The sequence below is a fragment of the Vigna unguiculata genome, chromosome 4, assembly GCF_037176805.1.
Source record: "Vigna unguiculata cultivar grain cowpea cultivar isolate G323 ecotype 2 chromosome 4, ASM3717680v1, whole genome shotgun sequence".
Lineage (NCBI taxonomy): Eukaryota > Viridiplantae > Streptophyta > Magnoliopsida > Fabales > Fabaceae > Vigna > Vigna unguiculata.
This window is the reverse complement of record NC_140795.1, coordinates 4011629-4064797: the sequence shown is the minus strand read 5'-3', so window position 1 is coordinate 4064797 and position 53169 is coordinate 4011629. Positions and strand designations below refer to the sequence as shown.

At 30.7% G+C, this 53169-nt stretch overlaps 6 protein-coding genes across 9 annotated transcripts; 1 reads left to right on the top strand and 5 right to left on the bottom strand.

Annotated features, from left to right (window-relative positions):
* Positions 1-6704: 6704 nt before the first annotated feature.
* On the top strand, positions 6705-12173 carry LOC114182369 (dehydrogenase/reductase SDR family member FEY-like). The gene is made up of 8 exons (XM_028069239.2): positions 6705-7138; positions 8251-8371; positions 8637-8754; positions 9011-9147; positions 10382-10483; positions 10964-11056; positions 11209-11281; positions 11657-12173. The coding sequence occupies exons 1-8, from the start codon at positions 6906-6908 to the stop codon at positions 11914-11916; spliced, it is 1137 nt and encodes a 378-aa protein (XP_027925040.1). The 5' UTR covers positions 6705-6905; the 3' UTR covers positions 11917-12173.
* Positions 12174-12765: 592 nt separating this feature from the next.
* Positions 12766-13990, bottom strand: LOC114182039 (Cupredoxin superfamily protein). Its single transcript, XM_028068780.2, has 2 exons — positions 13797-13990; positions 12766-13086 (listed from the first exon to the last, which is right to left on the bottom strand). Exons 1-2 carry the CDS (start codon positions 13978-13980, stop codon positions 12884-12886), a joined length of 387 nt encoding a protein of 128 aa, XP_027924581.1. The 5' UTR covers positions 13981-13990; the 3' UTR covers positions 12766-12883.
* Positions 13991-15080: 1090 nt separating this feature from the next.
* Positions 15081-19437, bottom strand: LOC114181341 (kinase-interacting family protein-like). 2 transcript variants are annotated; one of them, XM_028067766.2, is made up of 3 exons: positions 19267-19437; positions 18201-18361; positions 15081-16374 (listed from the first exon to the last, which is right to left on the bottom strand). In XM_028067766.2, the coding sequence occupies exons 2-3, from the start codon at positions 18337-18339 to the stop codon at positions 15416-15418; spliced, it is 1098 nt and encodes a 365-aa protein (XP_027923567.1). In that variant the 5' UTR covers positions 18340-18361; positions 19267-19437; the 3' UTR covers positions 15081-15415. The 2 variants fall into 2 exon arrangements, with proteins under 2 accessions (XP_027923567.1, XP_027923568.1); XM_028067767.2 differs by lacking the exons at positions 18201-18361; positions 19267-19437 and adding an exon at positions 16565-17699.
* Positions 19438-21099: 1662 nt separating this feature from the next.
* Positions 21100-25426, bottom strand: OCT1 (organic cation/carnitine transporter1). 3 transcript variants are annotated; one of them, XM_028068921.2, is made up of 4 exons: positions 25143-25265; positions 24833-25040; positions 24140-24544; positions 21100-22681 (listed from the first exon to the last, which is right to left on the bottom strand). In XM_028068921.2, exons 3-4 carry the CDS (start codon positions 24537-24539, stop codon positions 21447-21449), a joined length of 1635 nt encoding a protein of 544 aa, XP_027924722.2. In that variant the 5' UTR covers positions 24540-24544; positions 24833-25040; positions 25143-25265; the 3' UTR covers positions 21100-21446. The 3 variants fall into 3 exon arrangements, with proteins under 3 accessions (XP_027924722.2, XP_027924721.2, XP_027924723.2); XM_028068920.2 differs by lacking the exon at positions 24833-25040 and having other exon boundaries at positions 25143-25426; XM_028068922.2 differs by lacking the exons at positions 24833-25040; positions 25143-25265 and adding an exon at positions 24640-24662.
* Positions 25427-40324: 14898 nt separating this feature from the next.
* On the bottom strand, positions 40325-44952 carry LOC114182524 (uncharacterized protein At4g15970-like). The gene is made up of 5 exons (XM_028069411.2): positions 44530-44952; positions 41799-42068; positions 41357-41722; positions 40797-41278; positions 40325-40680 (listed from the first exon to the last, which is right to left on the bottom strand). The coding sequence occupies exons 1-5, from the start codon at positions 44635-44637 to the stop codon at positions 40602-40604; spliced, it is 1305 nt and encodes a 434-aa protein (XP_027925212.1). The 5' UTR covers positions 44638-44952; the 3' UTR covers positions 40325-40601.
* Positions 44953-47707: 2755 nt separating this feature from the next.
* On the bottom strand, positions 47708-51508 carry LOC114182540 (uncharacterized protein At4g15970-like). Its single transcript, XM_028069431.2, has 3 exons — positions 51191-51508; positions 48536-48904; positions 47708-48269 (listed from the first exon to the last, which is right to left on the bottom strand). Exons 1-3 carry the CDS (start codon positions 51401-51403, stop codon positions 47784-47786), a joined length of 1068 nt encoding a protein of 355 aa, XP_027925232.1. The 5' UTR covers positions 51404-51508; the 3' UTR covers positions 47708-47783.
* Between the last annotated feature and the right edge of the window lie 1661 nt (positions 51509-53169).

Genomic DNA, 53169 nt, shown 5'->3' with positions numbered 1-53169 from the left:
TTTGTCCCTCTCCAAATTGAAACCAAATTTAATTTCTATATAAATATGCACAAATATTTCTATCAAAATTGATATTTCAAGTAAATATTTTTAACAAGATTAAGTTTATTTTAATTTATATTTTACGTTAAACTTTATTTAAAATTGTTTTAAAGTTGTTAATAGAAAATAATGTTAATAAAAACATTCATAAATTATATTGATATTTTATTACATTATACTTTAATATTGTTTTTTATTTGAATTTATATTTTAAATAATTGTATATTTTTAAAATGTGTAAAATTCAATAATTTCTATACAAATATTTTAGTTAGTATAAAAATACCAATCATATAATTTAAGAAAAATTAACTAGTTTATGTAACAATAAAAAACAAATAAATTTAAAATTTGAAAACAATTTTAAGTAAAATTTAATGTGAAACAAATTTAAAGAAACTTGGTTTTATTGAAAATATATAATAAAAAAATTAATTTGAATAAAAAAATCAAATTTAATAAAAATATTTGTATAACACTTTATAATTTTTGTTTCAATTTGGAGGGGGACGAAATTGCATAATTTTTACAAAAATTGGGACTAAATTGAGACAAAAGATAAAATACAGGGACCAAATTGAGAATGAGAAAATGACACCTCCCAAATAGTGACACGTGGCACTGTCACTATCACGTGGCACGATGTCAGCTTGACACGTGGCAAAATTTTAATTTTTTAAAAAATTTTAAAAAAAATCAAAAAAAATCAAAAAAAATTCAAAAAATTCAAAAAATCCAGAAGCTGACACGTGGCACCCCATTTAACACCGTTACTCCACCACTAACGGAAAGGACTTGATTGGGTCAAATTTCCCAAAATAGGGACCAGATTGAGATAAAAATTAATTGAGGGACCAAATTTAAATTTTGCTACGAAAATAGGGACTAAAAGTATAATTTAACCTATATATATCTATACATATCTATCATAAACCATTATAAAAATCAACTTTATAAGATAACCAGCTAAACCTTGCGGCTTTTCGTGGCATTATATAAGTTTAATTTTGATATATTTGTATATTAAAATACATATTGAGATAAGGACAATTGTTAATATTATTGTTAGAAGAATAAATTGAAAAGTATCTCTTAAGTAATATTTGAAGAAAACATTTTCTTCATCACACTTATAATATATTTTAAGTGAAGATCATTAATCCCTTCCTAATGCCTTGTACTTTGTTCAGGAAAAGAGTGTTGAAAATGGAAAATTATTTTGGAATGATTTAAAAAAGAAGATGAGATAATTTGGTTTAATTTAAATATATTATACTTTACATAAAAGTTTATTTGGTATATTTGATTTGTAACATCATAATTTAGTAGATTTTCGCTGCTAATTGAAACATTATATAATTGATAAAAAGTATAATTCAAGATAAGAGTTATATATAAATTGTATTTATAAATCTCTCATTAAAAAAAATACAAAACTTAACTTTTGAAAGATACTAACTCTTCACAATTGGGAAGATCTATACAATACAAAAGTTGCATACTTAAGCTACCTTTACCATTTCTTGACAACTATCAACAAACATATCACTTTACAAATCTCTCGTCTACACTACCTTTTACTCACGTATAGCATACGATAATTGTAGTAGACAAATCACAACAAAAGCATACAAAAGGGTAAGTTAGTGTAATTATAACAATTTCTATTACTCAAAATAAAACAAGTATATTCAAATTAATTTCCTTAAAATGAGTTATTAATGTCATATACTTCATCAATCAAATGTCCCAAAGCATGTATAAAATGGCTAATATAGTAGTGACACTTGACTGTACTTTCGGAAGACATGTGTACTAAGTAAGCTCAAAGATCTTGTACTTGTCATCTCCTGCTCAAGGCTCATATGAGCTATAACTATATAATACCAAGTCAGAAAATCTCCCTTCCATCAAGCATGACAAGGTAAAATCTATTTGTAAGTCTCAGCACCCAACCAAACTCCAAATATAGAACCTCTTTAAACACTCACAACTAGGCATATTTCTCTATGTGAGTAAGATTCTAACAAAGTCAATATAATCTCTAGACGGAATCACTTCTCAATACATTTGACTAATGTCACATTAATGTAGTACTATCTTCCTAGGAGTCAGTACATTCAACACATTCTCAATATAAAATGAAAATTTAAATTTTCAAAATGAAAACTCCATAAAAAAAAGTAGGAATATACACAATACAAAAATATGTACATGTAAAGCTACTATTTCCTATGCATCTCATGAGCAGTTCATGGACAGTTTCACAGTTATTTATCACTATCATTTATATTATCCTTTGCTCACTTATGACATAATATGAGAGAAGATAGACAAATCATAACCAAACACACAACATGGTAAACTAGTGTAATAATGATAGGTGAATCGAGATACTAACTACGTTTCACAAAGTTTAAATTTTGAATTATGAATAGTAAGATTCATAAACATTAACAAATGTAACATATATTTAAGTATACAATATATTTAAATATGAAAAAAATACAATTAATAACAAAACAACCTCATGGTCAAACAAATATTGTATGTGTATTTACTACAATGTCACAATTTTAGCAACACAATCTTACAAAAACAAGTTTTGTTGTTGTTATTTGCATAACTATTACATAAAGACCATGGTTGTTGTTTGTATATTAAACAACCTAAAAAAAGTCTATTCTAATATTCATATTTCATCATCTTTCTCTCTGAGATCTACACCACTTAAGTCATATTCATCTTCTATTGAAAGTTCTTCCCGCATTAATGTCTTCAACTTCTTCCTTATATCATACAATGGATTTTCCATTTTTATTGGTCTTGACATTTATGTTTCTAAGGCTTATATTAGCTAAAGAAAAACAAACACAGTTTAGTTGTAGTTTGTTGAACATTAAAGCTCCAACTTCTAAAAATTGTGAATAAAATAACTACCTTTCTTCCTTTTTTTTTGCATGGAGCTCCCGATTCAACATCAAAACACTAATGTACATCCATCCACAAGGAATCAACATACAAACAATGATTTTCTTTATCAATGATCCATTCATCATCCAATTCAATACCCGACAAACATATGAGATCATAAGTTTCTCCTTATGTTCTTTAATAATTTATCTCATCTTAAGTTGAAGACTGTACTTTACATACACAACAAAATCTAATCTATGTTATTCCAATCTATTTCTTCTCCTAAAATGCACAATGTTCCAATTCCTTTCACACTATATTGCATTACACGTGAGATTCAAAATTTTCATAATTAATTTATGTAACTATTTACATTCTTCTTCGATAAAAAAGTTGTCAAAACAAATAAGTATTGAATTATAATATAATGTAATTAAAAATTCTAAATCATATAAAAATGGTAATGAGGACAATTTCTTTCATTGTATGCTTGTGTAACACCCCATTTAATTAATAAAGCTAATTAAAGGAAATGTCACACAGTATAATATGAGAAGCAAGACCAATGGAGTATAATGTCACTCCTACATATATCCCAAGTACTTAAAGGGCGATAATAGAGGCACACGACGATGCCAGATACAAAGTAATGTAAGAGAGTGATAATAACTTAAATAAATTCCAAGAGAAGAAAATACATGGGCCTTAGCCCTAAATGAAAAACCCAAAAGAAGAAGTCAGTCCAAAGGCTAAACAACAGAACCATCACCTCCCTGTTGACCACGAGTGTTCCTCGCATATGCTCACATCAACAAGTTGATGATCATCGCAAAAGAGAGAACCACACAGCAGAACACACAACAAATAACAGAAGGGTAAGCTAGAGCCACAAAAATAGTTTTATCATGCAATCAGATACACTTTCACAGTCAATTATACATACATCACCAAAGCATGTTATGACCTTACAAACAATACACTAAGACTTGACACGACTCATCTGGATACATATAATTTAGTCGGATTCAGCGAATGCTTGCACTTGTGGTGAATTTCTCTGTTCACCCCGGAGCTACTCACCTCCGAGCTAAGTGTTACAGATGTTACAATATCTCAATCCCCCACACACAAGGTTAGCCCTTAATGAGTTTTAGGCCTCTTGCTACTCTCATCACAAGAGTCAGTCCGCTCTATGTGAGACTAACTAACTCCTTAGAGTGCCAGGATGCAACCTTACCTTGAATCCTTACCAAATTATATAGATGGGGCATCACCATGAACTCCCACTAATAGGGGTCATGGAATTACGTCCCGACCACTGAAGCACTACCACAAAGTCTCACCTAGAGGCTCATGGGTTTATGTACTGACCACATACCAATCATACTCAATCAATCAAGAAAGATTTATCATGCATATGTATATCACATACCAGTCCTTTATAATCCACCTTTTTCATATTCCCAGTGAATCCATACCAACTCATTATTCTCAATCCATGAATATAGAACCGTACCTCATGTCGATACCATGTCAAAAGTCATCATTTCTTATCCATGAATCATTCCATATCTCATATTAAATCCATACCCAACTCATCATATTCAATCCATGAAACCAACCATACATGTAACATGCCCAAATCATATTGAACTCATCCATTGCAGACTATAAATTATCTCATTCATACATAATCACCCAATTCATACTTTAAAAGCAAGATCAACACAAACATAGAGCCAATAATTTAGAACAGAGAAACAACCAAACACGCTGCATTCTCACCCAGCTTCTCGCTCAGGTGAGAGGGACTCTCGCTCAGGCGAGCTCCTTTCGCTTAGGCGAGAGCTCGACGTCAAAAACAGTGGCCTTCAACTCCTTCTTGCTTAGGCGAGACTTCCCTCGAGCGAGACACTCGCTCGCTCAAAACGTGGTTAGTCGCCTGAGCAACAACTCACGTGAAATGGCCTGGGCGAGCCTCTGTTAATCTCGCCTAGGCGAGACATGCTCGCTTGGGCGAGAAAACCAGTGCTCATCATGGTTCTCTCGTGCAACAGTCACACAAACGCCCCCAAACAATTTCAAACAGGCTTTCCAACAAATCATATTCACACAGTCCATTCAACATGAAATAAACGTAAAACAAATAGATTTCATGGAATACACAAAAGGATCTAGCTTCCCTTACCTGGAATAAGCTAGCAAGGGACCCCGACGCTTAACCCCACGAACACAGCCGCTTCGAGAGTAGTGTTGAGAGTTGTGAACAGTGTCACGAAATGGAAATGAGGTCACTACTGTGAACCCCCACTAGGAACTACGAAAACCAACCTAAGGAGAAAAAGGTATGGGTTAAGGAACAACTTACTTGGTGTGGAACGAGTTTGTGCGAACTTAGCAGTGGCGGAGACCAAACCCTAGCAGAGCTAGTTCTCAATAGCTTTAGGGAAAAGGGAGGGGACAAATTTTTAAAAGTGAGTAGAATAGTTAGGGTTAGGGCAGTTTAGGGTTCTTGGATCCCCTTTGGGCCAGCCCTAGGCCCAAATGATTTGGGACAACCCTTTTAATTAAAGACTGAAAAATAAAACGGGTCTTACTGCTTGCATTCAATACTGTTCTTGGAATGTTTCACATAAACCAATTAACATATATTATATTAAAGTTAGTTTTTCATATATTAATTTAATTTCATATATGCAGTAAGAACCCTTTTTAATTTCAACATCAAAATATTATTAAAGCTAATTTTTCTTATCTGAAAAATACTCACTCTTCAAGAAACATGGAAAAGAGTTAGAGAACTCAAAGATTTTAAATATCTAAATAATACTAACAGAAAAACAAATAAATGTCAAATAAAGATATAATTAGTTAAGAAAAATAATTTTTCTTTTCAAATAATATAAGAAAAAGGAAAATTAAAATAATTTTCAAAAGTACTCACTCTAATTTGAATTCCCAAAAACCATTTTTAATTCATTTGTAAGACAAGATTTTATCTTAAAAACATGAAAAAAAGAAAAAGAGAACTTATAAAGATAGATCGTGTTTTGTTTTTTCTTTTTCATGAAAATCTAACAGGTCAGAGAAAGAAAAAACCTGCAGATTTTCAAATTCACTATATTGATCCCTTACCTTTTTTTTTGTTAAGTTTTTTCTTCACAATTTGAAAGGCATAAGGTTTAGGTTTTAAAACAATAAAACTGACCCGTACCTTTGAACAAGTTTCACACTGTAACAAAAAATAATGAAAAAATTATATGAATTTTATAACTTTTTTAGATATTTGTAGCTTACTCTTGTAGAATGCAAAGTTAATTTATCAAAACTCTTATAAAAAAAAACATAAACTTAATTTGTCTCTATGGAAAATCTGAAATGTCATTGTTCATCTTTTGATCTAACAATTTTCCACTCCTAAAAAGAAAAATATATCGGTATTTTTATTCTGGTCCAAATTACTGTTTGGTCTTATCTTATTACCTAATGCATTAAAAAAAAGTAAACACTAATTGTAAGTGTAAGAAATATTTATGTATTAGCATTTCATAAAAAGTGTTCACTTAGGAAAGTTAATTTAGAGGACTACATGTAATTTTCCATTTAATGCAAAATTAAAGATTAAATTGAAACTATAGATTCTTTAATTTTACGTACTAAAATAATGAAAAACTATATAAAGTAAAATTATAGACCGAAACTTAAATCTTCCAATTTCAGTAATTGTTGGAAAAGAGCTACTTTTTCTCGAATTATAAAAGCCGGCACCGGAGTTACTTTAGAACTCGGGTGAGTCCACTCACCCGATCCAAGTCAACAGAAACTCGTCTCTCACTCACTATTATAGAATCGAAGCAAAAAAGTAAACATCATCGTCTCCTCCTGCTAGAGACAGATCTCAGATTCTGTACGCTAACGTATAGAGAGAGAGAAAGAGAGAGAGGGAGATGGCAACTACGACGTCGTCTTCAATCAATGAAGCGCCGGAGACGAAGAATAAGAAGAAGGAGTGTTTGGGTTGGATAGAGTGGTTAAGAGGGTGGTTCTATTTGATCTACGAAATGCTCTTTCAGCGCATCATGGCCAGCCATTTGCACAACCCCATGCCCCTCCCTCCCGTCAACGACCTCACTTGCATTGTCACAGGCTCCACCAGTGGCATTGGTCTCGAAATCGCAAGGTTCACTTCCCTTTAAATCCATTTTCATGCTTTTAAATGATGGGGTTCTGTTTTTGGGTGTAAAAACTCGAGCTTTGGAATTTTGATGAACTGGGGTTATCTGGGGTGGGCGGTTGTTGAGTGGTCATTGGTGAAAGGTTGGTTTTGGGAAGTGGGTCTGTCTTGGTTTTGTGGTTGCGGTTTTAAAGGAGGGACCTTTGCGGTTGGTTTTGGAGATAGGTTATAAATGATGTTTTACCGTTTTGGTTACTGTGCGAAGTGAGCCTTATTTACCATGGCTAGGTTGTTTGGCCCACTGTGGACCAGCTTGCAGTAGTTTTATAAGAGGTTTTCAATTGTTTCTTCAGGAGAATCTCCTTCACCTGTTGTAAGGTTCTCACTTGAGAACCAGGTGATCGTTTGGAGGAGGCTGACATGACTTCCAATTATAAGAGTTGGTTCTTATACAAGCAATCTGGTCTTATGATTAAAAATAGTTTAATTAATCTTTTGGTCCTTATACTTGTGCCAGCTTTTTCAATCTTTGTATTAAAAAAAAAACTCCTATGTTTTAGTTTCTATACCAGCAATTTTTTATGTTTTAGTCTTTATGTCTCCATTTTGTCAGTTTAATACTGCTAGGAAACTAACAAGGACTAGTGCAAAAATTGGTTGGTACAGGGACCTAATGGTAAAGCTCATAGAGACTGAAGTTGACACATATATAGAGACCAGAAGATATTAACCTTTTTTAAAATCGTTTTCTGAAATAATATGAGAAAAAGTGCTTAAATGATTTCATCGTTGGAGTAGAAAATTCTTAAATCTGATGAAACATGTAAGACCTGCTAAAAGTGAGTTAAGAACCTTCACTTCAAGTGTACCATTGAAGATGCGCTAACTAGTGGATAACAAAACTATATTCATTTTAATTTATGTGTAAAGTTTGATTTATCATAATTCAATTATTAAGTACTTCTCGAGAAGTTTATTAAACTGGCTCTCATGTAAAGTGTATGGATTTGGGTATCTTTTTGGTTTAAATTCTAGATTGAACATTTTGAAGTGTGAGCTTTTAAGTTCAGAAAAAAAGGAGTGATGCATTTTTTTTAGTTGTTCTTCACATCGTGCAGGCAATTGGCACAATCAGGTGCTCATGTTGTTATGGCCGTCAGGAACACAAAGGCAGCTCAGGAATTGATCCAGAAGTGGCAGATTGACTCTTCAGGATTGAGTATTCCTCTTAATGTTGAGGTAACTTGTATCTTCATTATTCAATTGCGTGAGGAACATTAAAGCCACAATCTTGGTGCATGCTTTGCTAAATCATCTATGATGATTATGATCCGTGGATCTTCTTATGTGTTTAACTGATTAACTTATTTTGTTACAAGCTGTTATACATGACGCTCTGAGGAGAGATTTTGGTTGAATATTTGTTTTAATGCCAGATAAGCTTAATTAACAATGTGTTTTGGGATTACTTCTCGTCACTGACATTTCCTTTTGGCTTATGAAGGTAATGCAAGTTGATCTTCTCTCGTTGGACTCTGTTGTGAGGTTTGCTGAAGCATGGAATGCACGCTCAGCACCCTTGCATGTTCTCATCAATAACGCTGGAATTTTTTCCATTGGAGGTTGGTATATCTGATCAATCAAAACTGTTCGTTATTTTGGCCTGTTTGTTGTCAATCATTCTGAACCTGAAACAACACCAACCATTGGTACTTACTTTCCAGTAATTTTTTGGATTACATGTTCAATTGTACTTTTCCTTTTCTTTTTCATCATCTGTTGTGACAAAATTATCAGAATTAACTATAATATCTTCTTGATTGGTTCTCATTGATCACAAATGTAACTAATCCATCCACAATTTTTGTTTATATTCAGAGCCGCAAAAATTTTCAAAAGATGGTTATGAACAGCACTTGCAAGTGAATCATCTGGCTCCTGCGTTGCTTTCTATACTTCTTTTGCCATCCCTTATTAGGGGTTCTCCTAGTCGCATTGTTAATGTGAATTCTATAGTAAGTCTCTCGCTATTTGAGCATATTGTTATATGTCATAGCCCATAGGATTTAACCTGAGTTATTATCCGCGGTGGATGGTGGGAGACCAAAATTCTGTCATGTAAAAACACCACTGTGGCTTTGGGCACTGCCATATAATCCATTAAGTGTTCATATTATTGCCTTTGATTCGTACTATACTAATATGCATGAAAACTTAGTTTTGTTTGGCTAGAGGTTGGTTTGACTAATTCCACATTTATTACTTGTTGGTTTTCTATGTTTGATCTTCTTAAAATATAATCTATGATCTAGAGCTATTCTGTTTGCAATGATGAGGAATTAAGGATTAATACTTTCTAAAATTCAAATTTAGTAGCAAATTACTTATTATGAAAGGTTACGTTAGTTTGGAAGACATCTTCTTTCTTCTGTTTAGGTGCTTGTCTTGGGGCTGTGAATCCTGGTTGGTATGTTTCCTCTCACTGTTTTCTAGTAAAATTTGATTTTGAGTAAAAAACATGATACACTTGTGACCTGGAATATGTACTGTTCTTTAATTTCGAGTTACTTCGTTTTCTTTTACTTTTTTATTAAATTAATGTCACGAGTTACAAAGTTTTCTTCTGGTGTATTATCAACTTTTTTATGACATTTTAATTAACTTCAGACACCAATATCATTATATACTCTTACTCAAATGTATCTTGCTATCCAATTCAAAAGTATCAACTGTTTAGTTGTGAAACTACAATGCTATTTCTGAGATTTCCCTTTATATATGTTTGTGACTCTTGCTCGATGAAATAATTGTATTCCAAAAATTCAAATATAGATTAAGTCATTTATTTGAACAATTGAAAAAGAGAACAGGAAATGAGTTTGGCTTATAAAATTCTTGACAATTGAATAGTTGGTGTATTCCAAAGAATTAAAAATTGGATGCATAATACAAAGGAAACATGTCAAATAAGTAATGAGTGCAGAAGTAAAGGCTGTAGATTGATATTTGGCAGGTATTCAATATTCTCTGTAATGTTATTGTTTTTCTGTTTAACTGTTCTATGAATTTTAACTTTTGAATGCTGATGACTTTTCTGTTGTCATCACAGTGGTTAAAGTAATTCCTGGAAAATAAAAAAAAAAGTATTTTGTGGTGATAAACTGATATTTTATTTTTTAACCTTTACTACTCTTTGACCTTAAGAAAATCTCAGTGTGCTTTCTTTTCTTTTCCCTTCTTTATCTGTAGATGCATCATGTTGGCTTTGTTGACACCGAAGACATGAATGTCACATCTGGAAAAAGGAAATTTTCTAGTCTGGTAGGGTACTCAAGCAGCAAGTTGGCAGAGGTACACTTGGTTTAAATGTTTTTGTCAATTTCATGGCTTACAATTTATATATAAGTTTTTCGTTTAATGAACTTACTAGCGCAATTATCCATAGTTATTTTTGTCGCTGCTAAATCATGTATACTTAGCCTTATTTGTTGTCCACAATTCAACTGATAGTGTCTGGTCTTGATGCAAATTAAATGCATGTTTTCTCTATGTGTGTGTAATGTTGACCATTTAATTATTACTAATCTCTATCTTGCATATTAATTTTCTCAGAATTAAAACAAGAATAAGTTTTATTTGATAGATGGAATCCATGTTCTCCCTGTATTTTTCCTTTTTGTGTCGATTCTTCAAGTCTGGTTATTGATATTGACTTCTAAAATTTATTCTTGCTGATAAATGTTGCAAAATCACATGAAGAAGATGAATTGCTTGGTTTACCTCTCATCTTGAAGTTGTGAATGAAACAAGACTTGGCATTTTCTGTTGCAGATTATGTTTAGTAGTATTCTTAATAAAAGACTCCCTGCTGAATCTGGCGTCAGTGTATTGTGTGTATCGCCTGGAATTGTCCAGACCAATGTTGTAAGTCTTCTTAAAAACTTGGAATGTATTTGGATGGACCATGTATTTGTTGCATGATGGGATATATGCAGTCATTGATTCCTTGATCTTTCTGCGCATTTTATTAATCAAGCTTTTGTTTTTGCTTATATTTTCTACTCTATCTATTTCAGGCAAGAGATCTTCCAAAACTGGTTCAAGCTGCGTATCATTTGATCCCTTACTTCATCTTTAGTGCTCAAGAAGGTCTATTTCTTCAATATATTCAAACTAAACCTATAACAACCTAAAAATCTTGAGTTTTTAAGACATCACGAATTACCATGACTGTTCCCTGTGTAATGCTTGAGTTGTGATTGGATTTGGAACCCATTGTTCTAAAAAACATGATGAAATCATATGCTCTCTCTTTCCCTTTTCCGTTTCTCTTTTAGTTCCAACATTTTTGTATTCTTGAAATCATTTCCTTTCCTTTAGTTAACTATTGGCAGCATAGTATTATGTAAACAATATCCGATGCTATAATCAACTGTCCTACCATATATTTGATGGAATGCTTTTGCAAAAGTAAAAGATGTTCTGGACTGACTTTGAATACATGTGACTTGTTCTGCAATGCAGGTGCAAGGAGTGCTCTTTTTGCGGCCACGGATCCTCAAGTTCCTGAGTATTGTGACATGTTGAAAGCAGACGAGTGGCCCGTTTGTGCCTTTATTTCTCAAGATTGTCGTCCGGCAAATCCATCAGAAGAAGCACACAGTGTTCAAACATCATATGAAGTGTGGGAGAAGACATTAGAGATGATTGGTCTTCCTTCAGATGCCGTGGAGAGGCTTTTAGACGGGGAAGAAGTTAAATGCCGTTATGGACAAGAACAGTAATCTATCTAATTTACAATGATGACTACAAAAACAGTTGATCAGCCGAAATGTCGCCACATGTCACCACGTGCTCACCGCTGATCTGTAAGGGCACTTACATTATTTATAGATAGCAGTGAGCTTTTTCATTCTCAGTATGTGGGAAAGAAGAACCCTTCTTTAGTTTTTGGACATCATATATGTACATTCATTTTGATCATATTTATGCACTAAAGTGTCACTTGTTATTCATAATGGTAGAGAATTTAACCAAACAAGTGTTTTTGGCCTTGAAGCTTTTGATGGTCATCCATAGGAGTAAGAACTAAGTTAGTAAGCACTATGTTGTGATAGCTATTTTGATCATTCTGAGTGGGTCACAACAATAGTGTTACTTTCAATTTTGGAATTTATCTTGCAATTCTTACTTTCTAAAGAGCTGTCACCTTGCTAGAGATCAACTTGTTTTAGAATATAAGGTCAATTCATCATAAGTGTTTGACATTTTTCTTTGTTAGTCAGTTAAAAATGATTAAGTGGGACATAAAACTTCTCTTATTAACCATGATTATGACTTTAGTTTTACCAAGTAATAAATAAATTAAGCAATGGTTTGATTACATCTTAGATCCGGTGTTTGTGCCTTGATGCAAGGATTAATTGAGGAACTATTTGATGATCATGGCATGATTTGATCTGATAACTTAACTATATCTTTTCCATTCTTTATATGATCTGTTTTTAGAAAGCTGATATGATCATCTACTCGAACCAAGACTGTGTAAGGTAAATAATACTGACAAGAACAAATATCAGATACTTTAAAAGATCACTATATAATTTTTTCTCCCAATATTTAGAAGATAAATTCTGAAGTTGGATGATTGAATATGATGATTCCATTCAAAGAAGATCCATAACATCTGAACTATTCCGAAAATTAGCAATTAAAGTAACTAAAACACCAATATCAAAACATGATTATCAGTTAAGGAGTTACATTGATGTGGAGCTTCTGCCCATTTTCACAGTGATCATCAACTCCACATATGAACCATGCTCCACCCTTCTTTAAAATTATTGAGTCGTTACCACTTGTGAACCTTTTCATATATGAGTCCTTTATGCAACTCTCATAAACTCTGGAATCAACTTGCAATACATTATGTTGGCTGCTGTCATAATTGAACACTGGTAACAGAAGTACAACATGTTAATATAATTTGTTCAATATAACTGTTAGTGAGAATGTTCAACTTTCTTGTAATAAAATATACAAAAATGCCATATTTCGGTAAAATGTGTGTATTCTATTTTGCACAATCATTATGTTATTGACTCTGCAAATTTGATTTTAGTTTGTATGTGTCATTTATGTTATCTTGACAATTTTAATAAATCCAACTTTTAAACATGTAATTAGTAAAGGTAGGTATGTATGTTCTTAGATTACTTTAAAAAATGTAAATAAAATCATGAGGCTTTTTAAACTTTTATGAAGGTTTTACCAAAAGTATTAATTAAGAGTGGTGGTTGGTTTGGTTATGAATCAATAATTTTTTTTACTAAAAGTCACAATAAAGTGTAATATTAATGTTTCTTTCACATTAAAGTGACTTTTTACTCCATTAAACAATGAATCTCTCAAAAGTCACAATCATGTTTGACACATTTCATAGACATTAAACAGTTATATTATATTGCTGTTTTCCTATGCATAACCAAACATAGTTGACAATAAAATCTTTTTAGCTTCTCTGTATTATGCCCTAAATTTTACCAGTAAAAAGAACATGTTAACAAAAAGAAAATGATAGTAAAAAAAAAAATGATAACATAACATGGGAAAGAGTATGTTAGTGATATATTTCTTATTATGAAATGTGAAACTCTACCCTTACCTAGAACATCACCAACATGAAACTCTTTTCCATCACACCAGTTGTTGAAATCTACGAAGTCAATCCAACCATAACTGTCACCAACAAGGTAATTTTCTCCCTTTGCATGAGGCACAATGAAGGAGGTTATGAGGAAAAGATAGAACAAGATTAAACTGGAGCAATGATAAGCTTCAAGACCCATCTTTTTTTTTTTTTTTCCTTTTCTACTTTTCAATGTTAAGAGACTACAATATGACAAACGACCATACGATAAGAAAGAACATAATTCACCAAACATTGGTGTCTCACAACATTCTGATGTCACAAATTAGGTAGTCATGTATATCGTGTTAATAACTAGATAATTAACAAAACATGTTAACATTTTTTAACTTCAGATAAAGTATTCAACACTTTTTTGTTCATTATTGATATGATAAAAATAGTTATAAAAAGTATTGTTTACATAATATAATTTAGTTTATTTGTGCAAGATATCTTATAGTTTCATAACCATTGTATGAAACACCTATCCACTATCTACTTCTAAATATCATATTTGTTTTAATATTTTCTTAACCAAATATTATATTTTTGAAGACTAAGAGGTAACTGTTTACTCTCTCTTTATTGAGTGAATAATAAAGCTCATTGGTAAATAAATAAATAAATAAGAAGATTTTCATATGCTTTGAATTTTATCTGTTCAATTTAATTTATTATACTGATTATACGACTGACTCTTGAAGAAATGAATGGAGACAATCTTATTATTCACTTTCATTACGTAACGAGTGACGTGGGTTTGTTATTATTAGTTGTTTTGTGGGGTATGTGAGAAATATGCCTCTTATCATTAGCATGGAAACTGTCACTGGTTTTGATTTGGTTTGATCATATTGAAATTTGGAAAAAAATACTTACAAAACAAACGTTTGATAGAAAATGATAACATTTTAATGAAGTAGGGCACTGTGTAAGAATTGAAATTGGCACTTTATGGGAAAATGAAGCCTGAAAACAAGGTATAGCAACTTCAAATTTCAAAACACGCATACGACCCTACCATCTTAAAGACTTGCCGAAACACAATTCAATGACGCAATCCAACATATGTTTCCAACTTCAACTTCCACTTTTAAAGAGTTTCAAATGCACTGATATTCATCAGTTGCTACTAGTTATGGAATGCATGTTTTAAGTTTGATTTATAGAAATAAAACTAGTGCTGTGATCTTTATCTTATAAAAAAGTTGGAGTTATTAAATGTGTGAAAAGTGAAAAAGTAAATGATGGATAAAATGGCATCAAAGTTGTTACTTGATGGAAGATGGATCTAATACTTTTTGTTAACTAATAACATAATATTGCAGAATTGATGAACTTAAATAGTGGAGGCAAAGGTACAGACACACTCTAGCTTTTACAAAGATGATGTTAACCGATCTACAATTAGTTTGTCATGGATTCAGCTAGAGGGTCTTCATGCATTTCTATGTTGAAAGGCCTCATGTTGGAATGTACACCATGGCTTATAAGTAAACCTAGTAAGCTACTGCTGCTAACTTTAAAGTGCCAAAAAGTATGCATATAAATTTTGATAGAACTTTTGTGAACTCCACAAAAAAAAACTACCATCAAGCACAGGTTGGATTAGTGCCACACAATAACAAATCCATGTTCTTGAGCTTTTTCCACAAACTAGGGGATTTCTTCCCATCAAATCTCTTCCTAGAAGAATTACCATCTTTCCACTTGAACCTCCTAAACTTATCCATCTGAACACAAACCTCCAAAGCTATCCCCTCCCCACTCTTCCCTTTGTTACCATCTTGACCATCTCTTCTCAGAAGTTTCTCATAATACTCCTTGTTCCTCTTCTCTAAGCCATGTATCTGTGCTTGAAGATCTTCAATTTTCCTGTGTAGCATGTACACCCTATGATCCTCCCTCATCTTCAGCACACACTTTGCCAGCTCACCAGCTTTTCTCTTGATGAAAACTGATTCAGTTGCCAGCTCTTTGTTCTCTTCCACCAGAGTGTTGATTCTGTAACTCAAACTAGCATTCTCATTCAGCAGAACAATCCTTTCAGATTCCAACACCTCAAGAAGACTCTTTTGTAGCTCACTTTTTCTTGAGGACTCGCAATACCTCCTCTCCATGACACCAACCTCGTGCATCAACAAGTCATATTCAACATTCCTGACCACAAGCTCGGCAACAACGGCATCAACATCAAGCATGGAGCTCTTAGAGAGAAAAATAGGCATCACCAGGTGTGGAGGGTGTTGGTAGGAGATTGAGCTCTCAATATCTGAATCAACGTGGCTCACACCACTTGTTTCTTCCTGGTCAGAGAAGCCTTCATCAACAGTTGAGACTTGGGAAGAGTGTCTACTATGATGCTTGTGTTTGGCCAGTGTTTGGATGTAACGATCAGACAAGGTTATGTAGCCATTGTACAAGTCCTGCAGAAGGGACAGTAGCTGGGGTCTCTTTTGGTAGTAGGATTCTGCTCTTTCAGCAAAAGTATCACCAATTTCTTCTTCTTCGGTTGTACTCATTGTCAACACTTTCATCCTCTCCTCTAATTCTGCCATCAAACACCAAAAGTTTCACATTTGCATTAGCACAACAATAAAAACAAAAGACCCTTTTCAAACTAGGTGAGGCTGGCTACATAGATCAAACAACCCTTTTCAATACAAATAAAAAAAGACTTAATGCTTTTTTGCATCAGTAATTACAAGAAAAAGAGCACAGAGAACAATGTTTTTCCTTACCGGGTTTACACAAGTCCATAGCTTCAGAACCATTAAGTTTCAACTTGTAAAAAGATTGACAAATGGGATGTACCACAAAGGAGGTTAATATAGACCCTATCCAAACTTGGTTGATGAGTAATTGAGCACAGAGAGAGGGACATGTTACCAAACCATGACACCATAAAAGGGAACACTGACAAACCCCATAAATAATTCTGGTACGCAAGATAAAACGTTACAAGGAAATTAAATAGTGCAGGGCTAAATTTGAAAACAGAATTTGAATTTGCAACACGAGTTAGCCACAAGGGTATGGCACATTGCCACTCTAGTGTCTGGTCTAGAGTTACATCTACTACCTCTAGTTTTGAATGCAAAGGTCAAAATCATGTACTATACCTGAGCATGTGCACTGTTGACAGAAAAGCTAACGTTCTCCAACTTTCAAATTTTTTAAGTGTAAAGCCAATAAAGTTTAGGGGAATATGAGCACAAGCCACGAGGCTAAATGGAAAAGTCACCATTACAAATGCCACCAAAATCTAATGTGCACTGCAGCAAGGCAAGTGACGTGGCCAGGAACCAGTGAGTTGTGTGTGTGTGACCACCAGGTCCATTCTAGTTTCAAAATTTGAAACACAAGATGAGTGTCCAAAAAGCACCGCAAAGGCCAAACAAAAGAACAAAAGGGTATGAGAAAGGGACAATGGATCAATCGCCAGATCAGAGACAATGGGTATACAAGTCTTGTTCAAATCAAATTGGAAATTTGAAAACAAAAACACACCAAAAAGATAGACCTGTCAACAGCCACCTATACGAAAAGATATAAACTTTATATGAAATTTTCTTCCCCAGAATCCATGCTCTAGTATACAGTAAATAACACCAGTAAAAAACGAAAATTTCTTTCGAAAACCTACAAAAAAATCAATATTTTATAGGCGCGTGAGAAAGGGCGCGTGGGAAGTGGTGTCTGATGATAAGAAATTGCAGAAGGAAAATAGTTATGTACGGCATTGTTGTTTCCAATGAAGAGTTGGACATTTGACAGTTGACAGGGACATGTCCTGTAGGGAGGATTCTTCTCTTTCATTTCTCCCTTCTTCCTTCCATTCATTGATGAATGCCAGAAAAAGGTTTCCACCGTTTCAACATTACTTGTACCACACCTAATGCATGTGATTCCATTTAATTCAGATTTCTTCTTCTTTCCATTATTTATTAGGGTTTTTTTTTTCTGCACCAGAATGATTCAATTTGCTTTTAAAACTTAATGAGAGTTCCCATATGAATCATGTTTGGTATATAGTCAACCAAAATTAAAAAAGTTTAATAAGAAGATTTATATGGATGTTCCAACATAATTAAAATAGAAAATAGAATGTGTTACACATATCTATAACTTTTTAAAGTTTTACATATATATCCATAATTCTGAAAACAAATTACACCATGATCTTGTAAATGCCTTTACTAGTATTAATATTAATATACAACTATTGATTGAAACACATTCCATTATTAAGTTAAAAGGGTACTTGGTTACAGAATACAGACAAAAAACAAAGAGATGGGAGTTGCAACATTGAGTTTTAACTTGGTTGAAGAAAGTTTGTTTTTGTTGGTAGAGTAGGGTAAAATTAATGCATACCAGAAATGTTGGTGAGAAGCCAGGAGGGCATGTTATTGCTGGGGATGCTCTTGTCCTTGGACCCTTTTGTGGATGATGAGTGAAGCAATGTGAAATTTGAAATCACCTTTTCCTTGCCCATGTTGGGGTCCCTCACCATCAATATCCTTGCTTCAAGCTCCCTATGCAGTGCAATGATAACACATTGGATCAAAAACAACAGCAGAATCTTTGAAAAAGGACTGTTGCAGAAATAGAGGGTCCTTTGCATTTAAGAAGGATGAACAAAGCATAGAACAAAAAACAGAGCAAAACAAAAAGAAAAAAAAAAAACATATGGAAATTGAGAAGGTATGAATATTGAAATTAAGAAGGTAAAGACAACACAAACACATAAACAAGCGCAGATCTCCATAGACAATTCAGAGCAACTAATTACCAATAAAGTATTGCAAAACTTCACACTGAACAAAGCCAAATTGTTTAAAATATGAGGAAGGGTGCAATCTGAACATTCAGAATATAGCAAAAAGCCCAAATCCCAAGGGATTTTAAACCTGGGAATTCTGAGATTCTAAAAGGGAAATTTCCTTTTTTTAATAATTTTTCAAATTCTGTGGCTAAACCGGGAATAAATGAAGATCATGTGACCGACATGATGACCACAAAGAACACATATGTAAAGATTCAGGAATCAACGACAGAAGAATAACAACGAAACCATGAACAATTTTATTGTTTTTTTTTTCATATTCTGTTTTAATGGCAGAGAAAAAACAGAGGAAGAGGGAGATAAAAAGTTGGAAACTTTTTAACATTGTCATCAAATTTGAAAACTGAAACACACCCATTAAAGATTATATACATTGTTAAACAATGTAAACAATGCAGTAAGCGGCAACCTCCCGGCCCCTCAAGAATCACATTCATAGTCACATAGTACTCTGCTAATTTCTCAGCAAAAAAAGAAAAAGAACATAAGAATGAACTTACACAAAATATCAAATAAACAATGGTAAAGACAAATCCAAGAACAGTAGCAGAATTGATAGACAAAATCAGCGGAAGAAGAAGAGTAGAAACTCACTGTGAGAAGTGCAAGAAGAAGGCTCGATATGCAGCTCTCTAGAGGTGCAGAGGAACTTGATTTGAAAGAAAGTTCCTTACGTTTATGTGAGTGATGATAAAAAAAGAAAAGGGATTGATAGAAAGAGTGGGACCGAAGGAAGGAAGAGGAGTGAGAAAATCTCGAGTGTCGCATTCCAATAGCAACAACTAATAGTCAAAAGCATTAACTCAAAATTCTGGAGTACAGTGTGACACTGTAACAATCTTCACCTAAAAATATCCTATTTTCTAAAATTTATGATAAGTGATATTCTAGTTTTGGACTTTCGTATAATTAATTGATTTGTTGAGATTTGATTTTGTCTCGATTCTGTGATCTTTAGGTTTTGGTATTTGTTTCCATATATTTATAGTTATTAGGGTGAAGAATACTGTTTCGGTGGGATTTGGATGAGTATGATCGCATTTAGATAAATAACTTTTGTGTGTGTTGATGTTGGTTACGTTGAAAGATAACCTCGTATGGTTTTTATGCACCTGGATTTCGTGGTTATAACATGTCATATATGGTTTACTAATTACCTAATCTTAAAAAAAATACAATTAAAATATAATTAATCTAATTATTATTGTAATTATAAAATTTAACATTTCCTCTCAATTGGAGATAGATGTGTATTTCTCATTCTTTTAAAATTATTTTTTATTGATTTAGATTGCGAAGAAAAAAAAATTAAATAAAATGTGGAGACACAATATTCCATAACATTCAATTATTTTAATCAATGAATAAAAAAATATTTGTTAGCGTTATTCTATTCAAATTTCTTTTATATATTTGATTCTCTTAACAACATCTTTTCTTTCTATTTGTTTTCTTTTATATTTGTTTTTATTGCGAACCAGAACATACTATTAATTCTAACAAAATCTTCTACAAAAGAAATATAACATTTATAATTTATAATTCTAACAAAAAGTAGAAATACTAGATAACCAACAAAGACTTATAATCCACACAAAACTTATTTCTTCAAAACAATTATAATCACTTGTAAAATTTTTAATTCCCTTTCTTTAATTCAAGTGATTTTTTTTCACCCATACATTTTGTCAAAACAGTGAGTTAGATCTTTATTTTAAAGTGAAAATAAATGAAGAAAAAATTATAAAAAATTGAAAAGAAAAATGAAAACATGTGAAATAAAAAATAAAAAATAAAAAATAAAAATTTATAAATAAAAAAATGAAAAAGAATTATTGAATGAGAGTCTTATTACTGTGTATCATTGATTCTTGGATGAAAGTAATATTAACATATATGAATTATTATTTAAATGTTTCATGATCCAACCTACTAGAAAAATTTAGTGGTCAAGTTTGAGTTTTTTTTTTTCAATATGAATTAGTACTTAAATAGTTTAAAATAGTTAAGTATATTATGCTTAATTTACCATTTTGTTTTGTTTGTCTGACAAGTTTTGAGTTAGTTTAGAAAAAACAATTTATTAAAAAAGAGTCTATCAACATAGAAATGCTAAGTTCTTGATCAGACTATTATATATAACACTTTCTTTCTTGTACAACCTTTCCATTTTTCTTAAGCATTAACGTTTACCATTGTTAATTTACTAACTCTCAGTATTATCCAATGTTAAATAATCCAATCAGTCACTTACTGAATCAAGAAATTGGTCCAAACTTAATTTTTGCCCAATATTTTAAAGTAACAAAATTGGTACATGGATGTGTATGGTTAATTGGAAGAAACAAAAATGAAAAATGTGATCAGTGTTGAAGTGTGTGCAAATAACAATATTCAAACATATCTTATGATACTACACACTTCATATGACAGATAGATGGTCTTATATTCTGCATCTTTGACAGTACAAGAAGAATACATTACTGATCTGAGATTCAGATGCTACTGTTATGATAATCAAGCAGTTACATTAGAAGACAACATGAAGCCACTTCTACATTGTGATTTTGATTTCCCCTGCCACCCTATTTCTACAAGAGTTTAACTTATATACATTTTCAACATAAAGTATTTTTATACATTATCAGACAAGACTTTTACCTTATCATCACATCATGATAAAATGGTTAAATCTTATCAGATACCTACGTGCACAAAAATACTTCAGGTCAATACTGTATATAAGTTAACATGAAGAACACCCTTTTGATGAGTTATTTTCCTAGCTCAAGGGCACCATCATTATGAGACACACAACTGTGTTTCTCTTCCTCCTCTTGCTGTTTCAGAGTCTCATAGAGAGGAGCATTTCTTGTCTCAGGTAGCCACAAGCTCAAAACTCCACTAGAAATTGAAAAGCCTCCAAACACAAGAAAAGAAATAGAAGGACTCAAACGGCCCAACACAACCAGCAAAGGGGCCACAGAAGCCCCCAACATTATGGCCTGGCGCAACATTGACACAGCAAAGTTCCTAACATTGGTAGGAAAAAGTTCCACACAATAGATGTACAAAATGTCAAATGTTGTGGAAGCCCCCATGAATCCAATTCCTTCAATGATCAACTGGCCCCAACTACCTCCATGATTGTTCTGCACTTTTGAGGTTGTTCCTTTGTGTGAAAAAAATGTGCATAGAATGGAGGACACTGCAGCTATGTAAGCGGACACAGATAACAGCAAACGTCTGTTGGTAAACCCCAGGAGAAAGGTGCCAATCACCACAGCAGGAATCTCCATCACTGCATTGAGTGCTACTGAGACATAAAGGTTGAAGTTCAAGTTTTCTACATTGAGTTGAACTCCATAGTAAACAAAGCCAACTCCAAAGCCAGCTAACATAACAGTGACCATTCTTATGGCTGCCCATTTTGTGGTCCAAAGATTCTCTCTATTGTTTGGAGTTATTTCAGCACCTTCAGTGGTGGTGCATGGTGCAGCATTTGATGATCCAGTAGGGTCGGTTAAAGAGAGGTTGCTGGGGAGTTTTTGCTTCCCATTGAGTCTTGCAAACCTGTCCAAAACCTGAAGGGCCTCTTTGGTTCTCCCTCTTATGAGGAGCCAACGTGGGGATTCTGAGACCAAAGGGAGGAGTAGGACAGCATATGCTAGTGGAATAAGGGACAAGACTTTGTACAAGCTTCTCCAACATGTTCTTGTTGGATAAGCCACAAGGGGGAGTGTGAGGAACCCTATTGTGAAGAAAAAGAAACCGTATTGGCCTACTTGGCCACGCCACTTGCGGCCTACTGACTCTGTGGTGAGCACAAGACAGCATATTCCAATTCCTGACCTTGCAAAGCCATTGGTGAACCGGAAGAAGGCATAGGTCCAAATGTTTGGAGACAGAGAGGTGGCAAAGGCAGTGATGGAGGTTAAGATGCAGGAAAGTTGCACTGTTCTTTTTCTTCCTAGCCATGTATCAGATAGGTGGCCATAGACACCAGACCCTGTAACAAGTGCATGTAGATGATTGTTATTGATGTTAAAATCAGCAAGTTTAGTTACAGTTTAAAAAATCATACCTTCAATCAATCACAGATTTGTACTAAGTACAACTTTTAAGATTTATATGTTCTTAGATGATTAATAGTGTAAAAACTTTTATAATATATGTGCCTAGAATGTTTTCTCATCAGTTATGTAATTTTCTCTCCAGAATATATGATATATGGTTATGCAGACTTGGTTTCGCATTGCTTTGTTACTGGACAAAAGGGAAAATGATTTTTTGACTATTAAATTTTGACAACTTTCTCTTACAATCTTAGGTGATATCTTTGGTTTTCCATTTTTTCATTTTCTCATTCTCAATATTTCAAAACCACTTAAAAGATGACACATCATATTATAAGAGAAAGTTGTCAAAAGTTAGTAGTCAAAATATTATTTTCCGGGCTAAATCATGGGAGAGAGAAAAATGTTACCATTGGTTTTGTAGTAGATAGGTAAAAGTATCTGAAAGGAGATGAAATGCATCATTCTCTCAGAAATGAAGACATGTTTACATAAAAATTGTTAAATGATCATGTTTTGTTGGAAAACAACAGAAAAATGACACTGGGCAGGGATAAAAAAATGATTTTACAGCTTGATATGATATGGGGCTTTTCAGGACAATTTTTATATGAGTAAGTAAAATAATGAATGGTAGATAATATGAATTTTTATATACTGTAGTTATATTAGAAGTTATAATAGTTAATATCGTGATTTTCAATTATTCACAGTATAGAACTTTTTATCCTGAGCACAAAAAAAATTAAGATAATAAGAAAACAAGTTAATGAGTTACACAGTAGAAGAACAACGTTTTCTTGGACTAGGATTTATTGAAGAGTCTTATTATATAAAAGATCCATTACAAAGACAACCACTCATAACTTTTCATCCACTAAATTTGTCAAAAAATATTTGCTGGGCCATAATCATATTAAATAGATTTTGCAGAGTTTCACATATGGTTTACAACTATTTATCTAATAGAGTTTCGTGTACGTTCTGGTTTTTACTATATTATGGCTAAAGTTGCAACATATTAAAATAGTTCTAATAAAGGAGAAAACAACCCTTGTACAAACTACTGCAAGACAGATGTATAAAAGAAAACGTTCTGGTCAGTGGGGCAGAGTTCACATGGTTCAGTAGTACATGAAGGGTAACAAAGAAAAACTGTCACCATTATATTACTAACAAACAACACTATATCTAACATTCAATTCACAGATTTACAAAAACTGACAGTGAAAAAGTGAAACTAATCACTTTCTGCATCAAAAAATGAGCTAATGTGTTAAAAGAAATGAAACTCATCCTTTATTGTCTCAAGAAACTTGAACTAATGTGTTAGATAGTAAGATACCATCATTGCTATCAGAACAAAAGAACAAAGGAGTATGTATATGTACCTATGAGAGAGCCAAGAAAGTAAACTGAAGCAGGCACAGCAGCCAGAAACCTTCTATCACATACAAGATTCCACTCTGCTATGGTGGAACTGGTGTGGCCACCAATCCATTCCCAAGTCCCTGGTACCAACTCACACACAGAACCACTGTTGCTGCTGCTGCTACCTTGACACAATCCACTTTTGCACCTCCATGGTGGTTGTGCATCAGTGAAGATTGTCACCAAAGTACTCTGAGCATCAAATATCCATGCCAGTGACACCAAGAGCACATGCACCAGCTGAGAGAACCCTAAGGAACCAACATATTCCTCCACCACCTCATCCACAGTGAGTTCAAGTTTTCCCTCACTCCCCTCCAAATTTTTCCCCTTAACCAGTTTTTGTTCTTCTTCCATCATGGTTCCTACAATCAAAATAAAGGGAAACCAATCAGTTCCTACCTTGATCCAAATGTAAGTATATATCCACATCTATATATATACATATTTTGTTGCTGACCTTACTCTCTACAGAGGTTTCATTAAAAAATCATGGGGTGACATGACATCTAACACATAAAACCCCTCCTTTTTTGCATATAATAAATAAAATGTTGGTTTGGAAAATGTGTGCCTTGTGAAACAGTTTTGGTGCATGCACTGTGCTTGGGGTGAATGTGAGTGGTAGTGGAGGGATGCCAACTAGAATATACCATATTCCAAAATTTGATGACACACGTATCATATGAAAACAGCACCCAGCATATAGAATTAATTGGTGGGATAATGTGGAACAAAGTGATGGAAGATTGATGAGTTATTGGTAATGGAAATTGATGGATCTGGGACCCATGGTATTCACATTTGTGGTGGTTGGTGCAAGAATCAAGAACAGAGTTAGTGATAGTTCAACATATGATCCTGAGAAAAAAAAAACACACACACTGAATAATATGTATAATAAGCATGAAAGGGTTCTTAGAACAGAAGTTTTTGGTATTTGAGAACTTAAGTTTGTCACACCTTTTGAATGAAAGGAGTGGCAAGTTGGTTGAGCAGAGCTAGAAAATTGACATGCTGTTCTTGAGATACTGAAAAAATGACTGATATCTTGGCCATGAAACAAACATCTTGCGTGCATATATAAATTGTTGGGGTAAGGTTGTTACTTGTTCCGGGAGATATATTCATTATCCATCGCACTTGTTATTTTGATTTTCAAACAAATTGTTTTCACGATTTATATTCAATTTAAACACTTTTATTGCTAATATGATGAATAATTATATTATATATAGAAACTTATATCCAAGTACTGTCACATCTTGATACACATTTAAATTAGCATTTCTTAAATTATTTCTTACTTATAGTTGATGCAAAAGGAAAAGGTTGGTGAAGCTATAATCATAAAAATCATGCAGCAATTAAAGCATCACTTTTAACATCAAATTTTCTTTTGAAATTGTTTTTTTCAATAATGACAACAAATTAGAGATAAGCTAGAACCAATTTTTCTTCGCGTATTTCATTCATTTTGCATTCTTTAAGATTCGAGGAAAATGTCTATTTTTATCGTAACGCTAAAAGAACCTTTACTTTACCCACTTTTGTTCTCACTCGAATGAAGGAAAATATTCTATATTTGAAAACTCCTCAAAATTGTGAACACTAATCTTACGAAAATATCTTACATTGATTCCACATAAATGTTTAGATATACCTTTCACGAAACTATGAATAAGGTGGTTAAATAACATACTCTTACGAAAACAAACTATAAATATAAAAATTGTGCATATATATATATATATATATATATATATATATATATATATATATATATATATATATATATATATTCTAATTTCAAATACATTCAAAACCAATCATCACATCTCAAATATTAGCTATTTTAAATTTCAAAATTTTATTATGATTTTAGTCTCGCCACTTCCAAATAATGCATGATTATTAGGCGTATTACAAGTTTCAGTCGAGATTTTAAAGGAATAAAGATTCATCTTTTAACTTTTCTTTTTTATTTATAAAAAAAAAAGATAATTGTAATTTTGTATATTTATTAAATTTTAAAAGAAATTTGTAAATGTTTGTTGAAGTAATAAGATATGATAACATACACTTGATTAAAGAAAGAGTAGCTGAAAGAAAAAGAAAAGTCTTAAAATAGTATAATGATGTGGTATTGTAAGGGAAAAAGCTGCAAATATGTAAGTTATAAGTTAGTTCTTTTTACCAAATAAGTTTTAAGTTAATTAAATAATTTATAACTAAGATATTATAATGATATAGTGATTTTGTTTTTCTATCATGAAATAGATGAACGTGTGTAATTGCATAGAAAAGAAAAGCATATGATTTAATTTCTATGGAGATTTTTTTTTTATCATAGTCTTTCATTATTTTTTATTTTAATTTAATGGTTATAATTATATGTTCCTCTTTTCATTTTAAGAATGGTTCTCATATATATATATATATATATATATATATATATATATATATATATATATATATATATATATATATATATATATATATATATATATATATATATATATATATATATATATATATATATATATATATATATATATATATATATATATATATATATATATATATATATATATATATATATATATACTAGTTTTTTGACCCGTGCAATGCACGGGTTTTTTTTTTATTATTGATAATAAATTATAGAAGTGTAACAATTTGTTTTAAGAATTTAATAAAATATAAATCTATAAGATGTTAAACTTAGATAATGATATTATTGAAATGATAATAAACATAAGTCATGAAATACATCATTTAGAACAACAACATTCTATAAATATGCTTAATCTAATCACAACAACAACCATTAACAAAGACCTCAATATTTGGTTCGATAAAATCATTGTCTGTTTGGAAGACAACAATATCACCTTCTTTTAACTCATTTTCAATACAAAATAACCTCCAACCTTGACCTATTTTTGTTGAACTTCTATTCCTATTTGATAATAGGATTTTGCAATTGACTATAGTTTTGGGCCCTATAAGAAACACATCTTCTACATTCACGTCCCGAATGAAGTTGACAAACTTTGATGGCAAGTCTTGTATGATTCAAATTTTATTGTTAGTGCATTAATTAATTTCATTTAATTATATGTAAATTGATATTATAATACTTGAACTGATCAAAAGAATTCGTAAGACATATATCCAATTTAAAACATAAAACAAAAATAATTTCTTTTATCTTAGTTCTTTTACTATAAGATGAGGAAATTTTACTATATAGATTTTTTACTATAAGATCCATTAATCCGTTCTGAGACGGAACGGATTAAATTGTCCAATCCATTTTTTTATTGGCGGGCCAAAACGACCCGTTTTGTAACCCGTAAAGAAAATATATTCCTGAAAAAACAAAATGAACAATATTTTATTATTCTTTGTGCCTTCAATGATGAATTTTGGTGCAATGTTATGTTGAAGAGTGAGTGATGAATTGATGATTTGTTGGGCACTCATGCATGCAATGGTGGAATGCCTACACTAACTATAATGCCAAATGACGTGTTATGCAAGTCCATAATAATTCCATTATTGTTCCATCTTTTCAATTTATTAACCTAAAAAATTCAGAGGTGGTATATGAGTAAGATAACAATCCTAAATTCTTTCATTTGTTTAATCATAGGCAATGTTCATATTAAGGAAGTTTAAACCTCTTAATTATAACACTAGTCACCACCACAAGGAAAAATGTGCTTCTTGTCTTAATCACGGTGAAATTAATAGTTAATTACGTAGCTGTATCTAGAGCCACTTAAATATTCTACACAGGAATAATAATTTATTGTAACGTCACAACCACCCCCTTTGTTTTATCATACATTAAAATTTACCTAAACAAAGCTGTTTTTGGAAAGTCACTTAAACAAAGTTATACGATTACATGTTAAATCAATATGCATTAGTTGAAATGGAAGGACTAATCCTTAAGTAGTCTTCTTCAGTTTATTAATTGTAGTTTTAGAGATTTGTGTCTCATTTTATGGCGTGTTACAGAATTCAATAATTTAATTAAATTATGTTTTCATAAAATTAATGACTAATGAATAATTATTTCAGATCGATTTGTACATATTAATAAGGTGATAATATATAGAGAGAATAGTCACCCTTACGAGACATTTAGAAGGGAAAAAAAAAATGTTTTGTGAGATTTCGAAGTTGGAAAGAACAGTTTTTTTTTATTTTTAAATTTGGTTTTTTTTGTATTTTAAGGTCCTTTCAAATTAAATTTGTAAAAATGAATTCATTATTTTTTTTAAATTAGGATCAAGTCGTTAGGATATATGACGACATTATAGGTGAAGTCGTCCTGTATCCCATAAACCAATGCACAAACACAATACCCCGTTAAAAGAAGCACTGTGATGGTTCAAACATGATTTAATTAATGGTGTACTTTCCACTGCAATGTTTAAAAAATAATGAAAGTGAAGTCGTCATCATACAAGAGGACTTCACTTTTTCCATTACACTAAAACCGTTTTGGTACAAGACAATTTTGCTTATTTTTTTTTTTAAATAATGAAATTGTTAGTATATAAGACGACTTCACCTATAATGTCGTTTTGGATCCTGACGAATTGATCCTAATTTATAAAAAAAAATAAAAATCACAAACCTACTTTTACAAATTTGACTTGAAAGAGATTTTGAAATACAAAAAAAAAAACCTTTTGATTCACTATTGAAAAATATATCATCATAAAAACTTTTTTTCAATGTTTTTTGAAAAAACATTTAAAGTCAAGTTTGATACAAAACATATAGATCTAACTTATCTTGGTTGATATAAACTTTTAATAAAAAAATCACGTTTCTCTCATTAAATTATTTAAGATGGTAATAAATGAAACATTTTAATAAAATAACAGTTGTTATATGATTTCTGAAAACCTTATATAAATATTCCCGGTAACATTCTTTCTATTAAAATAGAATTTAATGACTACTAAAAACCATAATTGTTAGAACTTATAATTCCTAAAATATGAATGTGGAAAAATTCTAGTACCAAACATATATATAAAACAGTTATTTCATTCTATCCATTAGTTTAAATAAAAGTAAGTATAAGTTACATGTAGAATAACTTATTCCTTATAATTTTATATATAAAAGAACATTATTTATTTTATATACAAAAGAACACTTTCATTAATATCAGTGACAGAGTTTACAAAGTTTGTAGGAGCCTTGGTCTCCCAATTTTTTTTTTATATATAAATAATATATAGATAAAAGTTTTTTTTTTATATTTCAAAACTTGTATACATTTATCTTGACAATGAAAATAATTTTTAAAAGTTTGTCATTGATTATTATGAAAATTTACATATAAAGTATTATTTAAAGAGTATCCGGAAACATGTTAAAGAAAGAAAGAAAGAAACAGTATCAAAAATTAAAAGTTGATTAATTGTTGGTATGATGAATTCAACTTTAGTAATATTTTTAAAGAAAATCATTATGAAAGAATGTTAGAAAATTGAGAAGGCAGTAGTTGGTTGATGGTTATCTCTTGGATGAGTCACTTATGATACTTTTGTTTTTTCTTTTTGGGTATCTTTGTTTGGTGATGATTCAAACATTTGGCTGCTGCTTCAGTTTATTCTCAATGCTTTCTCGGCTATCTCTGATTCTTTGTGATGTCAACATCTTTTTATTTGTTTGATGTCATAGAAACCTTCTTTTGTTCATCGTATGAAACCACTAGTATACATGTTTTATGTTTTATGGTAAATATGGATAAGATCACGAAACTAAGGGTAGTAATACGGGTTAGATTCAACGCTCCAATCCGTCATAAAAAAGTGGACTGGATCAAGATATTAAAGTCGTCAACATATATCAACCTGGCTCGTCTGGTTCGTCTGGCCTGTTAGTCCGTTGGGTTGCAGGGCAGGTTGGGCACAAATTGGCTCATAACTCGCATTTGATAAAAAAAAAGGTTGATCTTGTAAAACGTTTAAACTCAAAGCATCACGGTGAAAGAAATGCTGGCGTCGAAGTCGAAACCTACGATAGTGGTGACGAGGAGTAAGAACATGTTCGTCGAATCGCAAAGTAGAGGAGACTTATTCCAATGTTACATCTAATGATCCTGAAAATGATGAAGACTAGCTTTTGGTATTTGCTTAGGTGGTGGAAGATGTTAAGAAAGAAAGACACTTTCTTTAATGTGTTTAGCTTTCATCGATTAAGGTTGTTTGGTATTTTTCTTATGGATAATGATAAAATGCTCCCTTTTTTTGACCCCGAAGTTACCCGCCTACGTGGTAGTCATTATTTTAATAATTTTTAACCAAACGGGAGCAGAAACGCGTGAGAGAAGGTGGAGTGAATGGTGAGGTTGTGATACACGCGCAAGAGAGGAAAAAGGAAAAGTTAGAAAAATAAAACTTTCCTTTGCGGTTTAAACTAAAGGCGAGAGTGCGGCGAGAGTGCGGATTGCTGCCATAGCTTCGTGCGTCGAATTGGAAGCCCTAATTTGAAGTGTTCTTGTTCTGCAAATCAAAGGGTGCTCTAGTATGTTTTACTATCCGATTACAAACCCCTATTTTTATGATGTTCTTCCCCAAATGAAACCACTATTTTTGTGATGTTTTTCCGAAAATGAAACCCCATTATCGTATTTTCTTGTTTGATGATTGAAATGGCATTTTGATGAGTTGTTCCCCAAATTGATGCTCTGTAAATCGTAAATGTTGTCGTGGATAGTTAATTGAAAATGTGAACTGATTTGTGTAACCAAAAATGCGAACTGTTTCGACAGTTAGGGTCGGGTGGCTACAAAATGCGAAGTGCAATTGTGTTGTTGGATGTTCGAAACTGAGTTTGTTGGTTTCGACATTTAGGATTGGGTGAGTAGAAAAAGCAAACTGGATTTGTGTTTTTGAATATGAGTGATAGTTAATGCGTTTTATAATTGCAGGTCAATTGACATGAGTGGCATTAGTGAAGGTTGTGAAGGTAGTGAAGGTTGTGAGGTTGGAGATTGTAGTGATATAAGTTAGGTATTTTATTTTTTGATGGTTTGTAACTTAACCAGAATTGTGTAATTCGTGCAGGATTTGCCTATATTGGATTCAATATGTTTGTTGTTCATCAACTTTTTTTTAAAAACCAACTTTTCGAGTTCGATAATTAAGTGTCCTTTTGTTAGTCCATAAGTGCCTTTTTACGTTTTACGTTTTGTACACACAGTACTGCAACTGCTTTTAAACTGTATAATTACGTGAAATATGGTTTGGACATAATCCAAAGGTCGTCCAAATAATTTCATCACCATCAATCATCAGCAAAAAAATTCAATAAGTATTTGAAATTGAAGATTGAATTAAAAATAAAGTTTTCTGCTTCGAGATTTAAGTGTCCTCTTGTGACTCTATAAGTGCCTTTTTTTAGTTGTACTTTTTGGACAGGAAGTACTGCAACTATTTTTCTAGTCTATCATTACATAATGATAAATTTGTACACAATCCAAAGGCCATACAAATAATTCCATCACCATCAATCATCAGCAAAAAACTTCAATAAGTATTTCAAATTGAAGATTGAATTAAAAATAAAGTTTTATGGTTCGAGATTTAAGTGTCCTCTTGTGACTCCATAAGTGCCTTTTTACGTTGTAGTTTTTGGACAGGAAGTACTGCAACTGTTTTTCTAGTCTATCATTACATAATGATAAATTTGTCTATTATTTTTTTCTGCATTGTTTGTGGTTTAAGTTGTTTTTTCAATTTATTGATGTTGTTTGTTTTAAATTAAATTTCAGATTGTGCATGATCTTTGTCTTTCTAAGGAAGAAATAAGTGAGTTAGTTGTGAAAGAAGCTTTATCAAAAGGTGATGGCGAGCGTGACAAAAGTAAGAAGAAAGAGTGTGTCTCTGGTGGAACGAAAAAGAAGGAGCAGCTTATGGGTGTAATTGAGCAGCAAGAACATGATATTCGTGAACTTGGTGGAGCGATTGCTAAATTGAAATCAACTTTGGCTGAGAGGGAAAATAGAAGTAAAGATGAATTTGTTTCTCCTATGAATTTGAATGAAGTGGATGTTCCAAGTGAAGCTGCAGAAGACAGAAATGCAACGAACAGCGATATGTACTTGCGTATGAGGAATGATCCACGGTTATGGTCCAAAAGCCATGTAATCCAAACTCCGTTCGCAGTTTATAGTCGGAAGAAGAAAACGATATTGAAATAGTTGTTGGAGTATGAGCAATATGTATGTATTTTGTTTTGTTTGATGTAAATGAAATATCATTTTCATTTGTTTAATTATAAGAACATAGACATGTAATTGAAACCTATGAAACATTAAGTTGTGTACAATTCTATTTGTTTTGTTTTTGTTGTGTTATGGTGCAATTAATAAATAATGACTTTTCGAAAGTGTTTGTGGTGTTATGTAGTGCATGTACAAAAAGTTCATCGTAAAAAGGCAGTTATGGAAACACAAAAGGACACTTGATTAACGAACCAGAAAAGTTCATTTTTAATTGAATCTTGAATTCCAATTACTTATTTAGGTTGTTTGGTGATGATTCATGGTGATGAAATTATTTCGATGGCCATTCGATTGTGTCGAAACCCTATTTCAAGTAATAATACAATGTAAAATCAGTTGCAGTACTGGCAGTACAAAAAGTTCATGGTAAAAAGGCAGTAATGGAATCACAAAAGGACACTTGATTATCGAACAAGAAAAGTTCGTTTTTAATTGAATCTTGAATTCCAATTACTTATTTAGGTTGTTTGGTGATGATTCATGGTGATGGAATTATTTGGATGGTCATTCGATTGTGTCGAAACTCTATTTCAAGTAATAATACAGTGTAAAATTAGTTGCAGTACTGCATGTACAAAAAGTTCATCGTAAAAAGGCAATTATGGAAACACAAAAGGACACTTGATTAACGAACCAGAAAAGATCTCTTTTAATTGAATCTTGAATTCCAATTACTTATTTAGGTTGTTTGGTGATGATTCATGGTGATGAAATTATTTGGATGACCATTAGATTGTGTCGAAACCCTATTTCAAGTAATAATACAGTGTAAAATCAATTGCAGTACTGCATGGACAAAAAGTTCATCGTAAAAAGGCAGTTATGGAAACACAAAAGGACACTTGATTAACGAACCAGAAAAGTTCGTTTTTAATTGAATCTTGAATTCCAATTACTTATTTAGGTTGTTTGGTGATGATTCATGGTGATGAAATTATTTCGATGGCCATTCGATTGTGTCGAAACCCTATTTCAAGTAATAATACAATGTAAAATCAGTTGCAGTACTGGCAGTACAAAAAGTTCATGGTAAAAAGGCAGTAATGGAATCACAAAAGGACACTTGATTATCGAACAAGAAAAGTTCGTTTTTAATTGAATCTTGAATTCCAATTACTTATTTAGGTTGTTTGGTGATGATTCATGGTGATGGAATTATTTGGATGGTCATTCGATTGTGTCGAAACTCTATTTCAAGTAATAATACAGTGTAAAATTAGTTGCAGTACTGCATGTACAAAAAGTTCATCGTAAAAAGGCAATTATGGAAACACAAAAGGACACTTGATTAACGAACCAGAAAAGATCTCTTTTAATTGAATCTTGAATTCCAATTACTTATTTAGGTTGTTTGGTGATGATTCATGGTGATGGAATTATTTGGATGACCATTAGATTGTGTCGAAACCCTATTTCAAGTAATAATACAGTGTAAAATCAATTGCAGTACTGCATGGACAAAAAGTTCATCGTAATAAGGCAGTTATGGAAACACAAAAGGACACTTGATTAACGAACCAGAAAAGTTCGTTTTTAATTGAATCTTGAATTCCAATTACTTATTTAGGTTGTTTGGTGATGATTCATGGTGATGGAATTATTTCGATGGCCATTCGATTGTGTCGAAACCCTATTTCAAGTAGTAATACAGTGTAAAATCAGTTGCAGTACTGGAAGTACAAAAAGTTCATGGTAAAAAGGCAGTTATGGAATCACAAAAGGACACTTGATTATCGAACAATAAAAGTTCTTTTTTAATTGAATCTTGAATTCCAATTATTTATTTAGGTTGTTTGGTGATGATCCATGGTGATGAATTTATTTCGATGGCCATACGATTGTGTCGAAACCCTATTTCAAGTAATAATACAGTGTAAAATCAGTTGCAGTACTGGCAGTACAAAAAGTTCATCATAAAAAGGCAGTTATGGAAACACAAAAGGGCAGTTCATTCAAATACCAGAAAACACAAATATCAGATTTTTATGAAAAGCTTAACTTTCATTACATCACTTGAAAGAGCACACGATCCCCTTCTTTGAATTGATGTTGATTGCAAAATTCCTTCCAGCCCTTCCCTATCTTCGTCGAGTGGGGTGAATCTGAAATTAGAAGTTTGTAAACTACCGCAGTATTGGGGCCACTAAGAACGACTTGATTGATATGCTTGCTACTTATCAAGGTACCAAATTTGGCGTTTAGGTCCTGAATGGCAAAAATTTTAAAAGAAGTATTAGGTTTCCGCGGAACCCGCCACCTCCAACAACCCAAACCACTCTCCACAACTCCGTTATCTACTTCCACTGCGACCCACAACACCAACCTTTATGGAACGATAGCCTTTTGGGGAAGAGAATGCCTTGCGATTCAAATGCCTCTCTGCTTGCTTGTGCGTCTCTGCTCCAAGAAGAAATTTGAGAGGAAGAAACGAGGGAAAACGCGCAGACAATGTGATTTTTTAAAAACTTTATCCAACTCAAAGCGCATGAACATCACGCTAGATTTCCTTTGCCGCTACCTCCAATTACCGTTTCCTTAAAAATTATTAAAATAATAACTGCCACGTAGGCGGGTAACTTCGGGGTCAAAAAAAAGGGGCATTCTATCATTATCCTTTTCTTATTCAAGAACCTGCTACGTTTGAGGAGTTGTTATATGTTTGATGCAATTTTTTTAATTAATTTATGCTATATTATTGTTGTTTCTATTGGCATAGAAGGAAGCAAACGTTGCTCATGCAACACCGAAAATCTTAAGGGAAAGAATCATGTCTGCAGAGTTTATGTGTGCATGTAATCTTTGTGAATAGATATAACTATTTATTTGGATTAGGGGTAAAATCACATATGAGAATGGTAAAATACCATGGCCAGGTTATGCTTGTGTGAAAAAAAAAGAACATTTCTTTACAAAGAGAACAGGCCAAACGGGCTGGCCTGTTAGCCTATTAGCCCGTCACGAGACGGAATAGGTTGAGGTATTTAGCCTCTGTTGCATAAACAGACTGTCTCATCCCGATCAGTTTTTTATAAGCCAGAAATAAGTTTGGTTGACCCGTATTGTCACCTCTATATAGAACTATAGACTGATGTAAGAATAAAAAAATTGAAAGAAAAAAATAAAAAAATTGTGGATTCAACTCTTTTCAAAAAATATAAAGTTGGTTTTAAAAAAAGATTGTGAGTTATTTTTTTCAAAAAGTAATTAACCATTAACAATTTTCAATTAAAAAAAGTTTGATACAATTATTAAATGTGATATGAATTTTTTTATTCATATATTAAAGTTTGAAAGTTAAAATTACTAATTAAATCGAAATAATTTTGTTTGTTTGAGTTGGAAATATTCTAGATATGAATCAAAATCTCATATATCTATATATATATATATATATATATATATATATATATATATATATATATATATATATATATATATATATATAAAATTAAAAAATATGTATAAACCCAACTATTTCTATTTTATAAAATTGAAAATAAAAACAGATAGTTAATATATGATTTAAAAGATTTATTATTAGTAAATATTAAATTTGGTCTTTAAAAGATATCAATTTCTTGTTATGCGATCCGAAAGTTAAAAAAAAAAGGCTTTTAAATTCTACAATCTTAATTATATAATCTAAAAATTATTTTTAACATTCAGATCATACAATTTATAAAGATAAAACGATATTTTTTTTATATAGAGTGGACAAAGAAATATATAGAGTAAGAAACAAGAAGAAACTGCCTTAGAAGATTGATGCGTTATTGATAGGTCCTTTAATAATTTTTTTATGCAAATGGACCTTTGAAACTTTTTCAGTTTTTTATTAATTATAATTAAATGTCACGATTATATGTTTCTTATTTGTTATAATTCTTATGCCTTTCCTTAACGTAAGACATATAATTAGTTTCCTTAATGTAAGACATATAATTAGGGATGTTAACGGGGTAGGATAGGAGTAGTAGCTCTCTCGTACCATTTGCTGGATAAATATTCGTCCCGTACTTGTATTCATATTCGTCGATGCGGGTATCTGCCTATTTTTCTCATATTTGCGGGTATCTACATGTACTCACGGGTATTTACAAAATTATTTAAAAAACAAATGTTTAATCATAAATTCAAGTGAAATAAAATAAAATACATCACTGTCATAAATTTTAAATCAAGCCGAATAATTATAAAAATAAATATAAAATGACTTAAAAGTTCAAACAAACTCAAGTTCGTACAAGTCCAAATAATTATAAAAATAAATATAAAATGACGTTCAATACAATGGAAATTCTTTAATTACTGCTTTGATCAACAAGTTCACTTTCTCCAATTGATTCCTGAAAAATAAACAAAATAAACAAATAATAAACCTCAACTGCCACGTGTCAAGTATTCTTATTTTGATTTCATCATTTGACAAAACGCATACCATAAAGGTCACTGTTTATATAGGGTTTGATGTATATGCCCAATTTCAAGGAAAGGAAAGAGAAGAATGTCAATGGGTGTAATTGGAAGAAGACAACCTACCAATACTTGAAGCTGGAAGAATAAAGACTTTAAAAAAAATTAGGTCAGAATGTTTTTTACTAATATATATATATATATATATATATATATATATATATATATATATATATATATATATATATATATATATATGAGGATATTTGTATGAATTAAAGTTTAGCGGGTACGGGTATCTCACAGGTACGGATACTATGATACTCGTACCCGTCCGGTTAACATGCGGGTATTAAAAATACTCATACTCACGAATAACGGATATCTATTTTTAATATTTGTTTTCTACTCGTTGCGGATTTTATCCGCGGATACTCGCGAGAATTTTTTTCACATCCCTACATATAATACAATGATACTTAAATACATGCAAATAGATTCTTCCATACTTCAGCATTTTGCATCTATGTTCTTCTCGTGCATTAACTTATTTTGACACTTACATGAATATGTTTATAAATGCTATATTCATGTGATTTTATGATAAAATGTAATTGATTGCAATGAATTGTTTATACTATATGATGTGAAAAGATAGTAGCTATCAGGGATGCATTATTAAGTTGATTATGTATATTATAAGTATTAAGTTAAGAGATTTCATGAGATATTCAGGTTATACCACCAATATTTCTGAAATCATATCTAGTATTTCTCAAATCATATAAATGAATCTATTACAAAATGAGAGTCGAAGAAAGTTGATCTCATCTGGTAAATGATAAAAAGTTGTTCTGTATATTCAATAAATTTCACATCACTTAAGAGTCGAGGACAAATAAGATTTAAATACTTATTTTTCTCTTCACAAACGTCTTTTAAAGACACAACTGTGATGGAACTTCACACTTTAAAACGGACAATATCTTAAGACAGGTCGGGTCAGAACAAAAGTTATGATATTTAATGAATGTTTAAATTTATTTTAATTTATCTAATAAACTATAATTATATATTTGATAACTTGTATTAAATACAAGTTTTTTTAAAAAGATATAAGGAATTTTCTATTATATATTTACTGGATACTTATTCGTGTGTTGATTAATAATTAAGTAATAAATTATAATATGAAATATGTTTAGATTATTGTCATATACATACAACTTGTTTGTGATATAAACTATATCACTGTTTGCTTATTTTCGTCTATTTTTTTTATATTTTTATATTGATATTCTTTAGACTTCGAGCAAAATAAAGAAATCAAATTATACAGTTCTCTTTTGAAAAAAAGTTATGTAATTAGAAAATGAATTTTAATCGAATATAATATTTCTGTATGAAAATACAAAAAAAAAAAAAACATTTTTCAGAATATAATAATTTTCAAGCGATCAAGTTTTAAACAAGATAAATTTTACTTATTTTAAAATTTGTGGGATGAGTAGAACTCCATGATAAAGATTTTCACTATGTAATGTTTTGATTCATATTAACATCCAAATTAATTAAGCCAGCAAATTATTATTCAGAAAACATTGATACCTGAAACAAATAAATAAAATATGCACAGGATTGATTAAAAATAATAATTTTTATTTTATACCAGTGCTTTCTAGGGGCTAGAAATTATTTGGGATTTTTTTACCTTACCATTAGTATCAAAATCAAGAAAGTGAGAATAGCAACATATAACAAACACAAATTTTGAAATTAACCACAATTGATGTCATTTTCTCTTTTTCTAAAAATTAACTTCTAGTAAGTAATTTTGTTAGATTTTTAACACTAGAGAAATTTTTAAAATACATTGTAAAATGAATTGAAATTTTGAAACTTCTAGAATATAAATTTTAGAATTTCTTGAAATTTAGTATTTGAAAAAGAAAATAGGAATAAAATTTGAAGATTTAAATTAAATAACAATTGCATGTTATTTAAATTACTATTTTGGGCTGGTTTATTTATAAAAGCATTAGGTCCAACATTAAATGTCTAAAGAGTAAGAGAGAGATTGAAATTGGGCTGGGCCGTAACAGAATAAGCTCAATAAATATACAAAATGAAGAAATAAGGGGGCTTTCTCCTACCCAAAACATTCTCCAGTGCCCTAAAATATTTTTCAGTATCCCAAAACTCTTTTAAATTCTGTCTTTGTTCCCAGTAAAATTAAGAGAAAAAATAGTAAAATAATCTATCCACCTCCTGCACTCCCAAACTCGTGCACCCTAAAAGAATACCCATCCACCTCTTGCATCCCAAATTAATACCCAGACCCTATATCTTTTAAGTTGCAGATGTCAACATCCATTTTTTTTTATCATTGTGAATGTCGACATCTACTTTGCAGATTTGAATTGCGGATGTCGACATCCGTTTCATTTTTTTTGTCATTGGGAATGTCAACATCCGCTTCGCAAATTTGAATTGTGGATGTCGACATCCGTTGCGTCTTTTTTTTTTCCTTTTTTGCCATTGAGGATGTCAACATCCGCATCAAAGATTCAAATTGCGGATGTCGACATCCGTTTTCTTTTTTTATTTTTTTTATTTTTTTCAAGAATGTTTGCTTACAAATAGTTTGACCACGTGGATCAATATCTTTGTCGAGCAAAAGAAAAGTTTCTTTATAATGAAGAAGTAGTAGTCTCTGGTAATGGTTTGTGTAAGATGATTACATGAGTTAGTGCTACTTCCCCAGAAAGAAAGAACCAGTTTTCTCTTGTCAAACCTTGTAAACATTGATTTCAATTATTAAGATTCTTTTGAATATCATATAAAAGAAGAGAACCAAATTTTGCATAGTCTTGAATCTCAACACCCTAATTCATGCTCAATATTTTTGTGTAGAAAAAAAAAACCAAAAAACAAAAGTTACGAAATGGATGTCGACATCCGTAACACAATTTTCTGAAGCGGGTGTCGACATCCGTAATACAGAAAACAAAAACAAATTACGAAACGGATGTCGACATCCGCAACACAATTTTCTGAAGCAGAAATCGACATACGTAATACAAAAAAAAAGACGAAACGGATGTCGACATCCGCAACACAATTTTCTGAAGCGGACATCGACATCCATAATACAAAAAGACAAAAAACAAAATACGAAATAGATGTCGACATCCGCAACACATATTTCTGAAGTAGCTATCAACATCCGTTATAAAAAAATAAAAAAAAATTACGAAACAGATATCGACATCCGCAACACAATTTTCTGAGAGACAAAATGTAATTATTGGAGGTACAGAAGAAAGGTTAGTGGGGAGAAACCCCCAGAAATAATCAGAAGATTCAAAACCCAATTGGAGAAAACCCAATATATATATACACAACATAATCTTATTGTACGAAGTAAACAAGTTTACAATTTTTTCTAGTAATGATACATGAACTTCATCTTTTTCACACTCTTTAATCTCTCAAATATTTCTATATCCAAACATTAAACTCCTATTCAAATGTAACATTTATTTTTGTACATATTTATGTAATAAAATGTACCATTGTTAAATAAGACTTGTATTCAGAAGAAAACTATGTATTTTAAAGACTTTATTTCTTATTTGATGTTCTACCTATAAAATGTCAGCAACAAGTGTAATCACAACCTTTGTTTATTGTGCTACCTTCTGCAATGGTATCAGATTTTCTGGCAAGGGATGTTCTGGTATGGGCTCTACTGGTAATTGAGGTCTGCATGATATCAAAATCCACAATTGTTCAAAGACTAAATACCATGTTTGTTCATGTAAAAGTTAGGAACTGAAAACATATAAAAAAGAATGATTAAGAAAAGTAATTGACGTTACCCGCAACGTTGTGGCACGCTCCAAGAATGATTCAAGTGTTCTCTATCATGGTCAGACAATGCCATATACTTCTTCCAATCTTCAAGCAGGATTTTGAGATCATGGATTTTGTTTTCTATGCCAATACAACAATTGGCATGCATTGTTGAGACCTGGTTGAGGTCCTTGCTAGGTTCACAAAACCCTCCAAAGTAATCAGTGCTAAGGAACTTGATCTTCACCTTCTTGTCAGTAATCAAGGGGTGGAGTTTGATCATGTTGAACACCGCTTGCTCTCCCAATCCTGGGAAGTAAATCCTAGCGTTGATCCAAAACTTTATGAACCAGATCGTCCTCTCATTCGATCTCATATACTTAAACCCTCCATTTGGAAAGTTCAAGATGTCACTAGAGTTGCCATTGAAGAAATCACAAGCTATTTGGAAATCTGCATCTTCGTAAAATAGGCTGAAGGGATCTCTGAGCCACATTATATCAGTATCCTGCAAACCAAAAGCCCTTTCAAAACGTGAATGATGAAGATCTTAAGAAGCTTTTTCTTCCAAAAGAAATGTATATACCGTGAACAGGAAGTTGTATCCCATCTCAAGGACAGAACCAAGGAATTTAGCTCTACCCCAAATCAATTGTAGGTAATTTGGGGACATGTAAAACATTTCACCAGTGAAATTTCCTTCTTTGTTTTCAACTAGGTAACAATAATGGTGCATGGTAAGACAACGCTCATGTGTCTTTGGGTCATACGTTATTACAACCAAGTGGTTTAAAAGTTGCTGTGTCTGGTTCCCAACGCGAAAGCTCTCTAGAAAGAGGTCAAATATGGAACCTGGCTCTGACCATGCATCGTTCAAAGTGGTGATTATCACTGTCTTATCCTTCATGGATGCGTTTCTAAGAATACTCTCCAACCTTTTATCGGTATAAGCCTGCATTCATAAACCCAATATTACATCAAACACTTGGTGTCCATAACTAAAAAAAAACAAAGAGAGAGAGAAGGACCTGTTTTGTGTCCATGGCGATGGAACGGGACAAGGTAGGAGTCTGAAAGGAAATGGAAGATATGAAGAGAAACATACACAACACCGCGAAAAGAGCAATGAACATTGTGAATTGCATCACCCATCTCACTGAAAGGTGATTACCGGCATTCCATGGATTGTTGTCTCCGATGGCATTCTTTACGACAGAGGTAGGAGAGTTGTCCTTTTTATTAGTTGAATTGGCGTGAGAAACATGACTTGCTTCATTCTTCGATGAGGAACCACCTTCCTGAACTTACATTACATTATCCTTCATTTATTCCTTTCATCGTAATCAATCTTTCATTTAATACATGAACAATCAGAATATGACTCTTATTCTTTTGACTCCTATCCTTTCATATTGTTTGGTTTCATATTGTTTGGTGTCAACCATCAATTACTAAATCACGTCCAAAAATAAAGATAAAAAAAAAAAATATGAAACATACTATAATTTTTTCTTAATATATATATATATATATATATATATATATATATATATATATATATTTAATGAAAATGTCATCTATATATCTTAATTCTTAGTGTTCAGAGATATCATGTCATGTTTATAATGTTTATAAGTTATTATCAAATTAATTAGTTACTAACTATTATAAAAATATATGATTATACTCTCACACTCTTAAAATGTCAATTTAATAATATACACTACAAACAAATATCTTATTAGTAACTAATTTTAGTAACCAAAAGTTGTTAGTCACTACAGTGACCAATTTAGATACCAATTTAAAAAATATAAAATTATTGATTACTAATAAAAATTATAATTGGTCACTAAATTGGTTACTAATTAATTAGAGACAAATTTAGTAACTAAGTCATTTTGGTAGTCAAAACATAGGTAGCTAATTTGTAGTGACTAATTTCCTTTGGTAGCCAAAACCATGATAGGTAGATTTAAAACTCAATTTAATGACTAATTATAATTTTTTATTCATACTAATGACTATTTTAATAATCAAAATAATTTATTATTTTGTAAATTGGTATCTAAATTAGTTATTAGAGTAACTACCAACTTTTAGTCACTAAAATTATTTACTAATGATATTTAAGAATTAGAAAAGGAAACAGTTATAATATTTATTATCTAAAATTCCATTTAAACAATTAATGTTTATAATATAACAAGCTCATAAAAATTAAATAATTTTATTCCAAAAATAATTGTTAACAAAACCAGGGTAAAGATTTGAGTTACCAATATTTGTTAAAATCGATCCAATACGCATTCAAATCTGTTAACTTGCCACTTTCCAGTTAGATTGACCCACGTCTAATTGGAATTTAACAACTACGCTATTGTTAACTATATTATTCTAAAATAATCAATAAATCTAAATTATTTAAGATACATCCCATTTTTCACGAAGGTAATCATTTGATTTTTTTTAATTATATTAGGGGATACTATTTTCTTTAACTGTTTTTTTTTCAAGCAAATACTCTTTTTTATTCGCCATTTGTAAAGTTTAATATTAACATTAGTTTTTTTTTCTCAAATATATTTATACTATTCACCCAACTTTCGATTAATTTACACAATTTTAATGATGTTGAAAAATAAATGTAAGTAATATGTATTTATTGTAGAGTATACATAAAAAAAAAGAATAAAATAGAAACATTTATAACTATTCTATGAAAAAAACATATATTACATTTGTTTATTTTTGTAACACCAATTAAAAAAATAGAGATGATGATATTTTAATATTTATATCTCTTATGCCTAAAAATATGATAATATAATTAGAACACTTTAGACATTTCGTTTAATTATTTATTTTTATTTAATAAATTTTATAAATTAGACTGATATGTATTTGAGTGTAAGTTTTTAATAGGTTAAGTATAATTTTTTTCCCTTACATACAAATTAAAATTAGTCCATCTTCAAAATTTGTATATGATTTAATTCTTTAATTTTAAAAATTTGTAAATTTAATCAATAATCAAATTTTATTAAATTTATTTAACGTTTTAATGACTAATTTTAGATTTGAATCAAAATTTTGAATAAAAGTTAATTTTAATATTTAAAAAAATTAAGAAATAAAATCGTATTTAACCTTTTTAACAAGATGCACTCTTATTTTTATTTTATTATTAGAAATTTAGGAGAATGATATATAATGATCTTTTTCGGTGTCATTATTCATATTTTGAGATTGTGCATTAATCTATTGGTTATTATATATATATATATATATATATATATATATATATATATATATATATATATATAAATCAAGTAAAAATTTTGTTGTACAAAATTATAATATTTCTATATTTATGTATATTTGCCCCTTTTTTTTATATAATCATCGAAATTTTTAATTTTTAGTTGAATCTTAAAAGAAATCAAAAGTTGTATCGTATATCTCAAAAAACAATTAGTATTTTACTCCATTTAAAAAAGTTAGTTTAATCAATTTAATACTTTTTGAATTATAAAAAGTTGGATGAATTGTTTCTCTAAAATTAATTCTAAAATTATATATATACAAAAAATAGAACTTAGCTACCAATTATAACCTAACTAATTACTAAGGTCTAACAAGACAAAATTAAAATATTTTCACCCACATGAGTACTAAGTTAATTTTAAATTTAGAACATAAAAACAGAATGAAAGTAAAAACTTGGTTAAACTTATGATAAAAGCAATGATTGATTACCTTGTCATGTCTAGAGATGAGATGCTGACGATTAGTGTTGGATTTTGCCCCAGAATCGTCGAACCATTCAAAGTCCACGATAGTATATTCTGAACCACCCTTAACCATTTAAATATAGAACTTTGATTTTTAGGGTTTTGTACGATGTAATTGATGGATCCAATTGGTCGGTGGTTTGAGTTTGTGAACCTCAATGATGTTCTTTCACGGTGGTGGTTGACACTTACTTGAACCTTCACAATAACAAAGTATATGATGGTACTCCTTCATTGTTAAGAAAGTAATATGGTACCTCAAAGTTAGACTCCATTTCCATGCATGTATTTGAATGATTGAAGAAAATGAAAATTCTTACGCAATGAGATTTTTAGAAGAAAAAAAAATTATCTTGAAGGTTATTGCAAGAAAAGATAGAGAGAAAACTCTAAGAAAGTGGAGGCTAGACGGAATGTTCTCAAAACAAAACAAATTGTTATGAACACCTTCAATGAGATTTCTATGTTTAGCAAATAATTATAATCCGTTACTTTGTCTAATGGTTTCATGATTAATACGTAATTAGTTCCCAATAATACTAAATTTGATTCTCTTGATATTATGAATTACGTATTGAGTGTGCTAACAAATATCTCCAGAAGATTAACTTTTGTTATAGCATGAATCATAAAAGAAATCACAATATTATTTATTTATAAAAAATTGAAATGATTTTATCACCTTCAATAGTTATCATGTGTAAATTTAGAATTTCTAGTAAACAATGTTGAAGTTAGATTATACTATTTCACTTGATTATACGCTATGAAAAAGTTATATCTTATCTTGTAGAATTAATCTAAATTATGCAAAGTTCTAGCTAATTAATATCTATATCAAGAGTAACTAATAATAGTAATTTTTTTTTTCATTTTTGACTTAATCTAATCCATCCACTTTAGTAAATATGTATAACTTTTTGAGTTTGATTGAAAGTGTTTGTGAAATTTGATATTATACAAAAATATGTGAAATCTCGTGTACTTTAAAAATACAATTAAGGAATGAGTGAGACACATTTGCCTAATTGACATGTCTTCACTAAGTAAAATAAAACTCCTAACTCAGGTTGTGAACACACCACACCACTTAAGTGATACTTCATATTGCTTGAGTGCTAACAACTCTAAAAGAGAGAGAGATAGAGAGAGAATTGTTCAATTTCTTCCTCTCTTAACCATCCAACCTAGTGTTTGATTGCTTAATTCCTAATGTAGAGAGAATCAACATTGACTATCTTGTCACTAAATCATTATATCATCGTTCATGTGAGCAACATGACTTTGTATGTCAAGACTTAAATTCCATATTCAACCTCAAATCTCAAACTCTTTAATGCTTAAATGACCACTTATTGTTTGGGCGATTAGAGCTCTATAGGAGAGAGAATACTTTTGACATCTATAAACATCAAGCTATAACTTGAGTGATGAGTTTTAAGGCTTGAAATATGTGTTTTGTGGCTTGAGTGATCAATTATGGGCTTAAGCGATCTAATCTTCCAAATTATAAAGCCATTATAGCGATATGATCAAAAGTTTTAGGGTGTGTTCTTTTGTGGGTGATGATTTGAGGGAGAGAAAGATGATTAATTTGGGTTGATTAGAAGGTGATATTTATGTTGTTCTTTTTTATGGATTTGGAGGTGATATTGGAGTGGATTTGAGAGTAATTTTTGTGAAAATTTGTGAAGGATTTGATTGATGTGACTAAAAAAAATTAAATTTAATAGATGAAAATGTAGAATGACCTGATTGTCCTTGGTGTTAAAAAGGTATAATAAAATGGTATTTAGATAAGTTGTAATTAGTTTCTCATATATTATTATCATAAATAAAAATATTTTAAATATTTATTAATTGAGAAGTGATCAGTGAAATGGAATAGATTCCAAAAGAAAAGAGAACCGGTTAAATAGATGCTACAATGGGTTGTAATCGAATCCACACAGATGTTAACAAATTCCATTCTGAAATTGGAATCGGATCCACAAAAATATTAACTGGTTCCATTCTGAAAACAGGCACAAAAATCTGAAATTGGAATCAAATCCAAATAAATGTTAACAGGTTCCAAATAAAATACTGAGAGTGAGGGTAATCTTGTAGAATGGCCCTGGATCGCTCTCTAATCTTTGCACATTAAAGGGATGGGAGCAGCCCCATTGATCCCTCACTCTGTATCACTTTCGTATTGTTGAAAAAGAACATGAATATTCTCTAAATTCATCGCTTCGTATCATTCGTGTACATTGTTTAATCCCATAAGATCACGGTCTTAAGGTTACTAGATATAAAGTCAGGCTCGTTGCCAAGGGCTTCTTGCAGAAAGCTGAAATAGATTATGATGAGATGTATATGCCCGTAGCCAGAATTGAAACTGTCACAGTTCTTGTAACCATTGCAGCAAATGAAAACTGGTCTTTACATCAATTAGATGTAAAGTAAACTTTTCTAAATGAGCCACTTGAAGAAGAAGTCTACATACATCAACTTAGGGGATTTGAACATAAGAGCGAGGAGCATAAGGTGTATAGGCTAAAAAAGGTCTTGTATGGACTGAAGCAAGCCTCAAGTGAGTGGACAAATTGGTTGTGCTCTCTGATGAACGAATTGAAGGTGCAACAAACGTGTAAATGGAAACTTTTAATTGACAATAAGTCTGGTATAGACTTAACAAAGCATCCAGCTTCTCATGGCAGAAGCAAACTTACTAAAACAAGGTTTCATTACATCCATGAGCAAGTGCCCAGTGGAAAACTAATTGTTGAACACTGCAGGTCTGAAGTGCAACTTCCAGACATTATTACAAAAGCCTTGAAGTATGAGAGGTTCAAGTTTCTCAAAGAGAAGATTGGTGTCTTTAATGTTTTTGGTTTAAGGAGGGGTATTAGTTAAGTAAAATAAAAAAAGTCTGTTTTTCTGTTATGTTCAGTTACCTTCTATAAAGGTGTATAAAGACCTGTGTTGTACCATCTCTTAGGTTGATGTTAAAGAATACAAAGTCTTTTCTTTCCCACATATTCTCTTTTTGCCTCCATATGTGTTTGCTTTGTCTCTGTTATATGCAGAAACATTTCCCTGCCAAGTTAGCTTACTGTTACATTGAATCGAACAATATGTAACTTCATCTCATCAATAACTTCATCTCAAAAATATTTATATAGCTTATGAATCATATAACTCTAATACATTGAATAATGAAATTTTGAGATATTACTACTTGCAACTTTTTGGTACCCTCCAAGAATGATGTGACTCTGTTTTATTGTATTCAGGCAAAGCCATATACTTCTTCCAGTCTTCTAGCACCAGTTTAAGATCAATGGATTTGTTTTCTAAACCAACACAACAATTTGCATGCATTGTTGTGACCTTGTTGAAGTCCTCGCTAATCTGACAAAACCCTCCGAAATAGCTGGTGCTGAGGAACTTAATCTTCAGCTTCATGTCAGAAACCGAAGGGTGCTCTTTGATCCTGTTCAGCACATCTTGCTGTTTTAATTTTGGGTATGAACTCCTCGAGTTTATCCAGAACTTGTAGAACCAATTAGTTCGATAATTAGATCTCGCATATTTAAACCCTGCATTCGGAGAGTTGTGTATGTCAGAGGAATTGCCGTTGAAAGCATCACAAGCTATTTGGAAATCTGCATCCTTGTCAAATTGTTTGAAGGGATCTCTAAGCCACATTATATCACAATCCTGCAAAGGAAAAAAAAAAAACCACGAAAACAAAGATGGCCATGTGTGCAAAGATGAGTTCATATTCTCTGCTAGATTTTTTGTGTTTTACTTTGTTGAACATTAAAGATACACTATATTGATATTTTAGAGATCTTATAAATATATTTTCAATTTTCAATTTTCAAAATCAATATCAATAAGGCATAGAAGAACAGTACAGGAAAATCCAACAAAGAATCTGGTGCAAAGATGTAAAGTTTTTTGGCAAAACAATATGTACATACCGTGAAGACAAAGCTATATCCCATATCAAGGATAGAACCAAGGAATTCAAGCCTTTTCCACATCATGTGTAGGTAGTTTGGGGTCATGTAACGTTGTTCACCAGTGAAATTGTCGCCTTTAGATATGAGTTGGTGGCAATGCTTGTGCACAGTAAGGCAACGTTCTTGTGTCTTTTGTTCATAAGTTATTACCACCAAGTGATTTAAAAGCCATTCTGTCTCATTCCCTATACGAAAACTCTCAAGAAAAAGGTCAAATATGGAACCTGGCGCTGTCCATGCATCATTCAGAGTGGTGAGTATCACTGTCTTATCCTTCATACTTGCCCTTCTAAGAACACTCTCCAGCTTTTGATCATTATCACCCTCCTGATGCATAAACTCAAGACAAAACATCAAACACTTGGTAATTCAAGTTCAAAATTCACTCAAGAAATTTATCAAACACGTGAGAGGACAAATGACAGAACATTGCAATGACTTCACACAATGTAGAAGAGAAGTGAGATAATATGAGATGTGTATGAGTGTGACAAATAACAATGCACAATTACTATAAATTAAATCAAGATAATTTCAAAATTCTGCACTGCCTATATTGCGTGCAACAATTTCGCTTGTTTTCTGTACATGTAGTGAATGAAATTTGAGGAAAATTGCCTTTTTTTATTTTTATTTTTCTTTTGGATATTTTAGAGACTAAAATAAGATGTAATAATTGATGTCATACTGATTTATATGACAGTGATTAATTAAATTTAAACCTTTTTAGTTATATATTAAAAGTTTATTTTTATTTCAATAATTTAAATAAAAAAATGATATCGTAATAATTAATTATGTTTATTCGTTATTTCACAAAAAAAATACATCAGTAATAATTATTTATTTCAGTACAAAGATAACATTTCTTAATTTCGTATTAAATATATACATTTTTTTAATATCAAATTAAAAATATGATTACAAATGATTGATTATAAAATAATATAGTTACATATACGTAGTAAGAAAATAGCATCACAAAAAATTATTTTCACTATATGATACACAAATATAATATATATGTATCTAATACATTGATATTTTTATTTTGAAAATACTAAAATATAATGTGATATATATCATTAACGGAACATGTTTATGTTTATGACTAAAGTGAGCCATGATTCCCCCAAAAGTCTTCAATTTTATTTTTTATATGTATTTAATTATATTATATATATTAATTATATTATACAAAATCCCAAAAGTATTTAACTATATTATATATATATATATATATATATATATATTAAATTTTAAAATATTTTTATCATTTTGTTTATATATATTATTTATTTATGTATTTTTATTGTTTAAAAAATAAAATAAAAATCAATTTAATGGATGCTCGTTAATAAAAAGGAATAAGATTTTGTCTCTATACATGAGTTCTTTTTCAAGTTATCAATATGAGAGTAAAAGAAAGATAAAAAGATAATCGGGAAAGAGATTGATGAACAGATAGATTGAGAAATGTATTATCACAATATATCTTTTAAATCAAGATTAGGATTAATATTCTATTATTATTATTTATGTATCTTAAATTTATGATTCTATTATTCCTATTACGATATTTTTTCCAACTTAAGTTTTCACCAAATTAGTATGAACTTATGATGCATAGACACAATACGAGTATCGGATACGACACGTATCTGACACGGTGATTCGTGTTATTTTAAAAAATATAAGATACAATATGTATTCGATACGTCAATTTTATAATAAAATTATACATATTATTCTTAAATTTTTAAGATGTCTTGTATCCCATTCGACAATTTTATAATAAAATTATACATATTATTTTTAAAGTTTTAATATGTTTGGAATTGTTTTTATGTGTTTCGATACTTAATTTTATAATTTTTATGATTTTATAATTTTTTATAATATATAATATTTTTATTTGTTTTTTATCAATATTTTAAAATTCAATTTATATCTTATTTGAAATTATTATTTATTGTTATTATTATTTAAAAATTCAGTTTAAAAATTATTTAAAATATACATTTTCAATTATATTCTCATATATTAACACACTCGAGAAAAAGCAAAACGAGATTATTTGATGGTCTGATATAAGAATCTGTGAGTGTGGTACTGAAAAAAGAAAAAATTAAATTAAATCAGTCGTATCAATATCTGCAATAGTTTAGATGGATGAGTTTTGAACGTATTTTGATACGTACGTGACACTGATACGTAGTCTCATTCATCGTGTCCATACATCAGAGTCCTAATAATGATTTTAAAATTTTTTTTATAAAATTGATACGAATCTTAACTAATTTTTCTCGTAATTATAAATTATAAATTATCAAATTTAGAGATTTTATATTTTTAATTTAAATTTATAAAATTTTATGAATGTATTTGAGTTGTATTACAAATTTTATTATTCATAATAGATTAGTTGAATAATTTTAAATTAAAATAAAAAATAAAAATATTAAAAATTAAAAAATACATTCGATGGATGTTAAAAAATAATTTAAATAAAGAAAATGAAAAAATTATTTATTTAATTAAAAAAAATTATATATATGTCATTCTGGTTACAAACAAAACTAGACTCAAAGATGGAGAGAAAGAGACAGTAACCTTTGATGATTCATCCATGGAGTGGTGTGAGAAGGTGGAGCATTCCAAGGGAGAACCAAAGTGATGAAAAGACATCCACAGTACTCCAACTCCACCAAGGAGCATGGCCACATACATCACCCTTCTCACCAAAATGTTGGTACCACCGGAATCCCATGCCTTCGTGCCGTCGCCGACAGCTTTTTCCACGCCGGCACCGACGGTTGTCTCCATGGTTGTTTGCTGAACAGGGGTTGGCAAAGATGCTATCTTTCACTTCATGTCAACACCTTTACTTGCTTCTTTCTTTTCTCCCCTCCATGCTATGAGACAGTCATCGCGTTGCCAAACTAATATATACATACATGTATAAATAGATAAATATATGTATATTATTGATCGGCATTTTTGTTTCTACATGATTTAATGTATAAACAAAGTGCAAAATTTAGTGTCATTTTTATTGTAACTAATTAGTTTAGTTTAACAAATGATTAAATTTAAATAAATAACCAATTATTTTAATTTAAAATAACATTTTTTAAAAAATAAAATTTAAAGAAAAAATTGTGTACGTACCGTAAAAGAAGAAAAATCTTCTTAGATAATAAACTTTCTCTCGTCCAAAACTCAGAGATTCACAGATTCCTTAAAGATATAAAAAGTTCATGATTATCATTATCATTAAAATTTTTATTTAATATTTTTATTTAAATTATAGTTTTAAAAAATCAGTTTTAGAAATAAATTTTAGAATAATATTTATTATTCTATCATGTATGTATAGAATAAAATAATAAACTTTTTCACATAACATATCTCATAACATATATCATGTATGTATCATATTTTTTAAAATTAAAAATTAAGTAGTATATCAAAGTCATTATTTTTCCTGGACCTGTAAAATTAAAGAAAGTTTATCAATGAAGGAAGTTTCTGACAAACGAGAAACCCGTCATTCTAGGATTGGTTTGAGGTTCCCACAATTGTTGGGTTTCTAGGATTTATAGTAGTGTTATGTCTCTGACTATGGTATATTTATTTATTTCTGAGATGGAAAAACACAAAATATATTTGAAAATTTTCGTATTTAGTACCGTTAATCAATCTAATATTATTAGCAATAGAACCAAATTGATTCCATTTAAAAAATATTAAACTTTAATCGAGTTAAAGAAAGACATAAAAAAACGAATAATAAATCTATACATAAAGATAAATTATTAAATTAATTTTATTTTTTATACAATAAAATAAAAGGCGGTGTGATATAATAAAAGGGCTTAAAACAGCTTAGTGATAATTAAATAAAATGGAAAGTCAAATGATGCAAGCTCTTACATGTGATGATAATAGCGTTGGGATGACTCTAGTGGAGTTTAAGTCAACTCCTTAGTTATGATATAAACGTATGGACCCAATTCTCAAAAGTTACGATAAATCATGATGAAATTATTTATTTAATGTAGAAGATAAATGAAAATTTAGATATACTTTCATTAAGTTAATTTGTACATCTTAAATATATAATAAATCCTACATTATTTAAAAAGATAATAAAACATTAATTATCTTATCTTAAATTATAACACAACACTATTTTAATAAGTATGATAAAAATACTTAAAGTAAAAAAAAAACGTTTTATATTACTTACACATTTACGAAATATCATTTATAAGATTATAAAAAACTAAAAAAAGAAAAGAATATTCAAGTGACTACGTGCTCTTTAGTACACCGCTTCATTGCGTGTGGAAAATGCTTCATCTCACTTGTTAATAAATGTGAGATTAGTTACTATTTTGTCTTGCATTTATGCTAATAACTTAAATTTTGAAGGTAATTAAATTGAATTAATGGTCATCCATATATCTCACACAGATATTTATATAGTACGATTGATATTTATACAATTGACTTTTTAGTAAATATTTATATTAACTAGTTGATTTGTATATCTTTTATAAATATATCTTATATTTATAATAAGACTT

Bases quoted from the DNA above. Each gene is read 5' to 3' on its own strand.
- LOC114182039 (XM_028068780.2), bottom strand. From the start codon at position 13,980: ATGGGTCTTGAAGCTTATCATTGCTCCAGTTTAATCTTGTTCTATCTT. The intron at 13,087-13,796 runs GTAAGGGTAGAG...TTCTGTTACCAG, and splicing joins TCATGTTGGTGATGTTCTAG to TGTTCAATTATGACAGCAGC.
- LOC114182540 (XM_028069431.2), bottom strand. From the start codon at position 51,403: ATGGAGACAACCGTCGGTGCCGGCGTGGAAAAAGCTGTCGGCGACGGC. The intron at 48,905-51,190 runs GTTACTGTCTCT...TTTATGCATCAG, and splicing joins CCATGGATGAATCATCAAAG to GAGGGTGATAATGATCAAAA. The intron at 48,270-48,535 runs GTATGTACATAT...TTTCCTTTGCAG, and splicing joins GATATAGCTTTGTCTTCACG to GATTGTGATATAATGTGGCT.
- LOC114181341 (XM_028067766.2), bottom strand. From the start codon at position 18,339: ATGGTGAGGGACCCCAACATGGGCAAGGAAAAGGTGATTTCAAATTTC. The intron at 16,375-18,200 runs GTATGCATTAAT...GTTTGATGGCAG, and splicing joins GCTTCTCACCAACATTTCTG to AATTAGAGGAGAGGATGAAA.
- LOC114182369 (XM_028069239.2), top strand. From the start codon at position 6,906: ATGGCAACTACGACGTCGTCTTCAATCAATGAAGCGCCGGAGACGAAG. The intron at 11,057-11,208 runs GTAAGTCTTCTT...TATCTATTTCAG, and splicing joins GAATTGTCCAGACCAATGTT to GCAAGAGATCTTCCAAAACT. The intron at 11,282-11,656 runs GTCTATTTCTTC...TCTGCAATGCAG, and splicing joins CATCTTTAGTGCTCAAGAAG to GTGCAAGGAGTGCTCTTTTT.
- LOC114182524 (XM_028069411.2), bottom strand. From the start codon at position 44,637: ATGGTTAAGGGTGGTTCAGAATATACTATCGTGGACTTTGAATGGTTC. The intron at 42,069-44,529 runs GTAATCAATCAT...ATGTAAGTTCAG, and splicing joins TCATCTCTAGACATGACAAG to GAAGGTGGTTCCTCATCGAA. The intron at 41,279-41,356 runs GTATATACATTT...TTTGGTTTGCAG, and splicing joins GATACAACTTCCTGTTCACG to GATACTGATATAATGTGGCT.
- OCT1 (XM_028068920.2), bottom strand. From the start codon at position 25,260: ATGCACGCAAGATGTTTGTTTCATGGCCAAGATATCAGTCATTTTTTC. The intron at 24,545-25,142 runs GTGTGACAAACT...TTTTGATTGTAG, and splicing joins CCACTCCTTTCATTCAAAAG to GAACCATGATGGAAGAAGAA. The intron at 22,682-24,139 runs GTACATATACAT...CACTTGTTACAG, and splicing joins CTTTCTTGGCTCTCTCATAG to GGTCTGGTGTCTATGGCCAC.